Source organism: Manis javanica, chromosome 15, assembly GCF_040802235.1.
Source record: "Manis javanica isolate MJ-LG chromosome 15, MJ_LKY, whole genome shotgun sequence".
NCBI lineage: Eukaryota > Metazoa > Chordata > Mammalia > Pholidota > Manidae > Manis > Manis javanica.
The window spans coordinates 23,366,795-23,438,883 of NC_133170.1; the positions used below are offsets into that span (position 1 = coordinate 23,366,795).

Sequence of the window (72,089 nt, forward strand, 5' to 3'; positions counted from 1 at the left end):
GCCCCACCCAGAAAAAAAAATTGTGGGTTGACTCAATCATGGCCATATTGCTACCTCCATTTGGAGAAGGACTACTTAAAATTTTTTACTTTTTCAAAGTTGCATAACTCTAGTTTGGAGCTGTGTCATAAAAACAACAGTAACATTTTTACATTTAATTAAAACTTTGAAGAGAGGCTTGGGAAAATATGACACAAGGCATGGAATTATTATCCCAGGATGAAAGGGTACCAAAAAGCAATGACAGCAATCCAGGGACTGGTGACAAGAAGCAAGGTAAGGACATTTCCGATTACTCAGAATGAAGGTTACTCTTTGAAACTACAAAGCACAATGTTAAACAACAGCCTTTGAAGACATGAAATAGGTTTTGTTGGTGCTTCCATTAAGACAGAAAAATCCTGTTTTTAGTTAATATCTCCATAAATGAAAATTAGAACAAACTTCAGAAAATAAAATTATACACTCTAAATATTTGATCAAGATTTTGAACCTGTTAGTATTTATAACTGCTATCTTTTGTCCACCATGCCAGTTCATGACTAGACAAATAGAATGCAGTAGTGACATATTGAGTGGACTGATGGTGTAGAAAAGGGAGAACAAGTATTTGTTTTCTTGATACCTGATATTTGAAGAATACAATTCAGATTCAATTTATCTTGATGGATAATACAGAGGGACTCACCATAGCCTCAGCATGTTTGAGATTGAGCTTCACTTTTACTGATGATTTAATAAAATCAATGCTGGAGAAAACATTAAATTTGACTCACATATTCATTCAATGCTCGGAATGCAGACATGATATGAAAAATTTGGCCAATATATTCAATATTTTAAAAGAGTATGGGTAGTGAGTGGACTCAAGATAAACTAGATTTTAAAGGTGCTTAATAGTAGAAAGATCGTCTTCCTAGTCCATTCTTATCTCAACAGTTGCTGGTACTCTGATAACCTTGAAGATGTCTCTGGCAACCTTAAGGATAAGGAAGGAAAATGCACTAAAAAAGTTAGAAAACAGCGTGGTAGCATTGGATGTACTAAATAGCAAGTTCAGCCACTCTAACAGGAAACTCAAAGTTATTTCAGCTGCACTCTTTGTAGTCAAAATATAGTGAAGAAGGGAGGGAATGAAGCTCAAATGCAGTAAATGCAAGAATCTATGCTTTAGGAACTATGGTGAGTTTTAAACATTTGCCAGTTAATTTCATTTCAACCTACCAGTGTATGCAAATATTTATTGCCACTGTTCATATTAGAAGGCAAATATTTTTCCTCTTTTTTTGACAATTTAATAATTGTGCAAGGTTAAATTGAGGGGGTTTGGGGACAATGGGATGAAATGTGAGATGGTAACATGAAAATATCTAAACCAGAAGTTTTAAAAATGCTTTCTAGCCATTCATAAAGCCAGTGCTAATTTCTTCCTTACATATCAATCAATAGTATGAATGTCTATATTTTATGTATAAAATTATATATAATAAAACACATAAATATATCACATAAGTTACTTAATATTATTTATACATATATTACATATAGTAGATATAAATATATAATTTGAAATTATAAACACCATTGTGATAGTATTTTACTTAGTGTGTGAAACAATTCATTTTTTAATATTTTCTTGTATTCTTTCTGCTTATCAGTATTTTATGTTTTTTTTTTTCTATAGTTGTGAGCTAAGAAAAAGGATATTTTGTTGGTTTTAAATTCATTGCTCACCCTGGGTCTTTCCTCATCTCTCCTTGGAAAAAGTCAGAGTCAGAAACAGAAATTACTTAGTTGAGTCAGTGAAACTTCTTATGTAGAAAGTAATTGGAAACCTCACAGTTTAGGTTTTAACAGGGATGAATACATAACTATTTTAGTTACATTTTTAATTAAGAAGGTTTTTATTGAGCAGCCCTGGGATATTATCTGTTTTCTTGTCTTTGTTGAACACATTACATGGGGTGGGCAACTGTTTTGCAGTTCATCTTTCACTACTAAATTCATAGTGGGAGACCCACATTTTCCGTTATTTTATGTTATGGATAATTTGTGCAGTGTACAGCTATTGAGGATTGAGTAAAAGAAGAGAAAGAAGGAACATATAAAATGAAAGCTGTTTATACTGAGGGTAGAAAACTAGATTGCAGAACTTAGGAAATGGGCAGATTAAATAGAGAATGAACATGCAGCAGGTTTAAATATGTACCTGCTATTCAGAAGAAGTGCAATAAATGTCCAATTCATTAGTGCCTTAATCAAACTAAATGTCACTCTAAGTACCCATTCCATGAGCTCACAGGATATTTAATCTTTGCCATTTGATGGTACTGAGAGTGGGAGGTTTCTTCCAGGTTTATATGAAGTTTCCCAGGTTTTATGAGAAAACATCAAGGTCTTCAATCTTCACTGATCACTTGTCAGAGGATATATCTGAACATCAGTTATGTCTTTGGTTCTCATTCTGCTATTTCTGTGTCACATCGTCATTTCTCGTATCGTCAGGGGGCACGTATCCTCCTTCCTTCCTATTGGCTCAGACACATTTCCTCAAACCCTCCCTTATTCTCCAGCTCACCCTTTCATAAGCTTGAGTTTTCAAAAAAAAATGAAGAGGTCATTGATTTCAAGCAGCTTGGATTTTCTTTCAACAGTCATTCTGGGGGAAAGCATAGCAAAAGAGCCTAATTACTTAAAAGAATAAATAGGAAAGTATATTAAAAATAATGACTCTGAATGTAACAGTAAATAATCTTCACCTCCCCCCTCACACACACAATAATTAGAATATGGAAAGATGGGAGACCTATAACATAAGAAAAAATAACAGCAAAACAAAAAGCATGCATGTGCAGCTGAATATGCACATATCTACATACTATAACTTAAAAACAGTTTTATTTTTTAAATATCCTGTGATATTTAAAAGATTAAGATCCTGTGAGCTCATGGAATGGGCACTTAGAGTGACATTTAGTTTGATTAAGGACAAAGAGATAAAGACTAAAATAGGGTAAGAAAGTAAAATTATATGCTATAAATACTTGATCAAGATTTTGAGCCTGTAGCACTTCTAACAGTGTTTGTCCACAATGCCAGTTCATGGCTAGACAGACAGAATGCCATAATGACACACTGAATGGACTGATGGTGTAGAATAGGGAGAAGAAGTATTTGTTTTCTTGATATCTGATATTTGAAGAATACAAATAGGGAATTAAATAAATTAATAAGGTGATATTGGGAGGTGATTTTAAAATGTCATTGGAAATAAAGAGCCTGGATTAAGTTCTGAAGTACATACAGCACCAAAGGCTGAAAAGCCAAATGTGTGCTTTGTTTCTCCTTTTTGACCTTTGCTACATCAGAGGTCAGGTCATTTCCCTTACGTAGGAGCAATCCTCCCATTTGTACTTCAGACCGCAGCCCTTCTAGCCTATGCAAGAACTGTTCTTTTTAATCTAATCTTCCCTCCCCCTCCTGCCTATGTCAGCAATCTATCCCTTTCACATTCAATCATCACTAAGTGAATAGAAACATTTTTTGTTATATCTTAAAAAAAAAATCTTACCGGAACCATTCATCTCATTCTAAATAACTCCACTCTGTCTGCTCCTCATTCCCAAAGCAAAAGTTCCCCGAGAGCCTGTGTGTGTCCTTCACTCGCCTGCCTCCACTAGGCCGACGTCCCTCTGCATTGCTCCTTAAAGTCACTCTGCTGGGCGCACTGATCTCCTCCATGTGCTCCTTTCTTGTCTCTCCACTGCTGCTACCCTGTTTAAGAGATCACCATAATTTGACTGGCCAGAGTAATAGCTCCTAAATAATCTCCCTACCAGTAGAGAACTTTTAAAAATAAAAGTCTGGTAATGCCAAACAACCCACCTAAAATAATTCAATGGCTTCCTATTGTACTTAGAAGAAAATCAAGTTCTTTCAAAGGCTTTCAAACATCTTAGCATCATTTTGCTCCCAACTAGTCATTACTCCCCTCTGCTGTCTCTGACCAAGTCAGCTTGCTGTAATTTGCCACTTTCTTTTAAGTTCTTTCCTGGCTTAAGGCACTTCCACGTGCTGTTCTCTGCCTGAAATGCTTTCTCTATATATTCCATGTAGATGGCCACTATTCATATTTCACGTCCTGGTTTCAATGTCATTTTCACAGAGTGGCCCTTCCAACTATTCTTTTGATCAATCCACCTGCTCAGTCAGAGCACCCTGTTTATTGTCTTTCCAGCACTTGTTGCAATTTATAATTTTTTAATTAATTTTTATCAGTTTATTGTAAGTCTTTTCCACCCAATGCAAGTTCCAAGAAAGCATGGATTATGTCTTTTTGGCTTGCTGTTATATTAATGAAAACTAGCACATAATAGGTGATTAGTAAAGATTTTACTAAATAAATAACAGCAGCGCTGGTTCAAAGGTGAAGCATGGCAGATACTTTAGTTCGTGCTTATTTTGAAGCTTTGAAATTCTAGATAGTCAGAAAAAATGCACAGCTAATTACAAGACTTTTCAGAACTATAGCAGAAATATACAAATTTAGGCTTAACTCCATAAACATATTTCTCAGACAGATGAAATAACAGTTTGGTGGTGGTTCAAAACAATGCTTCCAATTTTCTTTTTGCCACTTTCCCTCTTCTTCCTTGTGATACTTTATAGAATCATTTTAAATTCTTATGGGTACCAATATGTTTATGTACTACTCATAATAGTGTAGATTAGTACCATCCTTTTGGAAGAACATTAAACCAACAAATGCCAATTTGTTTTTGAAAATTTTTCTTAAAAGGTAATTAGATATGCACATAAGACACATTTAAACTACACTTGTTCTAGTTCTGGTTTAAAAGGGGATGAACAGCCTAAATATCCATCAGAAGAGGATTAGTTGTGTTCTGTCTTTTCTAACAGTATATGTAGCCAAAGATTATTAGCAAGTCATAAAATGGTAATGTCAAATTATTCTTTTGCGTGATGTGTAAATTTAGCTGTTGCTCTAAATGAACAACTACCCCAATGTTCAGTATCTTAAAACAGTATTCATTGTATTGCTCATGGTTCTGTGGGTTAGGAATGTGGACTAGTTTCAGGGGGATGGCTCATGCCTTCTCTGTGTTATGCCGGCTGGTGCATTTGGGTAGGGATGGGGGATCCAAAATGTCATCACTCACAGACTTGAGCCTTAGTGATTGAATTCAGCTGTTCATCCTCCATATTGTCTCTCTCTCTCTGAGACTTCTTTGGATGGTGGCTGGGCTCCAGGAAATTGAAAGTAAAAATTATGAGGTCTCTTAGACCAGGGCTTCAAAGTCCCAGAGTGTCACTTCCACCACATTCTATGGTCAAAGCAATGCCCAAGGCCAGTTCATGCTCAAGCATCAGGAAACACAGTATACCTCTTGATAGGAGAAACAGCAAGATCGCATGTCAAAGTGGTGATGGACGCATGGAGGCATGATCCATTGAGGGCTGATTTTAACAGTCAACCACACATGGGAAGAGCAATTTGCTCACTGAAAACACTAGAATATAAAACAATGGATACATGAAAATTGTATTCACTTACAAATACGTGTATTTGGTAGGGAGAATATGAGTGAAAATAGGATTAGGGAGATACATGGATGGAAGGATGTAACCCCAATATATTACTGATAAACTCTAAGTGGTATAAAGTTACATGCAGTTTCAATTTCATTTCTTTCAAAAATCCACTGAGGAAAAAAGTTCTCTTAACAAAGAAATAACTAGTTCTTCACTAGTTGAAAAAGAAAGGAATCACAAGTGCTCTCAATAAGTTTAAAGTTTACCTTAAGTACTTCCATAATTTTTTTGTTTCATAAAATTTTATGAGTTTTTCATGATATATAAAATAACAATGTTTCATTTCAAAACACTTATGTACCATATTTTTTTTCCCTACATGGGCACTAAGTAAAAGAAAAATAATTCCTCACTGAAGATTTATTCTGTTCTATTGACTTTGCAGACAAAGAAATACAGGACCAGTAAAGAAAATTACTTGCCCAAGTTCCCTTCACTGGTTTGTGCAAAAATCTCAATCTCAAGTCCTTTGACTGATTCTGTGAACTTTTAAGTCTATGAACTTTCAATATGCTCTGCTTTCTATCCTCTCAAGTAAACTTTTCATCATTTAGAATGTAGATCTTCTTAGAAACATTCAAGGAATGTTTAGGATGTGCTGATATTTCACCATAAAGGATACTGAAGTCCTAGGGGTGGCTCCGGGCCTGGGGAAATTTTACCCTAAAGAGTCATACATATTTGAGTCCTTAGACCATGACAGTAAAATCCATGGAAACATTTGAATTGGCTTTAAGGATGTCCTGAGAAATTCCAATCAAAAGAAAAAAGTGATTTTTTACATATAACAGAATACGTATGTTCTGTGTTATCTCCTTGTGAAACTTCAGAATAAATTGCCTAAAGAAGTTTGTTAGGTATGGTTATGAATGCAGATTTAGTCTTTACCTATTTCTTCATCTAAATGTATTTTTTTTCAGGTGTTAAGAACAAGTGTAAGTGGTATTTAATATATCGTGCTGTTGTTGTATTACTAATTGTATCAATACCACCTACAACTATTACTTTGGGTGAGTAAATAAGATCCTTTATTTCTTCACTTAGTTTTTTTTCTTTTTTAGGGCTTTCTTTTTTATAGTCCCTCACTCATGATATTTTCTTATTATCCTCACTCCCTTCCTATTGTTCATGATGTAATTAGTGGGCATCAATGAATGAATTATTATGAATTACAGACCTACCTAAAGCATTGGGAGATGCAGAAATGATTAGGACAAAATTACTCACCCTGATCATCTCACATTCCATCCAACATTCTCATGCTAAGGGAAATAACTGTTTTGACTTGTGTCGCATAGGTTAGTTTTTCCCATTAAAAAACTTGTATGTAAATTAAATCATGCAATTCACAAGTATCCTTTGCATCTTGTTTCTTTTGTTCCACATTATGTTTGTATGATGCCTCCATGTCATGGCATGCAGCAAAAGAACATGGAAGGCAGAAAAGTTTCCATACAAGTTTTACAAACAGTAAATAACATAGACTTTGTTAGTCATATAATCTCAGTTGCAACTACCCTACCTACTCTGTATTTGCAGTGCAAAACAGCCAGCCACAGACATGTTAGGTGATACATAAACAATTGAGCATGGCTGTGTTTCCATAAAAATGAGGCTGGGAATTTGAATAGTACATAATTTTCATGTATCAAACAATGTTTTCTGTCTAATCATTTTGATTTTTTCATTATTTTTATTCTCTTGATCATTTTGAAGTGTAAACACATTTTTAGCTCTGAATTTGCCTTGGGTTGTAGTTGGCAGATCCTTGCTACAGAGCATCCATGCCATATATTAAAGAATTCATCCTACTTTTGATGGCCATTTGGATTGTGCCACATTTTGACTACTGCAAATTGTGCTGCTCTGAACATCCTTATGCTTTTAGTCTTTTGTGAATAATGGATATCATTTGGGATATACTTCTGAGAAGAATTGTTAAGCCATGGAGTGTGCATAAGTCAGCTTTAGTAAATAATACCATGGATAGTAGATAAACCAACCAAAAGTGTATGAGAATGCCAGTTGCTCATCATAGTTGTCAACACTTGGTTGTCAGTATTACCTATTCTGCCATTCTGGTGAGTGTGTTGGTCCCTTATTGTGGCTTTGGTTGACAGTTTCCTGATGAACAATAGTGTTTGGCTCCTTTTTGTTTTTAAAACAAACTGCTCATTTAGCCACAATATTTTGTAATGGTCAAGTTCAAATATTTTGCTCATATTTTTATTGTATTAGCTCTCCTATTTTGTTTGATTCATAAGAGGTCTTTAATATACTAGATAAAATATTTTCTACTCCTATTATAAATATCTTCTATGTAAATATTAAGTATAGTAAAAATCTTCCACTACAAAGCTTAAATTTATCCTCCTTATGATGTCTTTAGTGAACAGCAGTTCTTAATTTTGAGATAATTTTCGTTTTTATTTCTTTCTCTATCATTACGACGTCTTGCATCCTGTTTAGGAAGTTTACTGTATTCCAAAGGCATGAAGATATTACTCTAGAGTTTCTATTGTAAGATTTATTATGTTTTTAGATATTTATGTTTATTTCACCTTCAGATCTATAATCCTTTTGAAATTGGCTGTTACTATAAGATATAGTAATCAAGATGAAAATTTTTTTCATTAACATAGTCTTCCAATCTGGAGCAATTTATTGAAAAGTCCATAGTTTACAATTCACTCCTGGTGTTGTGCATTCTATGAGTTTGGAAAAATGTGCATGACATGTGTCCTTCATTAAGGTCTCCTACAGAGTATTTTCACCTCCTTAAAAGTCCTCTGTGCTCCACCTGTTCATCTCCCCTCCACCCTAACCACTGGGAACTGCTGATCTTTTTACTGTCTCCATAGTTTTGTTTTTTCCAGAATGTCATATACTTGGAATCACACAGTACATAACTTTTTTAGACTGGCTTCTTAAACTTAGTAATATGCATCTAAGGATCTCCTGTGTCTTTTCATGGCTTGATAATTCATTTCCTTTTTGCACTGAATAATATTCCATAGTGTATACATATCAGTTTATTTACACATTTGCTTACTGAAAGACATCTTGGTTATTCCACTTTTTGGCAGTTATGAATAAAGTTGCATTAACATCCTTGTGCATGTTTTTGTGTGTTGTAAGTCTCAACTCTGTTGGGTAAGTACCAAGGAGTGCAATTGTTGGATTGAATGGTAAGAGTATGTTTAGTTTCCTAAGAAACCACCAGACTGTGCTCCGAAATACCTACACCATTTTTGCATTCCCACTGGCAATAAATGAGAGTTCTGTTGCTCCACGAGTTTTGAGTCCTTTATATATTTCAGTAACAGGCCTTTATGAGATGTGTCTTTTGTAAATATTTTCTCCCAGTCTGTGGCTTGTCTTCTTCTCTTGACACTGTCTTTCATAGAAGTTTCTAATTTTAATAAGGTCCAATTTATGAATTATTACCTTCATGGATTGTGCCTTTAATACTGTAACTAAAAAGTCATCACCACACTCAAGGTCATCTAGGTTTCCTCCTATGTTATCTTGTAGGAGTTTTTAGTTTTGTGTTTTACATTTAGGTCGTTGATCTGTTTTGAATCAAATTTTGTGTTAGTTTTGTTAATCATAAGATTTATTTACATTCATTTCTTTGCATGTGGATGTCCAGTTGTTCCAGCACCATTTGCTAAAAAAATATTATTTTTGCCCAATTTCAGTTGATTCTATTTACGTTGATATATTTCTGGGCTCTATTCTGTTTCATTGATCTATTTGTCTGTCTTTCACCAATACACACACTCTTGATTACTGTAGCTTTATTATAAGTCTTGATGTTGGGTAGTATTATACTCTATCTTTGATTTTTCTCCTTCTATTAAAAACTACACTAACCTTTCTTTTCTGGAATAAACTTCTTTTATCCATAATGTATTATATTTTTAACATTCTTGAATTAAACTGGTTAGTATTTTCTTAAGCTATATATGTTCATGAAAGAAGTGTAATTTCCTTTTTTATAATATTATTGCCAGATATTGATATCAGAATTATGCTTGTCTCCAAAATTGAATTGGAAAGTGTTCCCTCTTATTATATTTTCTAAAAGATATGGTTATTAATGTCTTTCCCAAATAATGAGAAGTATTCACAACTGAAGCCATCAGGACTGGAAGAGTTCTTTGTGTGGAATTACTTTAATCAAAGATAAAATTTCTTTGCTAGATAGCCTATTACTCATTCTTACTACTTGTCCTTTAACAGTTAAGTTGTGTTTTTTAACAATTTCTCTTTTTTCTTATTCCCTTATTGCTCATTTGTCTACCCTTTGAATTTTTTCTTGTATCAGTCTTCCTAGTTTTCTATCCTTTTTTAGATTATTCAAAAAGCCAACTTAAGAGTTTGTGGACATTTTCTATTTCACACAAATTTTCTATTCAACTGATTTCTGGTCTTTATTTTAAATTTTGCCCTTTTTTTCCAACTTTGGTTTTAATTCACCATTCTTAATCACTTTCTGAGATAGATAACTGTCTTTTTAAAAAGTCTTTCTTCTTTTTTTAAAACATAAATTTAAGCCACCAAATTCTCCCTTTATCTTTAAGGAAATGTGGTATGTTCCACAATTTAGTTGTATCCTATAAATTTTAGTACTATATGATATATGATATATGATTGATATACATGTGAATACATATCCATATATCAGAATATATGTAACTTTTCACTCCAAAATATTTTCTACTTTCTATGATTTATGAGTTACTTAGTATTACTTTGCTTAGTTTTTATGCTAATTTTATTTTGTTATTATGTGGCTCAATTCTACTGCTGTCAGGTGATATACTGTAAACATCTTCAATCTTTTAAAATTTATTATTGCCACTTCATTGTCCTGCATTTTGATAAATATTATATGTACACTTAAATGTATGTATATTCAGGAGTTGTTGCATGTAGGTCTCTGCATATGTGAACTGGCTTAGTTTTGTTAATCATGATGTTCAGATGCCATTATCCTCATACTTTTTGCCTTTTGTTACACCAATGAGTAAGAGAAGGGTGTTAAAGGTTTTACTTACTATAGGTACTGGGCATCAAGTGACTACAGGTGATAATTTAACCATTCACTTTACCTCTATGTACCATAGATTGCGAGCATCCCATTTGCAACTGGTGATTGGATCAATGCCATTAAAATGTATCACATTGGAAAACCAGTATCATGTCTCATCTTTAAGTTTTTTCTCCCTTAGACCAACTTTTAGTACCAAAAATGGATTCAGTCTGGGTGTGTTCAGGAAAATAGACACTACCTGTGGTACAAAATAGAATTTTAATATAGGAATTAGGGATAAAATGACTCTGGGAGTTGCTGGGGAGTGATGGTCTGGGAGGCTGCATACCTAGAGGAGAAATAGTCACTAATGGTTTTCGTTTGAAGCACTAATGTGTTTGGAGAACTTGGAGATGAGAGTAAAAACTAAGAATCTAACACATGTAAATCCCAAAACTACAAAAAGGAAATTTGTGAAAAGCCCTGGAAGGTCTATGACCAAGGTCTCAAGAAAAATGGCTTCTGCTTTACTTTATCCTTCCAAATCTCATGTTGTGGGTAAAACTGCAATATTTCCAGAATCTCTCGCTGGGCCTTAGTGCATCTCCATGTCAGTAGGTATTTCCAGGGGCTGGAGAGAAGTAGTCCATCTCCATATCAGTAGGTGATTACAAGGGGAAACCAGGGCATATCTGGACCCTAGGGGTTGGGTGAGGTCCCTTTTTGCAGCTGGGTCGTGAGAGAAACTGGCGAGCAGAAGTGGATGACTGCTTGTGAGCAACATGGGCTTCTCCCACTTTATTTCTCCCTTTGACTGATTTGGTTTCAAAGGTATTTTGTCCTGGGCTGGGAAAATACTTTCTCCCCGGAGTTACACATGTGGATTCTTTTCATTGGTTAACTCAGAACCATACAGTGCTATTGGTAATTAAAAAAAACCAAGTCAACATATATCTTGTTAGTTATACATTCATTTTTAGTATTTTCATTGCTTCCTTTTAGATTAAAATATGTGTCCTTGATTCTAACAATAAAACATAAATTAGTATTTTATTACTCACAAATAATGCTAGGATTTCTTTATATTTTGTTTACCCAGAAATGGCAACAGTGAATCAACACAAGTAAACTCACACTGGTTGCTCTAGGAAACTTTGTGCACCCCTGCCTGCAGTTGGGGTTGAAGGGAATATTAATGTCCTCTCAAGTCCTGAACTTCTGTCATTTAACCTAACATGAAATTTGCTTTCTAACTTGTTATATAATAGATAGTAATTCTGGTCATGATCATAATCTTTTACATCACAAGCCTGTCTTTTCCTGAGTGATCTGAAAATATGGCCTCATATTATTTCACCTGGCCCTTAAAATATGTATTTGTCTCTTTTCCAGTTAAGCATTGCTGGTGTAGACAAGTACAGAGTATTCCAAATACAACTCAGTATTTCTGCCCAGAGGATTGGATCGGTTTCCAAAATAAATGCTATTATTTCTCTCAAGAAGAAGGGGTTTGGAATTCAAGTAGACACAACTGCTCTACTCAACTAGCTGATCTAACTGTAATTGACACTACTGGAGAAATGGTAATTTAATACACATTCTTTATTAATTATTGTGAGTTGGGGCATTAGAAATATTCAAATGCTATTATGATTTTTTAAACTTTATCCACATGCCTATGAGTATATGCAGAATACTGACGATGTTCAGACCATGCCATGTGAGATATAATTGAAAAACCTGGTGGTTTTTTTGTTTGGATAGTGTAATACTTGTGCCAAGTAGTAGATTTGATAGCTATTTTTATAGTTGGAATATCAGTAGAAGAGCTAGAATATATTCATAAACTTTTTAAAAGCCAGTGCACCACAAAAAGAGAATTGCCTCAGGAAGAGTGGAATTCTCCCCTCCACTCCCTATGAGGAACATTCTTGACTTCTCTGTCTTGCTTTGCTGCCTGTCTCTGGGGTCCCACGGCAGCCTCCACTTGAGCATTCACCCCCAGAAATACAACAGTGTGTGATTGAACATCTCCCTATTCTGGAATATCAGTTTCAAGTAAGCAGACACCGTATTTTATTTGAAATTGTCTCCTTTGCTGTAGCATAAAGGCAGGTAAATTAAAAGCTCAGTTGATCTTTGTTGAATAAATACTGTTTTACATGGCAAAAAATCCTGAGTAAAGAGAATCTCCAAGAAATTCAACAAGGGATTGCAAAACTGTACTTCTGCACTTGTGAAAGCTCCTTTCTCTGACTCATTTATGGGTTATGCATGTTTTCACTTTTGTGTAGTCTCTTTAAAAGTAAAAGGTTAATACGAGGTATATGACTTGATTTAAATTTTTTTGTGTGTGAATAATGTGCAACTAAGGAGTGTTTAAAATGTAAAGTGTCACAGACAGCAGCCAACATTGTTAATCTTACTGCTGTGGTGAGGAAAGTATATTTATACAATCTGCCTGAAGACTGGCTCAAATTTAAATGGATGTGAACCAGGCTGAGGCAAGTTATAGATCAGTGCAAGGAAACCAAACTATCTGGGAAGGAACAAAAGCTATAGAATAAAATGTGAAAACCTAGATATGTTAAGAGTTGACATAGCAAATCAAAAAGATGCAGGTTCAAGTTAACAGGAAGAATTTCGATAATCAACAGTTTCACTGCTGAATTTCAAAAGGCTTTTGAAAATGAACATTCTGAGAAATGTTTAACTTCCCCTTTACAGTTCTTCTTGAGGGGAAAAACAGGCTAAAATAATAGTAAGATAGAAAAATAAGTGCTAATAAGATTTTTGAGGGGTAAAGAGATAACATGGCAAATATTTTTTAAATCTTCACCTCCAGGAATTTTGTCAGCAAAGACTGATAAAAATAGGGAATATCATAGAACAAAAAGAAAATAAGTCATTAAACATACCAGATGAGGATGATGATACTGTTTGGATCAAGAAAGAAGACTTTGAAAATATAATGTCCTGATGTGTTTTGAAGACCATAGATGCCTATACATGCCAACCATATAATCTGGGCAAAATTTAAGTGGCAAATTGGGCTTAGTAAAGCTATCTGGGAAGGGCTGATCAAAGTAATACATAGAAAAAATTTTAAGGGGTGTTTATTTTAAATAGTTTAATTAAAATATTACATATATTTACTTAAATTACAAAATGTTTTCCTTAAGGTAACATGAAACCCATTTTATGAAATGTTTTCCATATTTATGTTCACCTATTTAAAATTATCTTGATTTTTAATGAGATGCCACAGGGATCCCCTTTATTGAGCGAATAACAGCATTTATCACAGGACAGGCTGTAGGATGCATTTCCCAGGCCCCTGTCACCAACACCACAACTACTGAACCTCACTTGATTTTCCCAGTTATCCAATAATACATATCCTGTGGGTTTCCAATAGATTCCTCCTCTTACATTCTTTCTGCCAAGCTCGTTCCTAAACCAGGACAATGAGCCGCCCTTGTCTCCTTTGCCTTCTGTGGTGGCCATGGAACCTTCTGCTCCTGCCCTCCAGACGCGCCTCTTAGAACACAGCTTTTGTGAAAATGGTCCATGAAAATTCAGGTGTTATGTCCCATAAACTAACCTCACTCTGTATTTCGTATGCTCACAATCTTCTCCTTAGCTAATAGAATATTTTCTAACTCTATGTTTACATAAATGTCCTCACTCATAAGTGAAACCTTGTGAATCCAAGGACAGTGTTTTATTAATCTTTTCCTTTATAAAACCAAGTCTGGCCCAATGACTTTCAATTTTTTTCAAATAAATTCATGAAATGCTGCGGAAGATGGTATATTAAAATGCCAAAGGTTATTATTAGTGGCACCGTATTAGGTAGGAATGGACCATAGCCTTGTGGTCTGTCATAATTCCCTTATACTTGCCATTAAACTGAAACATGGAGTGATACAATGTCAAGCTTATGGATTCCCACTTATTTAGTAGCTGAGTTGACTCAGTGATTTTCTACATATGTAATTCTATGGTAAAGGCTATAAGATAGAAAGAAATTTCAATATTGAATAAATGAATAAGGAGGAAAAAAATGAGACATATCAGGAAAAATTGTATTGTTCCCCAAATGATGTTTTTAGAAATCAAAATACTTGTCAGAAACATAAAATTTGAGAATTAGATTCTACAGGAGTCGGATATAGAAGGGGAATGTGTGTGTACATGTGTGCGTGCTTGTGTATGTGTGCATATACATGTGATAGTTTTGGGAGAGAAGTTGAAATACAATGTAATATTCAATTCAATATACTACTATTTACTGGGAAGTGAAAAAACATAATAAATATCTGATGCTTGGGAAGGCTGAGCAAGAACTCAATAAACTCTTGGCTTTCCAGGAGTTTCCAGTTAAAAAATCCTGGAGGAATAGATTGACATATTGAATACTTATCAGTTTGGAATCAAAAAATATCTTAAAGAAAATTTATCTCACATTTTTGTTTCACAAATAAGAAACTGAGGGTCAGAAGGTGAAAATACTTTGTCAAAATCCCATAGGAGTTTTTTGGTGATGGCAGGAATTGAGCACTTGTTGCCTTGTTCCTCAGAATTTGCAAAGCAAGAGAGGATTGGTAGGTTGTAGTAAAAACTGACAAGTAAAATTATGAAATTTATTTTGTCTCTAAAGGACTTTCTCAGGAGATTCAAAAGTAGTTCCAATCACTGGATTGGGCTGGAAATAACAGAAGATCAAACAGCAAAATGGATAAATGGAGCCATATTTAACAAATGGTAAGTTTCTTTCTTTCTGGGATTATTTAAATTTAGACAGTGCAAACTTCTCAAGAATTTGTGCATGTGGGGTAAACTGCAGAATTTCCAGAATCTTCTGCTTAGCCTTAGCTTATTTACATATCAATAGGTGTTCACCACTGCAGCTTCCTGCAGCCCACAGGGCAAGGGCTGGAGAGATAACTGCCATTCTCTCCTCCCCTCCATCCCTGGTACATAATTGGTCTAGAATCTGTCAGTCACCAAGGACCTACCAGTGGAGTTCCTCCCAGAAGGGGAAGGAAGGAAGTAAAGAGCTTGCCAAGGGAGCAGAGTGTGAGCATCAGCCAGAGAAGGGGGTCGGGGCTGGGCCTAGCTAGCGAATTCAAGCAAGCCGTGAGCAATAAAAATCTTTTTCCTCATATACCTCTCCCTTGACATATTTCAGTTTCACCAGTTTCACAGGGGATTGGTTGCAGGCCAGGAACACCCATCCCCGCCTGGAGCTACAGTGCATTAGCTACATTTCTCTAGAGGCCAACATTTGTGTGCATGTTGGGAAAATAGGGTGAGGAAAAATCATATAATACATTGAAATTACTTTGAAGAGTCAATCCAACTGGTTGAAAATCAAGGTATAAGAGGGAAGATCTCTTAGTTGGTTATTTTGAAAATAAAGACCTGAGGTTTATATATACAGTCTCCCACCCAGCAAAAAAGTCAACTTTTGCTGATTTTAACCTATCCTCTTCAATTCTATATCTATTGTCCAAGTTTCATACACCCTGCTTGCTGATATCTTTGACAGTTCAAGTAAAATTTGTTGTTCATTGTAACCTGATTTTAATTGCACTGGCAGTGCAATTTATCCTGGGCTTTGTATTTTCCGTTTTATGAGATAGAAAATTGGATCTAAAGATCTGAGATCACTGCACACATGACCTCAGCATGACCACTCCAAATGGTGACTACCAGCTACTTAGCCACTTAGTCTATATAGAATTTTTCAACAACATAAGTCATATTTTTGATTGAATCATTCATTGTTGCAGAGAAAGGATACTTTCTCTTGCATTGTAGAATGTTAGCAGCATGTCTGGTCTCTGTGCACAAAACAATAGCAATCCCTCTCACTTTTGTCTCCAGATATTGCTAAGGGTCCCTTTTGAGGATTGTGGGAGATAAGTGGAAGACAAAATTGCCCCAGCTTAAGAACTATTGGTTTATAAAACCTGATAGTTCTACTGACTGCATGTAACTAACTTAATGTTAGTTTGACAAATGTAAATTCTAGAAGAGAGACTCTATACCAATACGGTACTCATATCTTAACTCTAGCAAGAGAGGACTGGTCACAGCACACCTTTTTGGGACTCTGGACATATAAAATTTTTAAAAAAGTGTCACTGGGCAAGGGAGAAATCACAGGACTCCCAATACATAGTTTTAATCTCTCTATTGTAGGTTTAATATAAGAGGAAGTGAAAAATGTGCTTACCTGAATGATGATGGAGTGGCAACAGCCAGATGCTACATGGAAAGAAAATGGATTTGCAGGAAAAAATAAACTAATTATCCTACCATTTGCAACAACATGGATGGAGCTAGAGGGTATTATGCTCAGTGAAATAAGCCAGGCGGAGAAAGACAAGTACCAAATGATTTCACTCATATGTGGAGTATAAGAACAAAGAAAAACTGAAGGAACAAAACAGCAGCAGAACCACAGAACCCAAGAATGGACTAACAGTTACCAAAGGGAAAGGGACTGAGGAGGATGGGTGGGAAGGGAGGGACAAGGGTGGGGAAAAAGAAAGGTGGCATTACGATCAAGATGTATAGTGTGTGTGGGGGGGGCACAGGGTGGGCTGTGCAACACAGAAAAGACAAGTAGTGATTTTACAGCATCTTACTATGCTGATGGACAGTGACTGTGAAGGGGTATGTGGGGGGGACTTGGTGAAGGGGGGAGCCTAGTAAACATAATGTTCTTCATGTAATTGTAGAGTAATGATACCAAAATAATGAATAAATAAATAAATAAACTAATTAAGTCACTGATTATGGACTTAAACCCATGGGTAAAATGATTTTAATATCTGTAACCATTTTTTCTTTCCCACTGAATAACAACTTTCAACATTTCACTGCTTTAATTTTATAGCCTAATAACACATCTTGATAACTGATCATTTCCTTCAACTTGTTTTTCCACTTTTCAAACAGCTTGTATCTTTGTTTCACTATGTCAATTTCAAAAGAATCATATAGTTTCCAAGAATATATTGGTCAGTCTTAGGAGTGCTGTATTTATAATGATATTTTATATAATATTTTATAAATACATCACATACATGCATTATAGATAATATATGTTTATTTTATATCTATTTTTGTTATTTTATATAGCTTACAATTTTTCTAAACAGTTATTACTTATTTAATATGTGTCATTATATGTATGTAATGTTTTATTACTTCAATTATGTAATTTTACTGTATTTCAAAACAGCCATTTTTATATAGAAATGTAATTGCTTTGGATATTCTTCTGCTCAACATACATTCTGGAAATTCTCATATTTCTAATAGTTTGTGGATTCTCTTAAACACTATAAAACATAGCCTCTAGTAGTAAAAGTTTTCTTTTTTCTGTGTTGTAACTTATACTTATTCCTTGTCTAATTGATGGGTCAGACTGCTGGGAAAATGTTTATGGGAACATTCTTGAGTTGCTTCACATTTTTAAAAAAAATGCTTCTAACATTTCAGCTTTAGTAGTGCTTTATCTAGGCTTGCTTAAATACCTCTTTTAAGCCAAAGTAGCTCTTTTACTATTTGCTAAGAGAATATCTTTATAGAAAGAGCTTTTGAATTTTCTCATATACCTTTGTTTCCTTCATTTATTTCAATGCTCTTCCTTTGAATATGGTGAATGACATTTATAAGTTTTCTTAATATTAAATAATTACAATAAGTACTTTGCATTCCTAGATAAAATTCAACCTGGTCATAATATGATGTCATATTTATTTCAGATGGATTCTATGGGTAAAATTGTAGTACTTCCAAAATATCTTGCCTGGTTTTAGTACATCTGCATATCAACAGGCGTTCAGAGGTGGAAAGGAGGATGGTTTTAGTGCATTTGCATCATTCCTCAGGAGTGGAGAGAAGTTCATCTCCACATCAATGGGTAATTACCTGGGCAAGGAGGGCTTATCTGTACCTGAGAGGGGAGGAGAGGGCCAGTTTTTGTTGTTGGAGCAGAAGAGAGAGATGGGCCAGACTGCAGTTTTGTAAGCAATAAACAGGTTTTAAACTTTATTTCTCCCTTTGACTGATTTTGGTTTTTAGAGGTATTTTGCCCTGTGATTTCCTCTCCCTGGACTTACAGATTCATTCCGATATTTCTTTTTTAATATTCTTATATCTAAATTCATGAGTGTGATTTCCCTAAAATTTTTTATAGGAAGGTAGGGATTATATTTTAAGTAATTCAATAAAGACATGGTTAGAAGATGCATTGCTGTACACTTACACTACAAAATTGTGAATGGCAAATTTCATATGTCTAGAAAATTATTGTTCACATTTTCCTTCATATTTTAGGTTAGGTTTACATTTGTGATCATCCATGTTGCAGCAGCATGGGAGAGAATTCCTGGAAACCCGGAGTCACAGACAGTGCGGACATGTAACCAGCATTAACCGCCTGGTGGTACAGACCTGAAAGCTCATGAAGAACCATTTCATAATTCCGTGAATTTAATTTAATAATTTTTCTATGTATTTAACATGAAAAACTATTAATTCTATCCCACATGGTAGTAGTAATTTTTGTGACCTCTTAGTCTTATATAGATGTAATAAAACTCTTCTTCTCTGTTATGGGTTGAATTATGTTCTCAAAAAAGGTATGTTCAAGTCATAATCCCCAGTACCTCAGAATGTGACCTTATTTGGAAATAGAGTCGTGGCAAATGTAATAGTTAAAATGAGATCATTAGGATGGCCCCTAATCTCCTTATGACTAGTGTCCTTACAACAGGGGAAATTTGGATTCAGTGAGGGACCTTCACCAAGGGAAGACCATGTGAGGACACTCAGGGAACAGATGACCCTGTCGCAGGAGTGATGTAGCTGTTAGCCAAGGAATGCCAATCACCTATTCAGCTATCCCCAGAAGCAAAGTTTCTCTCCAGGAGCAGCCTAAGGGAGCATGAGCAGCCAGCACCTTGGTCTTTGACTTCCAGCCTCCAGAGCTGTGAGACAATAGATTTCTGTTTTAAACCACTCTGTTTGCACTACTTTGCTGTGGCAGCCCTACCAAGTGAATCCATTGTATTATAAAGATCGCTTTATGTTCATTTGTGTGTTCTATATTTCTCAGATTTGAGTTTGAGCTAGAATGTCCCTTTTTTGACTCAGGACCGTTCTTTAAGTTCAGGAGAATATATCCTCTCAGCCTCTCAGTCAGATCTCTTTGTAATCTATCACCCCACTTAAGCAGCTTTCACCAAATCAGCTCTGATCTGTATTGTGTGTCCTGTGGCCTTGCTTTAGTTAACATCTCACATGTCCTCTCTAGCAAGTTAACATTTCTTTTCTATTTTATCCTCTTCAAATACTGTTTTCCAAGAATTCTGTGGCACTGAATTCACTCTGACTTCTTTGCTCTCTCTGATTTCAGTCCACTCTTTAGTCACTGCCATATATGTCAGCCTTCCTCTAGTCCGAGGCCTTCTCTTCTTTCTTTGTACGCCGCCCAAGGCAATCTCCTTTACCATTTTGGGTCAACATCTACTTTAAAGCATTCCAAGTTTACATATGGAACAGTGAAACTTCCCCTGAATTCCAAATTTCCTACCTACCTGCCTACACCACTTCAACATCTCAGTTGCATCTTCATCTGAATATATCTAAAATTTAATTTAGAATCTTTCCTCCAAAATATAGCCCTCATCAGTGCACTAGATGGAGACACCATCCAATAGCTGCATAACAAGAAATCTGGCACTGTCCTTAACATTGCTTTCTTCCTCATTATCATTTTCTGTCAGTCAACAAGTCCCAGCAGAGTGGTGGTTGCCAGAGCAAAGGAGGGGGCATGGGTGAAATAAGTGAAGGAAAAATTAGTGAGAATGTTTGATATCTTGGTCTGGGCGATGGTTACATGAGAGTATACACGTCAAACTTCATCAAGCTGTACACTCAGATTTGTGCATTTTATTGTATGTACCTCAAAAAAAAAAAGTCCCAGTAATGTTTGCATTTCAATTCATTTCTCTTTATCTCCGAAGCTTTCCTTCTAGCCCGACATCTCTTGCTCAATAGTCACCTACATTTACCTTAAGAACCCACTTCCTCGTGTTCCTTTTCCCACGTGACAGCCGGGGTTATGTTTCCAAAACTCAAAGCTGACCGATTTACTCTGCTAATTAAAGCCTTTTATTGGCTTCTAATTGCTGCTGAAAAAAATAACTACAAATACATGACGCATAAGACATCTCAAAATTCTCAGATCCAGCTTTTCCTTTTTTGGCTTTCAATAACTCTAACTTTCCTTGTATATTTAAAAAGCATAACATACTCACTAAATCTGAAAGGCTTTTGCACCTATGAGTGACTTATCTGGGGCGAAGGTTTCTTCTTTTTTCTACCCAATTCTACTCACTTCAGATAATAAGTCATTTGTCACATAAAGAAGTACAAGCTAAATTCAGTGACATCAAATCCCCCTACCTTATATTCTCAAAAGTATCACACAATTTTTTTTTTGCAGCACATGTCAAATTTTATTCAATCAATATTTATTGAGCACCTATTAAGTGTCAGGCACAGCTTTAAATAAAAAAATACAACAGGGATCCAAACAGGAAAAAAACCATTGCCCACATGGAGCTTAATTCTAGATGGGGAGACAGAAAATAAAAGCTAACATTTTAAGAGATACAAAGAGAAACAACTTGTTGGACAAATAGAGTTTTGTATGTTTATTTTCATCTCGGTTAATCATTTTATTAATGCTTATGAATCAAGCTAGAATGTAAAGTCTAGTTCAAACATTAGCAAAAATGGTTACTGGCATTCTGCTGAAGTTATTACCATTTTCTAAAAAACTACAAACCAGCAAAGAATTGTGGAGATTAATGATACAGATTGTTAGGCTGCAGGCATCAGGGGAAGGGGTGAGCCTGATGGACAAGCTCAGGCCTCACCAAAGTAAGCAAAGAGACCAACAGGTTCCGGTCTGACAACATTCCAGAGCCTGATCGGATAACACTCCCAACTAGAGCCCTTCCCCCAAGCTAACGGATTAGTGGTAACTTTCCAGTACCTGGCTAAAGGCCAATGAGAGACCCCCACGTACCCTAGACGAGCCAATCCTCGCACCACTGTACACCTTTGCTCTCCCTCCCCCTGCCTTCTTTAAAAACTTGCTGCCTGCCCTGCTGGGGGTGACTTCCCTGGCCTGTGTTTCAGACCGTGGAACATCACCCGGGTGGCATTCAAATAAACTACCTGGCCCTTTGTTGCCTCTCTTCCCCTGCTTACTTCCGTCTAAATTTATTGGAATTTATCTTACACAGATGTCACCCTGAAGGTGACTCTCATAACTAGGTTGGGAAAAACTTGACCATCAGAATAGGAGACTATAACCCACTGAACAAAATGTGAAAATGGGAGTCCACAATACTGAGTTACATTGAAATTTTTTTGATGATGAATGGGATATTTACAGAATTTAAAAGTACCTGCTGTCAAAGCAAAAAATTGCAGCAGACAATGTCACACAGGAAAGGCAGAGTATTCAAGGCTCTTGCAAAGGGGAGATGCACCAGGGCTCAGTCTGAACTAAAATCGGCTGAAACAGAGGGCAGTAGGGTCCTTCAAAACTGACGAGAGGGGGACATCATACACCATCTATATTTGCTAAGTAGTTTAACCAAAGGAAAATTGAACTATTCAGATCTTTATGATAAGAGGTGGTTTTACAACTTGGAGTAAGTCCTCACTGGTCAGGCTCCTGCCCTCCCATAAAAAATGAGAAATAGAGGTGCCATTTTTTTTTGATAATTACATTTCAAAGAGATGGCTGCCAGGTCCTTGAGAAACATTATCTCTAGGCTGTAAAATATTTAAAAGGCTTTTTAACTGATTTACATCACAAAGGGGCAGAGAAAGAATTTCCTACCATAAGTTTTCTAAAGTAAATGCTCTGACAAAGGGGAGGTCAGAGATACAAGGTCAGGAAGAAAGAAGCTTGTTCAAACTGAAGGGAATATCAAGGCCGCACTCGCCTTAAGGTCCCTCCCCCCAAATTATTTATTAATTTATTAATTTTATTAATTTATTATTAATTACAAAAGAAAAAGCGTAACTTTACAGTGAAGACTGGTAGACACTACATTAATCATGTAAACAAAGTGACTATCACCAATAATGGAAGAAATAAAAGTGTGTCCCACTCTGAAAGGTTGCGGTGAGACGAACAAAGCTCTACTCCATCTTCTCTGCTGTTCCTGCTAAGGAGGCCTAACCTGAGCTAACCACGAGAAATAGATGCATTCAAACTGAAGACCATTTTACAGAATAACCATCTTGTAGTATTCAAAAGTGTCAAGGTCACAAATGTTAAGGAAGGCTAAGGAGCTCTTCCAGATGGAAGACTAGAGAGACATAGTATTAAATGCAGAAGATGGTATTTTACTCTAAAGAACTTTATTTTGAAAATGGGCAACTTTTAAGGGAGCCTGAGAATTAGATGGTAGTATTGCGTCAATGTTAATTTGTTGATTTGGATGATTGTACTGAGATTAATTAGGCAAGTGTCTTGTGTAGGAATGAGACCTGAATTTTGTAATGAAATGCATCAGTTTGGCAGCTAATTCTTAAGAGGGTCAGGAAAAAGGTTAAGTTCTTTTTTCTGTACCATACTTCTTAGAAATTTGTGATAGCTTCTAAATTTAGATAAAAGTTGTATAAAATCTAAAGCAAAGAACATATTAACACGTTTTACCCAGAATTTCCAGTTTTAAGGTTTATAGCATAGAAATGAAAGTGCTACTATTTAAGAAAATATTTAGAATATTTATTGCAAACATGGTTTATAGTAGCAAAAACCTGGAAACAAAGTTAATGCTCATCAGTAAAGGAATAAAAAACGTATATAAATCCACACTGTAGCGCAACTCAAAACTACATAAAATTTACATAGGATATTGTTAATAAAAACATGAAATACAGAAATGCAGACATTATTTGATCACACTTTCTGTAAAATTTAAAAATGAAGGAAAGTCCTGCATATAAACGTATGGGTTCACATAAAAATTGGAAGGCTGTCTTAGGCTATTAATGTGGGCTACTCAGAACTTAGGACCAATGTAGATGATGGAAGGAAAACAGAGATGAGATTTGGATGTTTAATTGCAGTTTTGAATTCTTACTCCTTAAGATTATTATTAGAAACTAGTAAACAAAAGACTTTGATCACTGATTATTTCACTACCAATTTTTTTTTAACCCTAATATTGGCAAATCCATCTGAAAACGCTGTTACAGGCTTCAGAGTAAATTTTGTTTTCCTTGGTGGAAGCACAGCTGTTTTCTTTAGCTGGTCCTTTTATGAAGAATCTGCAGAAGAAAGGAAAAATATAATAATACTCATTATTGCTGAAGACATCCATTTGTGTTTCCAGGTAACACTCTCCTCAATAAAAAGGTAATTCAAATTTCAAGGCTTTTCAAATGTGTTGATTCACTAAACATTACAATATCTCTGTGACTGGCACATGTTTCCCAGAGAGTCTGTTTGCAAATGACTGAGTAAATAGTAAGTATGTGTCCATATACCTGTTCTAGTGTCCCATGTGGTCATTAGATTAAAAAATTAGTTGATGTCACATAGAACAGTTCATTTAACCTTTCTTGGCTTCTCGTATCTAATTGTAAAAAAAATAATAATATTTACCTTATGATATTGTTATAGAGATTTTATAGATGTTTGTAAAGAACTCAGTATGCAAATTGACACTGGAAGCCTTTAATAAATTGTGCATTTATTGTATTGTTTATTCATGAGGCAAATGTTAAATGAAATAATAAAGTTAGCTATAAAATACTGCAGCATCAGTGATTTATTGGAAAAAGTTCAAGGAAGAATCATGGAAAAGATGCACATGATCATTAAAGCTTCCAAATTAATAGGGGGCAAGTAAGTACTGAATTTTTACAGAAGAAAATACACCACACCCAAGATTATATCTGAATTTTGTACTGAACATATTTTGTACAAAAATCCCTAGGCATGGTGTAGAGTTAAAATCAACACTAAAGTTAGTGTTGAGTGTATGTGGTGTAAGGAAAAAGACTGAGGTTATCATCTTCACAGTCGTCTATCAGATAATGTTCAGTGATACGACTCAACCCTCAGGACACACCCATAATTTTGTTCTCCAACCCAAATAATGTCTTTAGTTGACTCCCTTAGATTGATTAATTTAGTGCAGTGAGAAAAAAAATAAGTACTATTTATTGATGAAGTAATAGCAAAGGGAAATAACACAGTGGTATCGTTAAGTTGGTTACCATACTATATTATTTTCTTATCACTGTTATAGTGAATTAACACAAACTCAGTGGCTTCAAGCAAGACAAATTTGTTATCTTATAGTTCTTGATATTAGAAACACAAAACTGGTCTTATAGGACCAAAATCAAGTGTCTGCAGAGGTGCCTTCAGTGAGCACTAGGGAGAAGTCCAGTCATCAGTCTTCCGGCTTCAGAGGCCCCTGCATTCCCTGGGCCAGGGTCACATCACATGGACTCTGTGTTTGCCATCACACCTCCTTCTCTGACTTCCCTTACTTATTCCCTCTTATAAGGACTCTTGTAATGACTTGGCCCAGCCAGATAAGCCAGCATAGTATTTTCTATCTCAAGATTGTTAATTGAATTACACCCATGAAGTCTCTTTTGCCATGTAAGGTAACATATTCACAGGATTTGGGGAGAGGATATGGACATCTTTGGAGATCATTATGCAACTACGAACATATGGATAAGGTGAATTTACTGGTTTTACTATTTGTGTTTCTAATTAAATATTTTTAAAAATTAATATAAGCACACAAACATGTTGAGATTTTTCAAATCTCCAATAATCTCTTGCAATTGCTACGAGAATTTTGAATTATTTTGTTTTGTCTTGTACTTCTTTTTTCTTCATTAATATTATGATAATCATGCAATACAAAAAATTGTACATGGGTTTTTCTTTTTTAATCACAAAAGTGGTTTGGGTAAGCATTGAACACTTTGAAAACAGAAGGCTACGTTGGTTGAGTCCACCTTTCCATATATGGTGTGAGTAGCCTTTAAACATCAAATGCACAACCTTTATTGTTTCCAAATCCTTTTACTTTAAAAACCAAGTCAAAATATCCATCACTACCCCAGTGAACATTAATTTTCATCTTTTCAAATTTTAGTACCAAAAACTATTTCAGAATTGATTCTTATAGACTTGGAGGTGCCTTATGAAGATAAGTTCTACAAATAGGCAACAAATCAGATTGCATATTAAAAAAGACTCACATCTTTGAATCTAATGGAGAACCATCCACCCAAGTCCATGTCGTCTTCAGGGAAGTAAAGTTAAGTCCAATCCACACATAGTTTGATTGTTTTAGGTTTCTCTGAATAAAAGCCTAAAAAGTGAGTGAAAATTACATAGATGAACAGAATATTTTAATAATTCAGACGTACCAAGTAAGATTTTAGAATTTTATTGTGCAGCCAGGACTCTGAATGAAGATTCAATACTGATCAATTCATATCTTATTTACACACATTATATAATACCTCGTATATCATATACATAAACATACACATATATTACTTGCAAACTGAATACAAATTTTTAGACCAGGACCACCATACATCAAGCAAAACATTGGCTTTGAGCACAAAATTTAACAGGGTGCCAAAACCTCATAATCAAGATAAATGATATTTAATGGAGGGGTAGGAAAAAACAAGAGGAAAGTCACTTTTAACTGCAAAGAGGCTAATGCCATAACCATGATACTAAACTACTTACCATTTCAAATTGGTCCTGAAGGATTAGTAGATGAGAGTTTCTTCCCAAACAATATCCATAACTGTCACTCCAATTCTTCATCTCCTTAGAGAACCAATAACACTTTCCTTTATGTTTGATCCAATCTGATGGGCAGAACCCTATAGGTAAATGATGGAAACAAAGAATATTAAGTTACATATGTTTCTTTGAACATTGACAATGAAAATACTTATGGGTTATATGAGTAAGTGTGGAGCTATAATGAAATCACTCATAAAAAGGTGTTCAGACTCACAAGGTATCCAAAATAGAAATGCTAATTCATGGGAATTAAGAATCAATTTAGTGAGATGAAGCAAACCCTAGACATAAATTTTGTTTCATGCCAGGATCTAATATAATTACTAAAATAAGAACCAGTGAAGCTATATATTACATTAATGCTATTTGAGAGATTAAATAAAATATTATCTATGCCATTTGCTTATATATCCATATGAAATTTTAGAATCTCCTTGTTTTATGTGTCTAAATTTCTTTAATATAGTCTTTTGATATTAAATAATATTGAGATTAAGAGTATTCTTTCAGCCTCTTTATAATTGCAAGTTCATCAAGTCCTTTGACTTCTTAAATTAAAATGAAATTGAGGTCTTCTTAAACTAAAAATATCTGAGATGTCTGCCATAATAATGAGGAAAAGGGAAGTGTATGTAAAATATAAGTATAGGTCCATATAACCATTCAAACTTGTGACCATTAAAATCTCCTTTTTTTTATTGAGAGTTCTTAATATAATCTTAAGATACTAAAGACCTACTTGATACATGATTTGCAACATTTTTCTCATTGTATGTGTTGTCTTTTCTATTTTTGACACTGTCCTTTGAAGAACAAATTCCTTTCTTTTTTTTAGGGTAATTTTCCATTTATTAACGTTTTTTCTGTTCCATCCTTACAAAGTTCAGCAAACTCAAGGTCCTTTTTATTTAACATCACAATTTCTGTAACTTAGTTGGTTTAGTGTTTCTTTTAGAAAGCAGAGATTTCTACTTAGCCACTGTGAATCTCACTGCACTATCTAGTTAACTATGTTAACTTGGATTTAAATCATTTTACTTAATTTTAAAGCATTGATTCTTTTTTCTTTTTGAGAGGGCATCTCTCATATTTATTGATCAAATGGTTGTTAACAAAAATAAAATTCTGTATAGGGGACTCAATGCTCAATGTACAATCATTAATCCACCCCAAGCCTAATTCTCGTCAGTCTCCAATCTTCTGAAGCATAACGAACAAGTTCTTACATGGTGAACAAATTCTTACATAGTGAATAAGTTCTTACATGGTGAACAGTACAAGGGCAGTCATCACAGAAACTTTCAGTTTTGATCACACATTATGAGCTATAAACAATCAGGTCAAATATGAATATTTGTTTGATTTTTATACTTGATTTATATGTGAATCCCACATTTCTCCCTTATTATTATTATTACTATTATTATTATTTTTAATAAAATGCTTAAGTGGTAGGTAGATGCAAGATAAAGGTAGGAAACATAGTTTAGTGCTGTAAGAGAGCAAATTTAGATGATCAGGTGTATGCCTGTAGACTAAATGTTAATCCAAGCTAGACAAGGGCAATAAAACATCCACGGATGCAGAAGATTTCTCTCAAAACAGGGGGTGTGAGGTTCTAAGTCTCACCTCTGTTGATCCCCAATTTCTCACCTGATGGCCTCCCTGCGACTGTGCCTGTTTTAGGTTGTTCCTCCCTTGAGGAATTTTACCCATCACAAATTCCTTATTTTGAAGCTGTTCATTCTATGTTTTTTTCTTTTTCCACCTGTGCTTTTGATATAACATTTGAAATAATTGGCTAATCCAAGGTTATGAAGATCTACATCTGTTTTTCCATGTAATAATTGTATAATTGAGCTGTTACACAGGTTTTTGATTCATTTTGAATTGATCTTTTTATATCATATGAGCTACATGTCCAAATTCATTCTTTGCCTGTGAATATCCAGTTGATCCAGGCCCATTGCTGAAAAGACTGTACATTCCACATTGAATGTTTTGGCACCCTTGTCAAAAATCATTTGCCCATAGGTGTATGGGATTAATTTAGAACCTCGGTTTTATTTCATTGACGTGTCATGTCTATCTGAAAGCCAGTGCCACATGGTTTTGATTACTGGTGATTTGTAGTAAATTTTAACATTAGAAAATGTGAATCTTCCCAATTTACTCTCTTGCAAGATTGTTTTGCTATTCACGATCCCTTGCAGTTCCATAAAATTTTTAGTGTCACCTTGTCTGTTTCTGCAAAAAAGGCCATTGGGATTTTAATAGGTATTTCTTTGAATCTGTAGAACACTTTGGCTATTATTGCTATCTTAAAGAAATTGTGATATATATACATACACACACATACACATAATGGAATATATGTCCTAAAAAAAATAGACTGCTGATATATGATACAATGTGAACTTGAAAAACATATGAAGTCAAAAAAAAGAAGACAAAAAAGGTCAAATATGGTATGATCTCATTATATGGAAATACAGAATAGGCATAGATACAGAAAGCAGATGAGTGGTTGCCAAAGGCCAGAGGGAAGGAGAATAGGAAATAATTGCTTATTGGGTGTGAGATTTCTTTTTTGGGTGATGAAAATGCTTTGGAAGCAGACAGATGGTGGTTGCACATTTGAATGCCCTAACATCACTGATTAAATTTTAAATGGTTAACTTTATGTTTGTAAATATTACCTCAATTTAAAAAGAAGAAAATATATAGTAAATTAATGTCTTACAGTTTTATATACAGTATTAGTCTGACTTTAACGAATGTTCAATGGTATCTAGATGATTTCACATTTACCTATCAAAGCTTTCTTACCTCTGACAAGGTTCTATTACAATACCCAGCATAATGAGGAATTAGGTAGAATATAAACTTTTATGTAATTAAATTATAAAATTTCAGTTAGCTTGGGACTTTTACACATAGAACAGATAATCTAGCAGAAAAGAGTGTCAATAAAGTACACCAAATATATATGACATTTTTATATGTGATAAAGGGGGACAACATAAACTTGTGGATTAGAGAAAAATCTTTTGATAAACAAGTATAAAATAAATTATTCTTTACCTTCTTCATATACCATGCTTTAAAATAAATGTTGAAAGCTCAAAGAAGTTGTGTTGAAAAGTTAAACTAAAAAAAAAAGTCGAATGTACAGTTTCCCAAAATTCTGTATGTTTGGAAATTTTAAGCTTAACATCATGAATAGTTTGCTAGATAACTACTTTTATCTATTTTTCATTTCAAAAAAAGGATAAATAAGCTAGAGACAGTAAAAAATAGCTATTTACATACTGCCTTATAATCAGAATTAACTTTTAGTAGTTATATGTCTCAACTTACTTTTAAATTCATGGAGGAAAAAGCCTATTTGTTACATTCTGTCTTACAGCTCTCCTCCCACCACAAAAAAAATTTTGAATATGAATCAAGTTTTGAGTGAAAAGTAGATTTATGTCATATTGTGCTTATTAATTTATTGATTTTTCAATAGGATTTTTCAAACTTAGGAAGTCTTAAGATTTAAACTACTATAGGCCAAGACTTGAAAGATACCTGCATAATTTGTAGCTCTTGAAACACAGTGACCTGCATCCTTATCATTTATATTTCTTCTTGTGTCATTGTTCATTTTCAGATTTCCAATATCATCATGCTGGGTGATATTTGAATCATTTCCTTTTTGACATTTCAGCAACACTCCCTGAGAAACTTGAAAACAAGATTATTTTAAGATTGGGTAAATATCTTCTCTGCGCAAAGTCCCAAAGACAATTTCTCTGGAATAATTCTGATTATTATTATAAGAAATAACTGAAGAAGTAAGTAGAAAGTTTCTTTAAATTTTCCTGTTTATTTAATTAAAGATAATTTCAAATATTATACAATTAATTCATTTATAGAACACATATTTGTTGAGGGTCCATTTCGTGCCAGCTATTGTCCTGAGAACTGGTGATATAAAGAAAGTAAAGCAAAGTTCCCAATTTTGGGAATTTGTAATAATATTTGGGGTATAATAGCAATCAATATTTGATAGATAAAACAAAAATAAACTAAATGCATTCTTAGATAAAATATATCAACATTTTTAAGGAAAATAACATAATTCTACCTATTCACAATTATCTAAGAAATCTGAATATATGGTTTCCAAATACACCATACCACACACACACACACACACTCAACTTTCCCTCCTATGAGACCATATGCCACTTGAAGAGAAAACACTTATCTAATTTGACTAGCTGTTAAATACATTACTATGGAGTATAATATACTACTGCTTTATACATAATAACTCCTTATTAAATTTTTGTTAATATAATAATAAAGAATGAATGAATATGAAGAGTCATGAGAAAAAGAGAAAACATCTTTTCATATTCTTATTTAAGATCTTTTAACTTACCCAACAAAGTCAGAGAGATCAAAGTCAGAACCAGAATAGCATTTACTGTTCCAGATATTCCCAGCAAGATTTTATACCAGTGCAACATCACAGAACAGTCTGAGAGATTAATCACATGAATTAGCTTAGAAAAGTATATTTTCAAAAAGTGACAGCAATTGTAATGATAGGATTGTATATAATATTGGCTTCAAATTTCAAAGGATATTAGGCAATCAAAAGTATAAACCTTAAATAAATAGAAAAGTACCTATTTATTTTATTTAATAATGATAATATTCTGGGTGGTCAGAAGCTATGATATATAGTACATTGAATCTTAAGAAATTGCTAACACTTGACATAACTGACCAATAGAAAAAAAAATTTTTTATCTATACACCTAATAATTCCCTAAGCATACACACATATATTGTGTACTATACATATGTATTCAAAAAAAATTTATAATTAATCTTATGCTTTAACATAATATTCACAAGTCATTTGACTTATTTCATTTACTGAAGATGTAATATAAATCCAAACTAAATATAACTTCTGGTACTTGCTATTTTAATCTTTAAAAAATCCTAAAATCCTTTCCAACCCAAGGAATAATGATGCTTCAGCTTCTTATTAGATGGTAAACTACTTAAGAGTGGCAGTTTTAATTTTCATATACTTGTGCTGCTAGGTTCAAGATAATAGTGCACCCTCCCTGATGGTTACTAATCAATAAACTGATATCATTTGACAGAAAATAAATAGTCTAAAGCATTACCTCAAGTATATATGTTGTTATTTTTCTCTATCTCATTGAAGAGGACTTAGATTTATAGAATTATATAAGTAGTTTATACTGAATAAATGACATCTATATTTTGCATAATAGATTGTGTCCTTATCAAAGATAATTTTTGCAAATGAATCGTAGTTATTGATGAGAAATCACTCTCATAACTGTGATCATTTTATTGTTCAGTCAATAAATTGAACTTTTAATACTGAAATTCATATTCCAAATACCCTTGAAACCTGTGAGAATAGAGAAATGACATTTAAAGTTGTCAAACCCAGGCAAAAAGAAGCATAATAAACCATACACAGCAGTATTTCAGAGAACTGATACAGCTTTTCTCTTATAATATTGACAAAAATAGTAGAATAAGATTTATCAGAATTTCATTAATGAATACCCTGCATTTCCCAGATTATTTTTGAATATTTTTAATTATTAGCAGTAATAACTAGTAAACTCCAAGAATTCAATAATAACATGTAACAAAATGCCATTTATTTATTTATTTTTAAATCAAGCAAATAGTTATCAGAAAACATTAGGAGAAAGCATGTGGAAGCCTATTCATATTCATCTCAGGCTCAATTATTTCTCTCAAGCAACATGGGCGACCTTCACAGTATGAATTTGAGGCATATTAAGGTTCAGAATTAAGAAGAAAATAGCATTTTCATTATACTGTATTCTCTCTTGTACAAATGAGGTATAATTTAATTTATAAGGTTAAAACATAAGCCTTTACCATAAAAAAATAGTTTTTAAAAAACTGAAAACAATCACTCTTATGACTATCCATACAAAAATCCTCATTATACTGTTAGTAACCAGTACATACTATGAAGAACTTTCCAAATGAAAATGGGTTCAGTATTCCAATGGCATAAAGTGGCTATATGGATTAAAGAAAAACAAAACCCAGCTACGTGCTGCCTACAAGAAACTCACTTCAACTTTAAGAACTCACACAGGCTCAAAGAGAAGGAATGGAAAAAAATATTTGATGCAAATGGAAACTAAAGGAAAGCAGAGGTAGCTGCAGTCATATCAGATGAAAGTATAAATCTTTAAGTCAGACTTTAAGTCAAACTGTAGCAAGTGACAGAAAAGGTCATCGTATAATGCTAGAGGGGTTAATTTATCATGAACATATAACAATCATAAATATAGTACCCAGCATTGAAACACCTAAATACCTTAAGCAAATATTAAAAGATCTGAAGGGAGACGTAGACAACCAATGCCATAATAGCAGGGGGCTTCCGTACCCCACATTCAACAATGGATACATCATCCAAACAGAAAATCAATAGGAAAACTTTGGACTTGAACTATACTAGACTGAACGGACCTAACAAGCATACACAGCATCCCATCCAACCTCAGCAAAATACACATTCTTCCCCAATGCACATGGAACGTTCTCCAGGATACATGTTAGGACATAGAACTACTCTCAGTAAATTTAAGAAGATTGAAATCATACCAAGTATTTTCCCAGCAACAATAGTAAGAAACCTGAAATCAAGACAGTGGGAAAAGCAGAAAATTCACAAATATGTCAAATTAAACCACATATTCCTGAACAGCTGATGGATCAAAGAAGAAATCAAAGGGTAATTTTTTTTTTTAAATCTTAAACAAACATGGAAACACAGCATACCTAAACTTATGGGATGCAGGAAATTCCCTTATAGGAAGGAAGTTTATAGTCATGATTACCTACATTAATATAAGAAGGAAGATCTCAGATAAACAACCTAACTTTACATGTCAAGGGACTAGAAAAAGAAAATCAAACTAAGTCCAGAGTTGGCAGAAGCAAAGAGATAATAAAAATCACAGCAAAAATATAGGATGGGAGCTGGATTTATGGGATGTGGAGGTCTCTGGAAGTACCTTGCTGTATAGGTTTGACTTTAAAAAATTGTAAAATAACTATAATTATATTGTATAAGATGTATAATATATAATTGCATAATATGTATGCTTACACATATGAAAAAGATAAGTTAAGCCAAGATGGAAAAAAGGTATCTCTAAAAATAACAAGGAAAAATTAAAGGTCCCTAACTGGGCATTAGCTAATGGCATAACCACAGAGAGAGGAATTATTTCAAGTAATTTTACAACAATTTGTGCAAGGCCAATGGGATATATACAACACATATTATTAGTAATACTATTTCTATAATGATTCTGAAACTTAGTATATATGGCAAAAATGTAATTTCTTATTATCATGAGCACCAAAATAGGAGAACAAGGATACAAATATTTCATCACAAAGTTAAGTAAAACCCTGTATATAATGACAAGGCTTAAATTGTCAATTAGATTAAAATATAACATACATTTCTCACCCCTAGCTTTATCACATATTAGCGAAGGATCCATTAGTAAAAGATAACTATTGACATATGCCACCTAAATTACTAGGAGTTTAATTTTGCTATTTACTTAAACTTGCTATTTGTGGCTTCCTGAACATCTTCTCTGCACCAAACACATTTTGGTTTCCAAGTCACATCTGCCAACTGAGTGTGAAAAAATGTTCACACAGAGTAACTGGTGCGTTTTGTGGTCTTTCAAGTTATTATCTCTCTTTTCTAAACAAATTTTTTCACCTAGTGAGAAACATATTTTAAAGTTTTTAACCAGGGGAATTAAAAGTTGGCATTTAAAAATGCTGTATTTTATGAATAATATGGAGGTGGATGACTGGCACAAAATATTCATTTTTTAAATTACTACTTTTAATAGAATGCATGTATTTCCTGAGAGTACCTTTGAAGAATTATATGAGACCAAATATTATTTTAAAAGAAATAACTGTTAGTCCCACTTTGATAAATGCGAGACAGAGACAGATACAGAGAGGCTAGAGAGAGACAGAGAGGGAAGCACAAAAGAAATAAAACTATCCAAGAACAGAAAAGAGCAGAACATGGGAAGCTACTATCCACATTATTATCCATATTAATATTAGCGCATATTAAATCCATACCCAGATTAGCCCATACCAATTGGATTAATTGGGTAAAAAACTAAATTCCATACCTTTTAATTTAAGTTGGGTTGTTTGGATGGAAATCTTTTTCCTCAACTCTACATTCAATGTCATATATCTTTCTTCATCTTGCATCTTCAGTGTGAGTGAATGTGTGTTTATATATGTATATATTTTATTTTTAAAGTATAATATATAATAAGAAAAGAATAATAAAACTGTTGATAAGATTGTCCCCAGATTGTCTGCTCAGGGACACAAGGGTTCACGGTTTCATCTATTGGTGAAAACCTCACAGGAAACATTTTTTATTTTTAAATTCATTTCCCATGACCTCGATAACACCTAATTTATCAAATGTCCACCACATATTGAATTTAGTATCATATTTGGTTCTCTTAAAGCTTTTTCTTGATAAGTTTTTAAAAGTCAGGGGAGTGAACTATTGTATTCCTCTAATAGAACTGAGCTCAATGATATACAGTTTAGCATAAATACATGACCTTTCAATTACACACCCTAATATATTGATATTTGATTTTATATACTAGCTTGCCGTTACCTAAGAATTAAATTATTTCCTGATCCTAAAACAACTATATTGATTCCAAAATATGCTAATAATTTAGTAATATCATTTGAAGAAAAAAATACTGGCAATTTTGAGCATTCTAAAGACATCCTAAAAAAAAAAAAAAACATTCCAGGACTAATTTAAGAACGATATCATTCATGATGCTGAGAAAATAGTTGAGATTTTTTTTTCTCTTAGCTTTAGTGAAAGCTAATTTACATACCATGAAATTCACCTAGTAGGTGATTGAATTTAGCATATATGTAGAGAGGTGTGCAACCATCTTTAAAATTCAATTTGGGAACTTCCCTATCATTCTCAAAAGTTCCACTGAACCCACACTAAGAAGAGTAATACAATTCTGGATATGTTAATATCATAAATTGAGATGAAGTGGTTCAAAAAGTTGGCAAATAAATTCCAAATCTCTGGCATCTTAGCAAATGTAGAATGGAAACTCAAAGCCTTCAGCCATGAGACTTCCCGAGTGAAGCAGAAGACGGAGGATAGACTGCAGAACAGAGCAGGCGCCCCTGAAGGAAGCACAGCCGATCCTGGCCTCCCAGGAAGGGGCCCAGGACCATTGGCCCTGACTCCTAGCTCATCCCTCTGTGTTCCTGCTGAGCACCAGCTGGCCAAGGGCAAGTGGAGGCCACTGGGCAAAACTGTCATCACAGTCTCCCAGGGCAAAAAGTGAGATGAAGGTGGGCATCAAAGCTGGAGGGGCAAACTAAGGCTATCTTGTATAGTCATCCTCTTATATTTGGTAGTGACTTTGTGCTTGTATTTGATATTATCATAGTTACAGTAGCATTATTTGGGTTACTGCTTCCTGTACATTTTTCCCACCACGAGTCTTCAACTTTCTGGTGCGTTTATCAATAGCTGGATGGAAAAACTGGTCTAACCTGTGGATGTCAGTCAGCCTCTTTCCCAAGCTGTTCTGGAACTTATTAAATGGGCACCTATAAAATTGCCCAAGACAAGAAGGATGGAAGCTGTGTAGATGCTCCATAGGGTCCTCCCTCATCAAGGCAGATTTTGCAAAACCTCTGCTGAATGCCTAACCAGCAGAGACCAAAACAGCACAGTTTCTGAGGGAAACCAGCCACCCACCTACAAGAAGATCTATTACTTAATCCCCTTCCATTATGGATAGGATAGTGCTTCATCTGCATAGGAATAATCTTATTTTAGGAACAAATTTGACTTCTCCACCTGCTTCTACTAGCATCACCATTCACAGAGTTACAGAATATTTTATCTGTTGTCATGGTTTCTCACACAACCCTGTATTTGACATTTTACAGAGAAGAAAGTTTGGCAATCAGCTCATACCTATAGAATTGACTTTACTTATTGTGGGTAAAATTGCAATATTTCCAAAATCTCTCACTGGGCCTTAGTGCATCTCCATATCAATAGGTGTTTCCAAGGGGTGGAGAGAAGTAGTCCACTCCATATCAATAGGTGATTACAAGGGGGATGAGGACATATCTGGACTGGAGAGGTTGGGTGGAGTCCCGTTTTGCAGCTGGGTCATGAGAGACATGGGTGAGCAAAAGTAGATGACTGCTTATAGGTGATAAACAGGTTTCCCTCACTTTATTTCTCCCTTTGACAGATTTAAGCTCCAAAGGTTTATTTGCCCCAGGCTGGGAAAATATTTTCCCCCAGGAGTTACATCTGGCAGTAGTTGGCAGGACCACTGAACCTGAAATCTGTTTTCATGGGTGCAACCCTTGGGTGTGCCACCCATAGAGATGGGAGGGAGATACCCAGAAAACCCCCTCTGGATGGTGGGGAGGACCCGGTGGCTACAGCAGTGGAGGGTGTGGCTTCACCCAGGAGCTCCCTATCCATGAGACTTCCAAATGGGGAGCCCCTAGTGGGGAACTGGTCTAGGGTAAAACACCTCCTAGAGGGGTGGGGCCTTCCCCAGAATTGGGGAAGAGTGGAGACACCAGAAGCTGTGGAATTAGCCCTCCATCAGATAGAATACTTCTTAGAGGCCCTTAGTGGCTGTGTAGCAGCCAGGATTACGGGATGTTTGTTTCTCAAGATAGTGGAAGGGGTTATGGAGCCCAGAAAGAGACTTCAGCTGCAGAGAGACACACTTCAGCATCGCTTGGAGGGGCTGGGCAATGACCTATGGGATGCCCTTAAGAAAGAGAGACAGTTATTGAGAAGACAGGCCGTGCTTCTGGAAGATACATGAGCAGCAGCAAGGGAGGGGGCAGCAGGAGAATCCAGGTTACAGTAGGCCATGGGATCAGGGGAGGAAAAAGCAGTGCCTTTAGCCCCAGAGATGGTAGAAGAGATGTCAGGGGAGGATGAGGGGGTGGGACACAGGGCCAAATTGATGCTGAGGCCACCACCCAAGGCATCAGCCTTTCCAGCATTAAAGGCCAGCCTGGTTGTAATTAAGAAAATAAAAACGCAACAACCATGGGCTGCTCAAGGGAAGGAGCAGAACCCTCCCAGGGTTGTGGAGCACTCCATGCTCCGCCCCTATACCCAGGATGAGCTGGTGGACAAGAGCATCTGGTTTTGGCAGAAGCCATTGGAACCTCTGCCTATATGACTTTTGCATCTTTGGGATATGGGGTCGGAAAACATTGTTATGTCAGGTTCTGAAATGGGTAGAATGGCCACCCTGATGACTTACCCTTCTCTCTGGTAGTGGTTGCAAAGTGCCCATCACACCTCAGGGAATCGGGTGCTTCTGGATTGACTGACAGCCCCCATCAGGGCAGTTTGGCCTAATCAGGGTGATTTACCAGATTTACTCCACTAGCTGGAAAAACATATGCAGAACTCCTGCAGGTGTTATGGAAATTGGGCATGAAAAATATCATTAATAATATGGACTCCCAGGACCATGATGAGGAGTTGTTCACAATGGGAATGAGAAATCTGGTGCTCCATACAGTTCCCCATCTCTCTTTGGGTCCCTAGCGACTATTCTTGCTCCCCACATAGGGCGACCCATAAGTGAGGCTACTCATACTTTAGCAGATCTGGGGGAGGTTGAAACAATAAGAGCCTGGAAGGAAATATGGGCTATGACTGAAGAGACGTGCAAAGGGTCCCATGAAGGTGTTGAGAACTCAGATGTGGGTTGACTTGATAAAGGCCAGGGCAGTGAAAGAAAAACTTGATGGGCAGCCCAGTAGGGTCCTGTTAGAACTGTGGCCCCAATTACAGCCAGAGCAGCACTTCCAGCCGCTGAGGTCCAGACCACAGAGGCCGGAGGCAGAGCCCCATGTCTGGCTTGTGTCCCTGCAAGACCTCCTAGGGGGCAGTACTCCAGATCTGCCTGGGCCCTCACCCCAACAGAAGGACAACTGGGCATCCCAGTTTGACTGAGGGGTGGGTCAAGGCCCCCACCCTGGGGAACGTGGTGGGGGCTGGAGGCCACATGTAGAATTAGCAATTCATTGATCCCCTATGAATGTACAGTGTGTCCTGGTGCTGGTGACAGGAGTTGAATGTTCTCTGATTTATGGCAACCTTGAGCATATTCCCGGGACCCCTGCTGTGACAGATGGCTGTGGGGTAAGGCAGTTTGAGTGAAGAAAGCCCAAATCCCATTGGGAAGAGGGCATTTACCCCCAATGGAGCATATTGTGTACATTTCTCTCATCCTTGAATATATTTTGCGGGTAGATATCCTGCAGGGCCTGTGGTTACAGACCACGGCAGGTGAGTTTAGACTGAGAGTACGTGTGGTAAAGGCAGTTCTGAGGGGACATGCTAAGCACCCACCTGTAGCTTTGCCTGTATCTTGGTTGGTGACAAACACTAAACAATACAAATTGCCTGGGTGGGGGCACAAGGAAATTGGAGAAAATCTACAGGAGTTGGAGAAGGTGGACATCATAAAGCCCACTCATAGTCTTTTTAATTCCCCAGTATGGCAGGTGAAAAAGTCAGACGGCTCCTGCCATATGACTGCAGGCTACAGGGAATTGAATAAAGTCCCATCCCCTTTGCATGCTACTTTCCTCTCTATAGCAGCCCTTATGGACACCCTCAGACATGAACTAGGGATAGTTCATTATTTTGTGGACCTTACTAATGCTCTCTTCTCTATTGACATAGCACAGGAAAGTCAAGAACAGTTTGCCTTCATGTGGGAAGGCCAGCAGTGGACATTCACTGTCCTTCCACAGGGACACCTCCACAAAATTCAACATCCAGTTGTGCTAAAAACTCTCAGGAAACTAGAAATTGAAGGGAACTTCCTCAACCTGATATAGGACATCTGCTAAAAAAAAATACTGTATCATAAAATTTATCATACCTGTTTGAAGAATTTCTCCCTAAGATTGGGAACAAGGCAAGGATGAGCCACTCTCCCCATATCTATTTAACATTGAATTGAAGGTCCCTAGCATTCCAATAAGGCAATTTAAAAAAATAAGAGGCATAAAGACCATAAAGAAATAAAATTACTTGGCGATAGCATGATTGTATACATAGAAAATCCTAAGGAATCTGAACAAAAACTACTCTAAAGTGAAGATCACAATAAGATCACAGGATATAAGGTTAATATACAAAAATCAATTGTGCTTTTTGTATATTAGGAGTGAAAAAATAGAAAATTTAAAGTTAAAATAAATTAAGTCACTTAAGAAAATTAAGTACAATAATGTCAAAAAACCCAAAACACTAAGGAATAAATTCCACAAAACATGCAAGACCTCTACACTAAGTACCCTGGAACATTGCTAAGAGAAATTAAAGAAGACCTGAATAAATAGAGAGATACCATTTGGGGATGGGAATCCTTACTGTTGTAGAAATGTCAATTTTATAGATTGAACACAATTCCAATCATAATCCTAGGAATGCTTTTTTTTTTTTGGTAAAAATTAAGCCAATTCTAAAACTTATATGGAAAAGCAGTGACTTGCATGTCTAAAACAGTCTTGAAAAAGGAACAGATTATAGGATTTAGATTATATGACTTAAGGATACTTCAAGATTTATTATAAAACTACAATAAACAAGACATTGTGGCATTGGATAAGGATCACGGACTTGTAGCCCAGGACTGGGCCACAAGAAAGAAAGTGCAAATGGTGTGGCTATATCACTACATTGATGACATTATGCTCACTTCTGATTCTTTTTCAGATTTAAAAGAGGCAGTTCCTAGACTGCTGCAACATCTACAGGAGAAAGGATGGGCTGTGAACAGCACCAAGGTTCAGGGACCTGGGTTATCAGTAATATTGTTGGGGGTTGTCTCATCAGGGAAAACTGGTTATCCCAAAAGCAGTAACAGACAAGGTCCAAGCTTTCCCCACCCCTACTACTGTGGCAGTATTACAAGAGGTTTTGGTCTTTTGGGCTACTGGAGAGTGTATATCCTGAACTTGGCACAAATTCTGAAGCCCTTATACTGGCTGATAGGAAAGAGCATCAGGTGGAACTGGGATGAAACATGTGCAGCTGCTTTTTCTGCTGCTAAGGAAGCAGTCAAGGCAGACAGGCCTTGAGGGTAATGGGCTCATCAAGGCCCTGTGAGCTAGATGTTTGTGTAACTGAAGATGGTTATTGGCAGCGACTTGGCAGCGACTTGAATGGACACGCCAACCTATTGGATTCTGGTCACAACTATGGAAAGGAGCAGAGGTCCAGTACACCTTGATAGAGAAGCAACTGGCTGCTGTGTGCTATCCCTTGCTGGCTATGGAGTCCATCAGCGGAACAGCTCTGACCAAGATAATAACCACCTAACCGATCGTGGGGTGGGTGTGAGACTGGACCCAGAGGCCATGGAATAGTGTGACACAGATGCCTACACTGGCCAAATGGGGTGCATATTTATAGCAGTGTAGCACCCTCACTACTAGCCCCTTAGGTGAAGAACTCCATGCTTATTGGGGTCAGTGACCTATACTAGTGGAAAGCAGGAAGAACTTGTTTTTCAGCCTGTGGTAGCAGAGAGACCTTATCAGGAGGGAAAAACCCCTATACCAGAGGATGCTTAGTACACAGATGGCTCTAGTCGTGGGCAGCCCCCGAAGTGGAGGGCTGTGGCTTTCCATCCTAAGACTGAGACAATATGGATGGAGGATGGAGAGGGGAAGAGCAGCCAGTGGGCTGAGTTGCAGGCAGCATGGCTCGTGATCACCCAGGAGCCCCCCCTCTCTAGTTGTCTGTACTGACATCGGGGCTTGACCCTGTGGCTACCAACATGGCACCATACCAACTAGATGGTTGGTCTCTAGCCCCTTTGGGGGCAGGAATTGAGGCAAGACCTATGGGCCTCTGGTCAGACTAAGACAGTTACCATATATTATGTGACTGGCCATTTGCCTTTGGCATCCCCAGGGAATGATGAAGCAGACACATTGGCCCAGGTGTGCTGCTACAAGGAAAGCCTGCCTCTGATGTGGCCCGAATGGTTACATCAGAATTTGTTGCACATGGGGCAAAAGACAATGTGAGCTGTCAGTTGGGCTTGCTGCTGACCTTTAAAGAAGTCAGCAGAGCCCGGAGGGAATGCCTTGTGTCTTCTATGAGGGACTTAGAAGTCCGTCTTACACCGAGTCCTGCAGCAACATGGGGCAATGATAGAGGGACCGATACCCCTTGTCAGGCGGCAGATAGACTATATTGGGCCTCTGCCCTTATTGGAAGGATATCAGTATACCATGACTTGGGTGGACACAGCTATTGGCCTGTTGGTTGCTTTTCTTGCACATCGTGCAGATCAGCAAATGACCAAAAGGGGCTAGAGCGTCTCTTTGCAGCCTATGGTTGGCCAGCTGCAGGTGATTGAGAGCAATCAAGGCACCCACTTTACTGGGCATGCAATACAAGAATGGGTGCAGCAATTAGGAATGAAATGGCATTTTCATGTACCATATAACCCTACTGGGGCAGGCATGATAGAGAGGTACAATGGTTTGTTGAAATCTGGCTTGAAGTCGGACATCAGTAGTCTACAGAGCTGGTCAGTTCGCTTATGGACAGTCCTACAGCGTTTGAATGAGAAGCCCTGAAAAGGAACCTTGAGCCCTGTGGATATGCTAACACTTTGCTGCCTCTCCTATACAAATGTATGTGCAAACCAATGAAGATTTATTGAAGCAAGAATATGTCCATCAGAGCAACATCCTGCTGCCAGCCCCAACTGTGTTAAGGAGTCTCCAGGCCCTGGACATTTTGACACATGGACCAGTAATGGCTGGCCCTTCTGGAGCCTTGGGGAAAAGGTCTGGAAGCTGGCCTCCTGTGTGTTCCTGGAGTAACAGTAGAGTGGCTCCCAAAGATCACAGGAGTGTAGCCAAAATATCCTGGAGGTAAGAGCATTTTATGGGGAAGTTTTGTTTTATCTTTATGTCCAGTGCATATGCCTCCCATAGCTCTATATATTGACCCATCTGTAATTCCCACAGGGACGGGGGTGAAAGTCTGGTGTACTAGACCAGGATGAGATCCGATTCCTGTACTGTCCTATCACAGGACCACTCTCTTGCATGCATTCTGCCTGATGGACAAGATTTGCATATGCTGATGTCATTAAAACATGTATCTTATCACCCTTAAGGTTATTTTCTTCTATAGTCCTTGTGGCCCTGGGTGCAGCTGCCACATGATTGCTCTGAACTCCCTGCCAGTTCAGCTACTCACTACCTGTGGAATAGGTGCACTAAGGACTTAATCTGCATAGGCCTTTGAATTTAGCTGAATCCTCTGGCTTAAGGATTATCATGATTTTATTGCTGTTGTTATTACAGTTATTAGTCTTGTTACAGTGCTCCAGTTTTCTCACACAGGGGTCATTGCAGAAGATTGAGAGCAGGTAGATTGTGAGGCAAGATTTCTAGAGTGGTTTGCTGTGGGTAAAATTGCAATATTTCCTGAATCTCTTGCCAGCCTTAATTCATCTCCATATCAGTAGGTGTTTCCAAGGGGTGGAGAGAAGTAGGCCATCTCATATCTATAGGTGATTACATGCAGGAGCAAGGGCATATCTGGACTGGAGAGGTTGGGTGGGGTCCCTTTTTGCAGCAAGGTCATGATAGACACAGGCGAACAGAGGTGGACAACTGCTTGTAAGCAATAAATTGGTTTCCCCCACTTTATCTTCACTTTGACTGATTTCGGTTTCAAAGGTAATTTGCCCTGGGATGGGAAAATATTTCACCCCTGGAGTTACACTTATCCATAGGTAACTTGCAGGATATGATGTTGAAATGACTTTCTGAATGCATGTTAGTAACACCAGCTAGTGCCATTCACAGAATGTGCAATCTGTGACTCAAAGCATGGAGTTAGAATTCTAATTCAAAGTGGCCACCATGATTATACCTAATAATCCACTTGAAGAAAATTGTTTCTTTCCTCAAGATCTTGTTTTTGTTGGATTTAGAATTTCCAATACAAAGAGAAGACTGTTCTAATAAGTAACGATCAAGATCACAATGAATTGGAAGCTGAGACTTCCTCTTTGCATTTTTATCTCCTCAACTGTTGAAATAGCAAGCAGAAAATAGAAGCACTGTATAGATTGCAGCTGATTGGGAGAACTATGTCTTAAACCCAGGCAAAAGGAGATTCACAGAAACAGCTCTTAGTACCATTTTCTCATAGTCCTGGTAAATACAGTACTATTCCAGTCCAATAAAAACAGCACCAAGAACTCAGATCCTTCATCTTGCAGACCAGAATAATTTATGAAACACAGGAAATAGCAAAGAGTCTGGAATTTGAGTTTTGTATTTCCAACATCCATCGGTCACTGGACTATTAGTTTGTGTTTCATAAGTGTTTGGCTGATGGCTGGATGGGAAGGTGGGATTTGGTGAAGGTACCGAGTTGCGGGAAGGGAGATGTCTGCAGAGAGCTGCAGAAGGGCTCTGCACTTCATTGTCCACGTAAATGTGTCTGTCTCACCATTGCCTGCCGCAGGCCCATTAAGGCCTCACCCAGCCACTAGAGGGCACGATTCACAAGCAGAACTCAAGGTGACCAATGAGATTACTTGTTTATCCTTGTTGGGAAGGCTGAAGGGCAGCATTATGTCAGAAATCAGCCTGCTCATTCCTGCAAATTACTCTTAGGCAGTAATTTGGAACACAGAGTTGTCATGCTTTAACTCACTGGACTCCATGGTGTCTATTAATCTAATTATGTTCTTGAGGCTTATGTTTGTTCAATATTTAATCATCTGGACTGATCTGGACACTGTACTCAGTACTGCTCCATTACCTACAAATACCTGCCTTTGTGCTCCAAGTTTTCTGTGCAGAGATAATGAATCCATTCTTTTAAAATTTAGTTTTCAGGATTACTTTCCCCGTCAAAAGATTAAAATTACTAAAATAAAATGAAGTAGAGTAATCCAGATTTAAAATTTTTGTTGTACACTACCTAAAATAACTGAAAATGTGTTTCCAGTTTATGGCTGAAAATAATAAATATCTATTCATTTGTAATTCCAGTGTACTAAAGTCAATTCCCTTGAAACCAGTAAAGAAATGAGTTTCTTCTTTTCAGTTTTATTATATGAAAAATGCATGTCACAAATAAACAAATTTTATTGCTTTTTAAACATATTTCCTTCTAAAAATGCTACGTAAAAATAACTTATGAAAGTTTGAATTGAAACACTCTCAGTGCCAATCTGTTTTGGAGACCCTATGTCAAATACCCTTCAAAGATCTGAAGTTTTTAACATTACTGTAAAATTAATTTATTTTCTCTTTTTTTTAAGAAGTAAAAAATGGAATTAATAAATGTGTTAGGTATTGTGTCAAAGTAAGTCACACTAAGATCTGTTTAACCTTTGTTAAAAAGTCGCATTTTTAAAATTGCAGTAAATAAAAACATGACCTATTTTTTTCAGAAGACATTGCCCTAAATGATGCTAACTTCCTGTTTCATATTCTACTAAGAAAACAAATGGAGTGTGCATTTTTAACACAGTGCAAGTTAAATAATGGAGTTAACATTAGATCTTATCTCATTACAGCCACTTATCTTGCTCATGATAAAATGATCAAAACCTTAATTATCTGTCGGGACCACTATCCATCACCTTTTGAAACAGTTGCCCAAGTGTAAACCAAAGCATTTAGATCCACTAACCCAAAAAGCGTAGTGGGAAAACTTACGAAGGAAAAAAGAAAGAAAATGTATTAGCGCAAGTCTGAAACCAGCCAGCCCAGATAATAACTGAATGTTTTCTATTGTTTTGAACTGAGATCAAAGGAACAGTGAAAAAAGAAAACAAATCCATGCCTAGCTCTAATTAATTCTGGAATTTACCAAAGAAATCACATCAGGAAGTATGAAACGTCAACGCAGGCTCATGAGAATAGCTTTCATTCTACATTAATCCTCTACTGTTAAATCAGATCACACAGGAAGCGACATATGATGGTTACACATATGACTGATTTAAAAGAAAACACCCAAGAAAGTTAACGTAAGACAAAGCGCAACCTTTATGCATACTTCACATGAGAAAATAGACAGCAGTGTAGTCAGTGGACGTACTATAAGCAATAAAGATGCTGGTTTTGATACTGGTGGTGTCACTCATACTACTTGTCTAGCAGCCAAAGGAAGACAGTTTAGAGAGGAAAGGGAAAAATCAATAGTGTCAAACTCTTTTGAAAAGTCCATTAAGAAGAAAATTGTGTATTAAATACAGAATATAGCAATAGGTCAATAAGGATCTTAACAATATGGGAAACATTATTTTTAAGATTTATCCAGAAGAATACAACAGGGAGCCAAGATTTCTTTCCCCCTAAAGAATATTACAATGTTTTCAATAAGCAGAATTAAATAATAAAAATAATAACAAGTGCAGCAATAATAATATTAAAGTCTTCCCAAACTAAAAGACAACCACATCTAGGCTCCAGCTCAATTTTTAATTTTTGAATAGTCAGACTGGATGTGAAGACTGACATCATCAATCACATGGATCTGCCTAAAACCCAGGTAAACGCCAATGTGTTCATCTTCATAGTATCTCAGTGGTCTACATACGACTGCTCCTTAAATTTCCATCATTCTCCTATGGAGAAGATGTGGAAAGTCTTGAGATGCAACTTAGATCATGATAAATATTCAGCGGTTAACTGACACAAGAAAAGGAATCCATACAATAAAAACTGTATGAAAATTGATTGCTCAGACTAGATTCCTCGCCAAGATACCACCAATATCATCTACCTAGAAAAAAGAGCAGGAGATTTTTCAGCAAGCTCAAACTGGGCCATATAATGGACCACTGGAAATGTTTTTTGTGATACAGAGTCAAGGTATCTTTCAAAGCAGGGTAGAACTGAAAGGGTGCATGCTACTCCAAATATATAAGGGTTCTGTGCCTTCTTTCTTGGAGTTGGTATCTGCACCTCACTTCTGCAGTGTCTGATTCTTCCTTGGGCATGATTATAGCTAAAAATATGACGTCCAGAAGAAATCTCCTGAATTATTCAGAGAAGTCTTCTCTGAACAACTGTTCTAATATGACCACCTTCAATCTATTTGGTTTGTTGCTCACTGTCGTATGCACACATTGATTTATTCATTAGTTCAGCAAATAATTATTGAACATCAATTATCTGCCTGGCAATGTCCTAGGTACTGGAGCACTGAATACAACAAAAATGATGCTCTCATGCTGCTTAAATTTAAATGGAGGGAGATTAGCAATAAGCAAACTAACAGCTGTTTAACAATTCAGGTAGTGGGTAAGTGATGTGAAGAAAACTAAAGCATGATCCAAGCATAAAAATGGGGCGTAAGTGCTTTGCAAGTTCTGCAAGGGCAGGAACAGAAAGATCATAATCAAAACCTATTACAATGGCAGATAAGAGCTAGTGTTAATAGAAATGCAATGGTAGCAGTGGAAATGGTGATCTGTATGTATGAAGGAAGAACCTGAAACTCACAGATGTGTTAGCTGTTGTGTTTTAGAAAAAGCGAAGAGATAGAGAACGCTCAGGACTCTTTTAGTCTGAATTACTGGGATGAAAGTACTGTTAACTAAGATATGAAAAACTGGAGCATAACCTGGCGTGAAAAGCAAAACTGAAAGATTAGTTGAACATTTTAAGTTTGAGATGCCAATTTGATTTTGAAGTAGAGGGTGAGTAAGCAGTTGACAGAGAAATGTAGAATGTAGGGAAAAGTCATGGTTAGAAAATATAGGTTATAAAAATATGGATAGCATTAATTTCATGGGGCTGTATGGGATCACCTAAAAAGCTGATGTAGATAGAGTAGGAGATAAGAACAAAAGAGCATAGAAAGGATTCTGCAGAGGATAAAGGAGTGTCCAGTGACTTAGGAGAGCTTCATGCAAACCAACCTGTGAGGAAGAGACAGAGAGGTAAGAGGGAGGGAAAGAATAAGGACAGAGGGAGAGAAATTGGAATATAAAGGGTCATGAACTCCTGATGGGTTAGGGTAGACGGAAACAGAGAATCAATCGTTGGTTTTACAAAATGAAAGTCATTGGTGATCTTGGCAGAAACAGTTTAAAGTGAAATACTAACTATAGAAACTTATTTAGAGTTGTATGTATTTTATAATGAGACATCTCAACATGATTTTGTGTTATTCCTCAGCTAGACAGATCTATCCAGGTGCTCTTTGGGTATAGTATAGGCAGATAGTGGACTTAATTGCCTAAGTTGAATTAGTAGCCAAATTTTATTAGTCAAATCACATAGTTGTGACAAGAGACACCAGTTTCACTACCACCATGATGCAAAGGCGATTCTGTTGTTACTCTAAGAATTTTACAATCCCAGTCCACTTGGTGCTTATATGGACACGAACATTTTAAAGAAAAATAATTTGTTGCTTCACTGAATTTTAAGGTCCATTGGGTTGTATAGTTTTAAATTAATTCTTATTAATATTTCTACATTAATATTCTCATTTTATCTTTTTTAAAGTTAGTTGTTATTTTAAGTCTTGAATGAAATGATGAACTTCCAGTACCTCTAAAAATAACCTTAAAATTTATAACTTCATTTCTAAGAAAAGAAGTTAGATTAACTTCCTATAAATTACGTAGCTTTTGTGGTGAAATCAAGAGAAACGTGTAAAGGAAACAGATGTGAACAAGTCACATCCTTATTTGGTTGCAAATGAATTCTGAAACTTTAATGAAAAGTGAAAGGTGAGTTTCCCTATAACCTGGCCACATGAAGCAAGATTGTTAAGCATATTGTCCACAACTGGTTTATCATACAGCCCCTGAGCAAGGCCCATTATTAAAGTTCTCCCTTTTTCCATCTTGTGTAATTATATCATTTTACAATTACATGTTTGTCGGTAAAACAACTTACTTATGAATCTAAAATCAGAGTGTAGACATCTAGGGCAGAAATCATAGCATTCATCTCTTCACCTCTTATGGTTCTTAACTTTTCTGATATTTACTGAAAAGCATGGGGTACCAGTGCTTTGCAGTTGATAATCTGGATAAATAAAAGTGTTTCCTATTTTTTTCATCTTATTAATTTTGGACGTGCTCTGTTACTTCTGGATGCTAGGTGCTCATTGGTTTCACCATTCAGTCACAGTCACTTCAATCCTACCATTCAAACCAATCAGTCATTTGGTTAATGGAAAAAACCACATTTATATGGATATATACCCTCAGCTATGATAGTCATAATTATAAATTTTTGTCTTCCCATCATCCTCCTTCCTATTTCTCTAAAAAATCATCTGCTCACATTATATGGTTGTGGAGGTTCCTCACTTTTGAGATTGTCAGGTCATTCCCTGGTGACGTGATTCGTTTAAAAATGGGCAGATGAAGCTGCTGATGAGATAAAATATGGATCTCCATACTTTGACCTCAGTAAATGGAGCCATGTTTGCTTTTCTTTCGTATGAGACATTTTCATGGTTTCTACAACTGTGATACGTATCATGCAAAATACTCATATGCATATGTTTACTGAAGAGTCAAAATATTTGTTCTAATCATCTCCCAAAAATTTCACATGCAAGAAGGCTGGAAAAGCAACTATTGCCAAGACATATTACTCTGCAGAGAAATTCTAATTGGTTCATTCTTTTGTAGTCCTACCCCTAAGGAGTAAAAATTACATGTATCATTCAAAAAAATTAATAGATTAAGGATGAAACTTCACTTTTTTGTCAGGGCGTGTCTGAAGTACTTCTTCAGACTGTGTCGTAGGCCAGGTTCTTTTGGAAACAGATTTTCAGGTAGAATTTTACATAGAGGATATTATTTAGGGAAGTATCTCAAAATCAAAATCTGAGGAGGAGCTCATTCTGGTTGGACAAAGGGACACTTTAAACTGTGATTCAGTCCCAGCTAAAGAGTTAGCTGACACCATAGGAAGTTTGAAGCTGAGCAGTCCTTTAAATTTGCCCTGATATAAGACAAGAGGTCCAGGCTTCTATAATCTCACATAAACCAGTCATTTGATGCAGCTGGTCCTGAGAGTGTGACTTTGAGAAGGAGGTACTCTTTGACTGAAAGCCATACTGTAGAGATTCAGCTCAAAGCCTGCAGATGCCAGCTACTAGCAGGTGAAGGAATGAGTGCTTCAGGACAGAGTAAAGATACACCGCGGCACCTACTGTAGGTGGAAAGTCACTTTCTAAATCAAAAGATTGAGAAGACAAGCATAGATAGATATAGCTAGCTAGCTAGATAAATAATATATATGAAGTTTTCTAGATCAGACACTCCACTTAGGCCTAGGACCATATGTCCAAGTATCTTTAAAAAATACCCAGTTGAAGCCCCAGAGGCTCCAAAATCTGAACTCATCATTTTGGTTCTCTCCTAAATCCAATCTTTATTCTCTGTCTTATTTAAGGAATACTATGCACAGTTGTCTGAATCAAAATATGAGGACAACCCTGACTCTTTCTCTTTGTATCTCCTTTCTTTGAATTCCCTCATCCAATCAATCACAGGCTGTATTTACTGATCATGTCTTTAATTCAACAGCAACATGCCATCACACTAGTCTTGCATACAATCATCTCTCTATGGCAGCAGTTCACACCAGTCCATGCAGTATTACCCAGCCTGAGTGACTCTTCAAAAAGTGAATATTTAATCCCAGTTATTTCCCAAGTTTTAACACTGTAGAGACTTCCCACTTTACTTATAATCATTCTAAATCATTCAACAGCACCTTGCTGGTCCTTTGTGATCTGGCCCTGTTTCATGCTGTACTCTCCGGTCTGGCTTCATCCCAGCTTACTGAATTCCTTTCAGTTCTTTTGAACCGTCCTTCCTCTCTTGTCTGAGACTTGTAATCTTTGCCTCTATGTGAAAACCTCTTGTCTTGCATTATTCACATCTCACTCATTTTTCACTTCAGATATTAAAAGTTACTTTTTATATAGACTACCCTGTCACTAGAGTTAATTCCCCAACATATGTCTCTATAGCACCCTTTATGTTTCCTATCAAAACTCTAAGCATATTTCATCACAATCCCATGTTTAATTGTCTGGCCAGACATCAGCAGGAATGATGGAGAAAAGACCTCCAAAACCTATCCTTTCTTTATCATCAGGAACAGTAACAAAAATAGTTAAAATCAACCTTGTCAAAATGCTGGAAATTAACCAAAGAGTTGCAAAAATACACAAGAATCTACTCAAGAAAACAGCTGAATCTCATTGTGAACAGTGATATCTGTGGAGTTTTTATTTGTTCTTTTCCGATCCCCTTCTTCTCAGCTTCACAGTAGCCTTGAAAACCAACAGTCTTACAACTACAATAGCTGTGAAAAACAGCAGCTTGACAGGAACTGAAGGGGGCAGAAAGAATTTAGAGGTCCTCAAAAGAAAAGTATCAGAGTAGTCATTATTTAAAGTATGTGGCATTTCCCTGGAAATTCCCACCTGTAGGGCATGTCTTTATTTGACATGAAATAGTCAAACAGAGCTTGCTCAGTGCAAAGTGTTTTCCTCAGAGGTATTTGTCAAAAACCATCAACACCAATTTCTGCTTATTGTTGCTGCCTGAGGGGCAAAGGAAAGGTGGGCCAAAAAAATTTAAGAGGGAAATTTGAGGGTTAAGGTATTCAAGGGGGAGGGGAGGGCATTGAAAAGAACTAACATACTGTTAGAAATATAGACTGATAAGTGCACAGGTAGGGTTGTGCACATGCCCAAGAAAGACCAGAGAAGGCCCTAAATTCTTCCTTTTGGCTAACCTTAAGTCTCTGAAAAAGCAGAGACTAAGGCAAGGATTTAAGATGAATCATTTTAAATATTTTCAAAGGACTAAAGCAATCACGTTCAAAGAGGTAAAGAAAGTACATGGTGAGAATGATGTATCACCCAACAGAAAATGTTAATAAAAACATAGAAATCATAAAGAACGAGATAGACACTCTGAAGTTGAAAATTGCAAAAAGTGAAATAAAAATTCACTGCAAGGGGTCAATAATAAATTTGAGTAGGCTGAAGAACAAATCAGTGAACCTGAAGATGAAATGTCATATAAACCTGTGCCTAATGGGAGTCACAGAAGACAACAGGGGGCATGGGTAAAAAGAATATTGAAAAAGTAATGATCAAAAAATTCCCAAATTTGATGAAAAATGTTATATATCCAACAAGCTCAATGAACTTCAAGTAGGATAAATTCAGAGACCTGCTAGTAGACACATTATAATCAAACTATCAAAAGCAATGACAAAGACAGAATCTTGAATACAGCAAAAGGGAAGTGACTTTAACATGCAGTTGATTCTTGAGATTAATGGCCGATTTCTCATTAGAAAGTATGTAGCCCAGAAAGCAGTGGAATGACATTTTCAAAAGCCAAAGTGCTGAAAGGACTGTCAACCAAGAATTCTATATCCACAAAAAGTATCTTTCAAAAATAAAGGAACATTCCCAGATAAATAAAAATGAAGATAATTACATGCTATGAGATCCAACCTATAAGAATGCTAAAGAGAGTCCTTCAGGCTGAAAGGAAAGGACACCGTACAGTAACTTGAATTCACATGAAAAAATTAAGACCACTGGTAAAGGTAATGGAATGGGCAAATACAGAACACTTAACCACAGAAGAATTTTCAAATGGACATGGAACATTCTTCAAATTAACCATGTTAGGTCAAAACAAGTTAAACAAGTCAATCAATTTAAACAAGTCTAGAATCGCATAAGGTATGTTCTCTGATTACAATGGGATAAAATTAGAAGTTCATAACAGGAAGAAATTTTGGAAATTCATAAATATGTAAAAAATAAATAACACTCCTAAATAACAATGGGTCAAAGAAGAAATCACACGAGAAATAAGAAAATACTTTGAGATGCATGAAAATAAATACACAACATAGCAAAACAAAAACTTATGGGTTGCAGTGAAAACAGCGCTTAGAGGAAAATGTATTGCCATAAACACCTATATTAAAAAAAGAGACAGATCAAAACCAATAACCAGCCTTCCACACAAACAAACTAGATAGAACATCAAACTAAAACAAGAAGACTGAAGGAAATAGTAAATTTTGAGAGAAAATAGGGAATAGAAAAACACTATAGAAAATCAGTGATTCCAGAAGGATTTTGTTAATCAGCAAAATTTTAAAACCTTAGGTAGAGTGACCAAGAGAAGACAGAAGACTAAATTATTAATTGTCCTGCTTGCTAGACTTCATACTCCTTAAAAACAAGGATATCGCAGTTGTTTTGTAAAGTTCCCGATTTCCTGTAACCACTCTTTGGCACAGAGTAAGTAACCATTAAATATTTATTAAGTGACTGAATGAAAAAATGAATGAGTGCAACCCAATTAAATATCAATAATTTCCCTAAGTTCATTCATTGGTAGCAGTATTCCAGTTGCATCAATTTATGATTTCCAACCCATGACTCTACCACTAACATCACAAGATGTCAAGTCTCTCCATTTCAAGCTTTTACTACTGAAGTGAACTAGCTGTATTTTGTTTACTTTTTATCTGATCTTACTACTCCCCAAACTTCTCTACATACTATATCATAGAAAACCTGTATGGTGTTGGATAACAGTGCTTTAAATTTTTTTTCAAGTTACCTGATATAGCTCCAGGAGTAAGGGGGTTCCTTGCCTGGGGCAAGTTCACTGTGAATGCTGTGAAACTGAAGGACAAAGGAAAGAGCAGGTTGGGTTAAAGGGTTTTATTGATCAAAGCTCGGTCTCTCACTCAGATTCCCTTGGTGCATTCCCAAGTCCTTCCCCTCTGGTCTCCACTAGCAAACCAGCTCTGTCCCCTACAGCCATGGAGAGCGCTCTCTGCCCCGGCCGGCCCCTTCCAGAAGGAACTTCTTGTGTGTCCCTGGTGACTTGTGGGCAACAGACCGATTAGATACCAGCAACACAGAGGAGGATAGAAAGACAGTTTTCTCTTCACCCTTTACCCCAGATCAAACAGAGGCTCTGCCACAGAAAACAGTCATTGTATGTAAATAGACTAAGGCCAGGAGGAAATTCTGGGTGAAAACTTCCATTTACCTCACACCTGATGTGGTTTTAAGTTTCCTGTTAGGCGAATGAGATAAACGTGAATTAGGCACATGAAGTTGCAGAGCTAGAACTGAAGGTCATAACAGAGATTTCTTTTTGACAAATCTGTTTCAATAATTGTTGCAGTTTGTTACAATTTCCTATCCAGTAGGCAATTACTCCCTTCATCTTTCCTAATAGGAATTAGAGTCTATTCAAGCATTCACTCTCTTCTACATGGCTGGGTGTTTTAGAGGATTCGTAGATGCAATCCTTGAACTCAAAAGTGAATCCTAATTGGTCCTGATAATTATAGTAATATCAATTCTTTGTCAGAATCTGGGTTATAAAACACCAGGGAAATATAAAAGCTAACATTTGTTGAGTACCAACTTTCAACCATGTTTTACATATATTAACTAACTGAACTTTTGCAACTACTTAATATAAGTACATTTCCATTTTAAGGTTAATAAAAATGAAAGACAACTCAAATAACTTGAATTATTTTACACTTGACAATCCCTGATAAAGAGGAACTAGATAGATTATTTAGAATAGACTTTCTCAGAGATGTGTTACACCTGAGCTAGAACACTGAAATTACTAAAGGCTGTGGTCCATGTGTGAAAAATCTAAAAGGTTAAACTTTAATAATTAAAATATGAGCTAGCTCCTGGCAGGAAAAAAAGAGTAGAAAACAGTAAGACTAAGAAAAGAATTTTTTCAAAGATATGGCAATAATAATGACCTGAATGATATAGCTTATTTCTGCCCTCAATTTCTACCCATTCCTTCTACTCCTCTGAGAAATGTCTCCTACTATTGTAGCCAGAAATGATTTATTTCCAACCAATAGGAGTTTTTTTAAAGAAACATTCATTTAGCAAATGATCAAGTGTGAAATTATGCCATAGTTCTATCATCGTGCTACGGATTATTTCAATCTTTATTGTATTTAAACTGTATGAGTTTAATTCTCCTGCCTCAGTTGTCAAGTCTTAGAAGACCATAACTAGATTACAAATTGCTCTGGAACCTCTACAGTACATCCACTATAAATGAAAGGTATTTGTTCAATAGAATAATTTTTTAAATTAATGTCATATTAGTGTATAAGATAAATAAAGCACTGTTCTCTATAGATAAGGGATAATTCAATATAGTTCTACTTCTCATAATAAATATTCTACTGCTATGGGTTTGTAAAGACAAGAAAAATAACTATAAATCCCAATTTTTTAGATTGCTGGTGCTTCTGCTTTATTTTTTCTAATAAATTTGGACAATTATTTTACCTACAAAAGCTAATGTGCCTTTTTCTTAAGTTTTCCAACATCCTACCTCCTTGTCATAGTTTTTTGTTACAGAAGAGCTTTAATCTTGAAAATGTAGTCCATGAAATAGAGATTTCAATTGCACTAATATTTCAATTGCAGTAATCACATTTGCTTTGCCCCTTATTTAAGAGTTTCTTGGATTTATCCTAATATAATAGTAGAATTTAGCAGTTTTTAGTTAATCTGATTAAAATTTCCTTGTAAGCAGAGTTCATGCTTATTCTGACTAGTCCATTGTCTTTATGATAAATCTTTTGACAGTTATTCATATGTCATAGATTGTCAACTTAAAACAGAATTCTACAAGTAATTTTTTATCTTTAAAAAATGCTTGATTTTACCAGACAAAGACACCACAAAAAAAGAAAATTACAGACCAATATCCCTGATGAACATAGATGCAAAAATACTCAACAAAATATAAGCAAACCAATTTCAAAAATACATCAAAAAGATCATCCATCATAATCAAGTAGGATTCATCCCAGGGATGCAAGGGTGGTACAACATTCGATAATCCATCAACATCATCCACCACATCAACAAAAAGAAGGACAAAAACCACATGATCATCTCCATAGATGCTGAAAAAACATTTGACAAAATTCAACATCCATTCATGATAAAAAGCTCTCAACAAAATGGTTATAGAGGGCAAGTACCTCAACATAATAAAGGCCATATATGACAAATCCACAGCCAACATTATACTTAACAGGGAGAAGCTGAAAGCTTTTCCTTTAAGATGGGGAACAAGACAAGGATGTCCACTCTCCCCACTTCTATTCAACATAGTACTGGAGGTCCTAGCTGTGGCAATCAGACAACACAAAGAAATAAAAGGCATCCAGATTGGCAAGGAAGAAGTTAAACTGTCCCTGTTTGCAGATGACATGATATTGTACATAAAATACCCTAAAGAATCCACTCCAAAACTACTGGATCTAATTCTGAATTCAGCAAAGTTGCAGGATACAAAATTAATATGCAGAAATCTGTGGCATTCCTGTACACTAACAATGAACTAGTAGAGAGAGAAATCAGGAAAACAATTCCATTCACAGTTGCATCGAAAAGAATAAAATACCTAGGAATAAACCTAACCAAGGAAGTGAAAGACCTATACTCTGAAAACTATAAGACACTCATGAGAGAAATTAAAGAAGATACCAACAAATGGAAACTCATCCCATGCTCATGGATAGGAAGAATTAATATTGTCAAAATGGCCATCCTGCCTACAGTAATCTACAGATTCAATGCAATGCCTATCAAAATACCAACAGCATTCTTCAATGAACTAAAGAAAATCGTTCTAAAATTCATATGGAACCACAAAGACCCCGAATAGCCAAAGCAATCCTGAGAAGGAAGAATAAAGCTGGGGGGATTCTGCTCCCCAACTTCAAGCTCTACTACAAAGCCACAGTAATCAAGACAATTTGGTACTGGCACAAGAACAGACCCATGGACCAAAGGAACAGAACAGAGAGCCCTGATATAAACCCAACCATATATGGTTAATTAATATATGATAAAGGAGCTATGGACATACAATGGGGAAATTACAGCCTCTTCAACAACTTGTGTTGGCAAAACTGGAAAGCTTCATGCAAAAGAATGAAACTGAATCATTGTCTAACCCCATACACAAAAGTAAACTCTAAATGGACCAAAGACCTGAATGTAAGGTCATGAAACCAAAAACTCGTAGAAGACAACATAGGCAAAACTCTCTTGAATATAAACATGAGCAACTTCTTCCTGAATGCATCTCCTTGAGCAAGGAAAACAAAAGCAAAAATGAACTCATGGAACTACATCAAACTAAAAAGTTTCTATACAACAAAGGACACCATCAACAGAACAAAAAGGCATCCTACAGAATGGGAGAATATATTTGTAAATCACATATCTGACAAGGGGTTAACATCCAAAATAGATAAAGAACTTACATGCCTCAATGCCCAAAAAGCAAATAACCCAATTAAAAAATGGGCAGAGGATATGAAGAGAAAGTTCTCCAAAGAAGAAATTCAGATGGCCAACAGACATAAAAAGATACTCCACATCACTAATCATCAGGGAAATGCCAATTAAAACCACAATGAGATATAACCTCACACCAGTAAGGAAGGCCAGCACTGAAAAGACTAAGAACAACAAATGCTGGCAAGGATGCAGAGAAAGGGGAACCCTCCTACACTGCTGGTGGGAATGTAAATTAGTTCAACCATTGTGGAAAGCAAAGTGGAGGTTCCTCAAAAAACTAAAAATAGAGATACCATTTGACCCGGGTATCCCACTCCTTGGAATTTACCCAAAGAATACAACTTCTCAGATTCAAAAAGACATATGCATCCCTATGTTTATTACAGCACTTTTAACAATAGCCAAGATATGGAAGCAGCCTAAGTGTCCATCAGTAGATGAATGGATAAAGAAGATGTGGTACATATATACAATGGAATACTATTCAGTCATAAGAATGAAACAAATCCTACCATTTGCAACAACATGGATGGAGCTGGAGGACATTATGCTCAGTGAAATAAGCCAGGTGGAGAAAGACAAGTGCCAAATGATTTCCCTCATTTGTGGAGTATAACAATGAAGCAAAACTGAAGGAACAAAATAGCAGCAGACTCAGAGACTCAAGGAGGAACTAGTGGTTACCAGAGGGGAGGGGTGTGGTAGGGCAGGTGGGGAGGGAGGTAGAAGGGGATTGAGGGGTATTATGTTTAGTACACATGGTGTGGGTGGTCACAGGGAAAACAGTGTAGCACAGAGAAGGCAAATAGTGAATTTGTGGCATCTTACTACACTGATGGACAGTGCCTGCAATGGGGTGGGAGGGGGGACTTGATAATATGAGTAAATGTAGTAACCACATTGTTTATCATGTGAATCCTTCATAAGTGTGTGTATCAATAATACCTTAATAAAAATTTTTAAAAATATGCTTAGTTTTAAAATCTAGTATAAAGTTTGTATTCATGGTCCTTAAACAATTTGATTGTATAATAAATTTCTAGTTTATTTTATTTCACTGGTTTGAGGGAAGAAATCTTGTATAGAACTGTGGCATCAGTGACAAGCAGTATGTAAAGCAACCATTAAAAATATGGGTTCAACTGTCATATTGTTTAATGGTAAAATGTACTTCTAATAAGCAAATGATTTATTTATTTGAGGGAAAAGCCTGTTGTGTTTGCTTCTGAAATATTTTCAATATTAATAGAGCTGGCTGAATGAATTAATTTCTACATATTGAGTTAAATGTGATTAATGAAAAGTAGCTTTTGTTTTTTTAATATTCCTGTCTCCCTCTCACTCATTTTTGTCCCCTTACAATTACTTCTATTTCATAAGAACTGTTCTTAGTCATAGATTTATGTCATGTAACTGAACTATTGCTCTAGAAACAGATATCTAACACATTTGAAAGGAAAGATGTTATGTAAAAGAATTAGGAAGATAAGCATTCATAGGAATGAGAAATGTTATATGTAATGTAGAACAATACGAAAAAAGTGAAGTGAAAAAGCAGGTAAAATTATTAGTTAAGTAGAGGCTTCATGAGACAAGAAACAAAAATTATGGACTTAACAATAAAGGAAAATTGGTTTTAAAGTGCTTTTAAAAAGCAGTCAAATAAAGTTCAAGTTAAATATAGTGAGCAATCCTATATCCATGAGCCATAGTTGCCAGATGTGTTCACTTTCTAAATGATTTCATATGTGTGTAATTGTGTGCTTTTGTAGAAAAAAATATGGTAGGAGAAAGTGGAGAGGTTGATTACTCCCACAGCAAGAAACTTTTAATTTATGTTTCTGCAACTAAATCATATGAAACTATCACATACTTCTTTTTTCATAAATATAAAGTTAGGATAATATTGTATAAATATTACATATACAATAATATTAGATAAATACTGAATAAATAACACGGAATAAATATTACAATAATACTAAATCTTTATCAGTTTCCTTCACAGATGTAGGTCTACAGTCCACTAAGAATTTATTTGTGTATGATGTCACAGGGGTCAAGGAATTTTTTTCTTTCCTCAAATGGACATCCACTGTCTCAGCACACTTACTGAAAATAGCATCAGCTTGTCATACTATGCTGTATTATTTGTGTTATAAAATCATATTCACATATGAGTTGGTATGTCTCTGGTCTCTCTATTCTGTTAATTAACTGAATTGTCTATGTGTGGTATGACATTGCACTCTCTAAATTACCATAGGCTTTTAAGCACTGATGACTGATAGAGCGAGTCTTCTAACTTTGTTTTTTGTTAAGAATTTCTGGATCATTTCCAGACTTTCAAAAAATTATGTCAATTTAGTATCAACCTGTCAACTTTCATTAAAAAATTAATCTCTTAAGACTTGTGAGTGAAATTGCAATGAACTTAAAAGTCAGTTTGGAAGAACTGGCAAACCTGTACTATTTATTTATCTAATCCTTAAACATGATGTATGTTTATTTGTAATAATATTTCATAGTTTTGTTACATGTCTTTTGTTAGGTTTATTCCTTAAACTGTATTTTTGATAGAGTTGAAGTTGTTTCTTTGGTTTTCTTTTTTAAATTTTTATTCAATTTATTTAAACTGAAAAAAACATAAAAACAGTCCATCCATTTCTCCACCCCTTGCACTGTGCCTCTTGCAACCACTGATCTGTTCTCTATAAGTGAGATCATGTGGTATTTACCTTATTTGTCCTTCTCTGTCTGACTTATTGTTCATTCAGCATAATGCCCTTGAGGTCCATCCGTGTTGTCTCAAATGGCAAGATTTGGATAATATTCCATTTATACATACACACACACACATACATATACATATGTAGATAGATAGAAAAATATAGATTAAATCACTTTCTTTATCCATTCATATCCATTGATGGATACAGGTTTCCTTATATCAGTGTTGGCAGCTGCGCTCAGAAAATAGTGCCCAATGCAGGGCAGCCGGAAGGCCCCGAACTTCCTAATGACAAATCATCCCACACCACTAAACTACATGCTAATTGCGCCTTGGCATAAGGACCAATGAGACCCACCAAATGGTTATGCTAATAAGGCATATGGAGCTGCACCAACCAGGTCAGAGCATGAGAACTATATAAGCAAGCCTCTCCTTCCCCTCTGGGTCCTGCCCAACTCATTTGTTTCACAAAGAGCTGAAGAATAAAGCTTTCTGCAGAAGAATCCTGCTGTTGTTGCATGCTGTTCTTGCCGGCGAGGACAGGGCACGCGACAAGTGGTGCCGAAACCCGGGAACCAGAACATCACCGGCACAGGGAGGACCCTTCAGACATCTGGAGAGGATTCAGAACTGCAGGTCAGAAGAAAGCCCGGAGGGGTAAGTTCCGAGAGGCCCCTGCTTTTTAGGATGATGGTTGATGGTTCTCTGTAAATAAGGAGGCACCATGGGGAATGCACCGTCATTAGTCACGGCGCTGCAGACAGCTCTCAAAGAGCGAAACTTGAAGGTCTCCAGCAAAGTCTTAGGATCTTTTGTGAAGGAGATAGACCGTGTGGCCCCCTGGTTCATTTGTTCAGGGTCCCTCTCAATCCCGAGTTGGGACAAACTGGGGAAAGATCTTGATAGAGAGGAGGAGGAGGGTAGCCTGAGGGGAGGCACCAGGCCCCTCTGGAAACTGATTAGAGCTTGTCTGCAAGATGAGAGATGTGAAAAGGTAATAAAAGAAGGTCAGAGAGCATTGACAGATATCCAAGAGAGCATGTCAGAAACGGAACGGGAAACAGAGAGCGCGCGCGGCCGAAAAAAGGCCACAAAAACGAAGGTAAAGAAACCTCAGAGTGAGGGAGAAAGCCCGCCTAGGGCAAAAGCGAAAGAGCCCCGAGAAGCGAGTGACGATCGCCTCGGAGAAAATAGTAAATACCCCTGGAAAGAGTTGAGGGACCTCCAACTCTCCAATAGGGAATCTGGGGAGGAATTAACGTCCGCAGAGGAAGGGGAAGAGAATAAAACCGCAGAGTGCAGAAGTAAGGGAACCAGCAAAGTTGAAAAGTGGACCAAGGAAAAAATGAAAGCAGGGTGTCCCCCGACGCCCGTTGCCCCGCCACCTTACGTGAGTGGCGCACTCTCCTTTTGCCACCCAGATACTCTTCAGGCAATTAGACAAATGTTTCCTGTATTTGAGGATAATGGCGTACGCTCTCACCAGCCCCTGAGCCATAAACAAGTTAAGGAGTTAGCAGAATCCGTTCGGGCTTATGGAGTCAGTGCTAACTATACCATAGCACAAGTTGAGAGATTAACAGAGACAGCCATGACACCCGCAGACTGGCAATATGTAACTAAGGCATGCCTTTCTAGTATGGGGCAATACATAGAATGGAAGGCATTGTGGCATGATATCAGTATGACCCAGGCACGCGCAAACGCGGCCGAAGGACAGCCTGCGTGGTCATATGATATGCTGACGGGCCAAGGACAGTGGGTAGCCAACCAGACCGCCTTCCCCTTACAGGTGTACGCACAAATAAACACGTGCACCGCCAAGGCATGGAAAGCCCTCACCAACAAAGGAGAAGTGTCAGGCAATTTAACAAAAATTATTCAAGGGCCGAGCGAGCCATTTTCTGACTTTGTCGCTCGTATGATGGAGGCCGCAGGCAGAATATTTGGAGATCAGGAACAAGCAATGCCCCTAGTGGAGCAATTAGTATTTGAACAATGTACCAAGGAATGCAGACAGGCGATAACACCCTGGAAACAGAAAGGGATACACGCTTGGTTGAAAGCCTGTAGAGAAATAGGAGGGCCACTCACCAACGCAGGCCTAGCCGCAGCCATATTACAGAGCCACAAACAAGCCAGGATCACTAACAGAAGTATTAAATGCTTTCACTAATCTGTCACGAGGCCTGTCCCAGTATCTTTCAGGAAACTGGTCCCAGGACTTTGATGGAGCACTAGAAGAACTGCGGCGAGAAATAATCCACATCAACTCCACCCGTCTAGATATCTCCGTAGCGGAAGGACTCTCTTCCTGGTTCCTCAGAGCTCTCTCCCACATCAAGGAGTGGGCGGGCATGGCTGGGATGGGCGTGTTCCTGCTTGGAGGTCTCATGCTCTTACTCTGGTTGTTATGCAGACTCCGCAACCAACATAAGCAGGACAAGGTGATCCTTGCTCAAGCCCTAATGGCGATAGACGTTGGTGCCTCTCCCCAAGTGTGGCTCAATATGCTTAAGAAGGAAGCTCAGCTTTAGCTTGAGGTAGCTCTTGCACCCTGAGCCCATGTGGCACTGCACCAGGCCCGAGTACCTCAATGCTTAATCACAGCTTTCTTTAAGAAGCTCATGGTGCAAGAGGGTTGAGAAAAAGGGTCCAAACCCTTTGTACCAAGCGGTCCCAACGCCAGCCAGAGGATGCGAGGCAAAGCACTGCAAGAGGTCTTGGACCCCTCTGAGAGGCATGCCTGACTGCATAGGGGTAGATGCCCAGAACCCCTCTCCAAAAAGGGGGCATCAGGAAGTACGATGGAGGTCAGGCCTCTGTCTCCGCCTCTGCTGGCAAGTTCCGCCTTGAGCTTCTGTTAGACAAAAAAGGGGGAGATGTTGGCAGCCGCGCTCAGAAAATAGTGCCCAATGCAGGGCAGCCGGAAGGCCCCGAACTTCCTAATGACAAATCATCCCACACCACTAAACTACATGCTAATTGCGCCTTGGCATAAGGACCAATGAGACCCACCAAATGGTTATGCTAATAAGGCATATGGAGCTGCACCAACCAGGTCAGAGCATGAGAACTATATAAGCAAGCCTCTCCTTCCCCTCTGGGTCCTGCCCAACTCATTTGTTTCACAAAGAGCTGAAGAATAAAGCTTTCTGCAGAAGAATCCTGCTGTTGTTGCATGCTGTTCTTGCCGGCGAGGACAGGGCACGCGACATATCAGCTATTTTAAAAATTGCTGCAATGAACATGGGTGTATATATCTTTTTGAATTAGTGCTTTCATTTTTTGCATATCAATGCCCAGAAGTAGAATTGATGGATCATATATAGTTCTATTTTTAATTTTTTGAGGTTCCTCCATACTGTTCTCCAGTGTCTGCACCAATACCTGCCCACCAACAGTGCACGAGGGTTCTCTTTTCTCCACATCCCTGGCAACATTTGTTATTTCTTTGCTTTATGAAATAGCCATTCTAACAGATAGGTGGTGATATCTCATTACAGTTTTGATTTGTATGTCTTGATGTTTAATGATGTTAAGCATCTTGTCATGTACCTATTGGCCATCTGTATGTCTTCTTTAGAAAAATGTCTATTCAGATCTTCTGCCCATTTTTAAAAATTGGATTGCTTGTATTTTTTGCAATTGAGTTGTATGAGTTCTTTGCATATTTTGGATATTAGCCCTAATCAGATTTTTGATTTGCAATTACTATCTCCCATTCAGTAGGTTGCCTTTTCATTTGTTGATGGTTTCCTTTGCTGTGCTTTTTAGTTTGATATAGTCCTGCTTGTTTATTTTTGCTTTTGTTGCTTTTGCTTTTGATGTCAGATTCTAAAAATCATCACCAACACTTATGCCAAGGTTTCTTCTAGGAGTTTTATGGTTTCAGGACTAACATTCAAGTCTTCAATCCATTTTGAGTTAATTTTTGTGTATGGTGTAAGATAGTGGTCCAGTTTCATTCTTTTGCACTTGGCTGTCCAATTTTCCCAGCACCATTTACTGAACAGACCATCCCTTCCCCATTGTATATTCTTGGCTTCTTTGTCATAAATTCACCATATATTTATGGGTTTATTTCTAAGCTCTCTATTTTTCTCCATTGGTCCATGTATAGATTTTTTTGCCAAAAGTTTAGGACAACTACCATAGAAATACTCTAAGAAGTGATTATGGACACCTAATGAATAAATAGAATATCTCATTTATCAATGAATAAATAGAATGTCTCAGCAAATAAGTATAACTTATAAAGAAGAACCAAATAGAAATTTTAGAACTGAATATTATAATAACCAGGAAAAATATTAAATAAATACATAGGCTCAACAGCAGAATGGCTCAAGGGACAGAGGTATAAATCAGTGAACTCAATAATAGAAAAATAGAAATTAATCAAACTGAACAACAGAGAGTAAATATATTAGAAAAAAATGAACAAAGACTCAGAGATATATGGAGCTGTAACAAAAGATCCAACATCCATACCATTGGAGTTCCAGAGGAGAGAACAAAGGGTGGAGCTGAAAAAATATTCTAAGATTCAAGGTTGAAATTTTCTCAAATTCAGCAAAAGACATACATTTTCATATTCAATAATCTAAATCCTTAAAAAGGAAAATATGAAAAAATACATGGCAAGACACATCGTAGTCAGTTTTCTGAAAACTAAAGACCAACCCAATTTTGAAAACAATGAGATAGAAACAAAACATTACCTACAGGATGAAAACAAATTAAATTGTAGGATTTCTCATGAGAAACCATGGACAGAAGTGGAAGTGCCATTACATTTTTCTTTATTTTTAATTGAAGTATATAGTTGATATACAATCTTATGTTAGTTTTAAGTGTGCAATACCTTGGTTCAGCAGTTACCCATATTATTAAATCCTCCCCCAATTAATACAGCTAATAACTGTCAACATAGGAAGATGTTACTGAATCACTGACTATATTCTCCATGCTTTACTACTATTCTTGCAACCAATGTATATTATGATTGACACTTTTTGTGCCCCTTTATCCTCTTCAATCTCCTCCCCCACCCACCCCAACTCCTCACCCATGGTAACCACCAGTCACTTCTCAGGGTCTATAAATCTATTGCTGTTTGGATCACTATGTTTTGCTTTGTATTTTTATTCCACAACTAAGTGAAATTGTATGGTATTTGTCTTTCTCCACCTGGTTTATTTCACTGAGCATAATCTCTCTAGATCCACCCATGTTGTTGCAGATGGTAGGATTTCTTTTCTTTTTATGACTGAATAATATTCCATTGTGTATATGTACCACTTCTTCTTTATCCATTCATCTTTTTATGGATGCTTAGATTATTTCTACATCTTGGCTATGGTAAATAATGCAGCAATGAGCATAGGGGTGCATATATCCTTTTGAATCAGGGATTTTGTTTTCTTCAGGTAAATTCCTAAGAAGTGGAACTACTGGATGGAATGGTATTTGTATTTTTAGTTTTTTTAGGAACCTCCATGTGCTTCCCACAGTGGCTGCACCAGTTGACATTCCCACCAACAGTGTAGGAGGGTTCCCATTTCTCTGCATCCTTGCCAGCATTTGTTATTTCTTGTCTTTTGGGTAGTGGCCATCCTAACTGGTGTGAGGTGACATCTCATTGTGGTTTTGATTGCCATTTCCCTGATGAATATCAATATGGAGCATCTTTTCAGGTGCCCTTTGGCCATTTGTATTTCTTCTTTGGAGAAATGTCTGTTCATGTCTTCAACCCATTTTTTAATTGGGTTACTTGTTTTTTTGGTGTTGAGGTGTATGAGCTGTTTATACATTTTGGAATTAAATCCCTTATCTGATAAATCACTTACAAATATATTCTCCCATACTGTAGGTTACCTTTTTGTTCTGCTGATGGTGTCCTTTGCTGTACCGAAGCTTTTCAGTTTGATGTAGTCCCACTTGTTCATCTTTTATTTTGTTTTCCTTGCCCAAAGAGATGTGTTTAGTAAAAAATTGCTCATGCTTATGTTCAAGAGATTTTTGTCTATGTTTTCTTCTAAGAGTTTTATGTTTGATCCATTTCAAGTTTACTTTTGTGTATGGAGTTAGGAATAATCCAGTTTCATTTTTTTGCATGTACCTGTCCAGTTTTCCCAGCACCAATTTTGGAGGAGGCTGTCTTTTCCCCATTGTATATTCATGGCTCCTTTATTGTATATTAATTAACCGTGTATGTGTGGGTTTATATCTGAGCTCTCTATTAGTTCCATTAATCTATGGGTTTACTCTTGTGCCAGTACCATATTGTTTTAATTTCTGCAGCTTTGTAAGTACAGCTTGAAGAGAAGGAGTATAATCCCCTCAGCTTGTTTTTCTTTCTCAGGATTGCTTTGGCTATTCAGGGCATTTGTACTTCCATATGAAATTTACAACTATTTGTTCTAATTCATTGAAAAATGCTTTTGGTATTTTGATAGGGATCGCATTGAATCTAGAAATTGCTTTGGGCTGGATGGCCATTTTGACAATATTAATTCTCCCTATCCATGAGCATGGGATAGATTTCCACTTATTTGTTTCTTCTTTAACTTCTCTCTTCAGGGTCTTATAGTTTTCAGAGTATAGGTCTTCCACTTCCTCGATTAGATTTATTCTTATGGTTTTCATTCTTTTAAATGCAATTGTAAATGGAATTGCTTTTTGATTTTTCTTTCTGCTAGTTCACTGTTAGTATATTGGGATGCAACAGATTTCTATGTACTAATTTTGTATCCTGCAACTTTGCTGAATCCAGTTAATAGTTCAAATAGTCTTTTGGTGGAGTTATTAGGGTTTTCTATGTATAATGTCATGTCATCTGCAAATAGAGACAGTTTAATTTCTTCCTTACCAACTTGGATTCTTTTTATCTCTTTGTTGTCTGATTGCCATGGCTACGACCTCCAGTACTATGTTGATAAAAGTGGTGAGAGTGGACATCCTTGTCTTGTTCCTGATCTTAGAGGAAAATGTTTCAGCTTTTCTCAATTAAGTATTGATTTTGCCTGTGGGTTTGTCATATGTGGCCTTTATTATGTTGAAGTATTTACCTTCTATGCACATTTTGTTGGGAGTTTTTACCATGAATGGATGTTGAATTTTGCTAAATGCTTTTTCAGCATCTATTGAGATGATCATGTGGTTTTTATCCTTCTTTTTGTTAGTGTGGTGTATGATGTTGATTGATTCATGAATGTTATACCATCCTTGCATCCCTGGAATAAATCCCACTTGGTTATGATAGAGGATTGTTTTGATATATTTTCTAATTTTATTTGCTTATATTTCATTGAGGATTTTTGTAGCTACGTTTATCAGGGATATTGGTCTATAAATTTCTTTTTTTGTGTTGTCTTTGCCTGGTTTTGGTATTAGAGTGATGCTGGCCTTATAGAATGAGTTTCGAAGTATTCCCTGTTATTTTACGTTTTAAAATGGTTAAAGAAGGATGGGTATTAACTCTTTTTTGAATGTTTGATAAAATACAGCTGTGAAGCCATCTGGTTCTGACTATATTTTTATTTGATGGCGGTGTTTTGATTATCAACTCAATTTCATTTCTAGTGATTACTCTGTTCGGATTTTCTGTTTCTTACTGGGGCATTTTGGAAGTTTTTATTTTTCTAGGAATTTTCCATTTCTCCTAAGTTTTCCAGTTGATTAGTGCAATATTTCATAGTGTTCTCTAATAATTCTTTGTGTTTCCGTGGTATCTGTTGTGACAATTCTTTCTTGATTTCTGTATTTGTTTATTTGTGTACTCTCTTTCTTCTTGATAAGTCTCACTATGGGTTTATTTATTTTATTTTTCTTAAAGAACCAGCTCTTAGTTTCATTAATTTCTTTTGTTTTGTTCTTGTCTATTTTATTTATTTTTGCCTGATCCTAATTATGTCCCTCCTTCTACTAACTTTGAGATTAATTTGTTCTCCTTTTTCTAATTTCTTTAATTATGAGTTTAGACTGTTTGCTTAGGATTTTTATTGTTTCTTGGGGTAGGCTTGTATTGTTATGTATTTCCCTCTTAGAACGGCTTTTGTGGCATATCACAAATATTGGACTGTTGTATTTTTGTTTTCATTTGTTTCCATGTATTGCTTGATTTCTCTTTTATTTTGTTTATTGATCCATTGATTATTGAAAAGCATGTTGTTTAGCCTCCACGTATTTGTAGGGTTTTTTGTTTTCTTTGTGCAATTCATTTTGAGTCTTATACCGTTGTGATCTGAGAAGATGCTTGATACAATTTTTAATATTTTTTAATTTACTGAGGCTCTCTTTTTGGCCTAATATGTGATCTATTCTGGAGAAAGTTCCATGTACACTTGAGAACAGTATGTATCCTGCTACTTTTGAGTGGAGTGTTCTGTAGATGTCTGTTAAGTCCATCTGATCTAATGTATTGTTCAGTGCCTCTGTTTCCTTATATATTTTCTGTCTGGTTGACCTGTCTATTGATGTGAATGGTGTGTTAAAGTCTCCTACAATGAATGTGTTGCAATCTATTTTCCCTTTTAATTCTGTTAGTATTTGTTTTACATATTTAGGTGCTGTGTTGGGTGCATAGATTTTTATAATTGTTATATCCTCTTGTTAGACTGACCCCTTTATTATTATGTAATGTCCTTCTTTGTCTGTTGTTATTTTCTTTGTTTTGAAATTTGTTTTGTCTGATAAAAGTACTTCTACTCCTGCTTTTTTCTCATTTTTTTTTTTGCATGAAATATCTTTCATCCCTTCACTTTTAGTCTGTGTATGTCTTTGGGTCTGAAATGAGTCTCCTGTAGACAACATATAGATGGGTATTGTTTCTTTATCCATTATGTGACTCTTTGTCTTTTGATTGGTGCATTCAGTCCACTTACATTTAAGGTAATTATCAAATCGTATGTGTTTATTGCCATTTTATTAATTGTTTTCTGGCTGTTTTTATAGCTCCCCTCTGTCTTCCCCTCTTATACTTTCTCTTGTTGTTTGACAGTTTTCCTTAGTGTTGTGACTGGATTCTTCTTTTTTAATTTTTTGTGTATCTATTATACGCTTTAGGTTTGTGGTTACCAAAAGTTCAAGGATAGCTTCCTGACTATATAACAATTTATATTAAGTTGATGGTTGTTCTATTTCAAATGTGATCTAAAAGTACTTTTTTCTTCCTCTTCCACACTTTTTGTATTAGATCTGTATTAGATCTAGAAATGTCATAATCTGCATTTTTTTCTGTATTCCTTGGTTGATTTTATATATAGTTGTTTTTGCTACTTCTATTTTGATTTCATACTTGCTTGGTAATTAATTGGTTTACTACCTTTACTGTGGGTTTATTTTCACTGGTAAAACTATTTAGCCTTAGGAACATTTTCATCTACAGCAGTCTCTTTAAGAGACCTCCCATTGCTGGCAAGTCTTCCAAACTGCCACCTCTTCTTTGGGTCTTATTGCAACCAGCAAACATGCCTGTCCTCCACAAGCAGCAGGAGTCTCAGCCTCCCAAAGTGTTCCAACTGTCCTGGTGTTCTGACCTGCTACTCACCGGAAACCAGTGCAATATGTTCTTGTGCTCCAAGGAGCAGCTCTCCAGGGCCAGGTGTGCAGAGTTCCTGAGTGCCTATCCCCTCCCCACTCTGTTCCTCTTCCTCCCACCTGTGGGCTGGTATGGGGGAAGGGCTTGGGTCCTACTTGATCACAGGTCTGCCACTTTACCTTTGTCTGTGTGAGCTTCTTTTCTTCCCCAGGTGTCGGTGGTCTGCTCTGAGTCTTCAGGTCATTTTCAGGTTTAGGTGTATTTGCTATAGTTGCTTTCTTGGTTTGTGGAAGGTTTCCACCTTGCCTTCCTACTGTGTCATCTTTTTTTAGGTCTTCATTTTTCAACTTGAAATAAAAGCTTCAGGTTCAGAATCCTATACCTTGTGAAATTATCCCTCAGGAATGAAAAAGAAATCTAGACATCCTGCATTGAAAGTAAACTAAGAGAATTTTCACCAACAAACTGACCCTAAAAGAATACTTAAAGGAAGTTCTCTAAATAAAAAGGGAACACGTTCATAAGGAATATTTGAAGACTATTTGAAGAAAGAACAGAGCAAGAACAAAAATATGGGTAAATGCAATATACTTGACTTCTCTTCAGTTTCCCAGATCACTTGATGGTTGGTGTAGTATACTAAATGAATATAGAGGAAATATTTGAGGGGCTCATATGTATATAAGGGAGGACAAAGAGATATAAAGAGATGTAAGAGATGTAAGATTTCTATACTTCACTCCACTCAAACTGGTAAAATGTCAACACCAGTAAATTATAAGTTATGTATATATAATGTAGTACCTAGAGTAATCACAGAAACGTCATACAAAGATATAGTTCAAAAACATTATAGAGAAATCAAGAGGCAGTTCTAAAAAAATGCTCAAGTAGCCCCAAGAAAAACAGGAAAAAGAAAGTGGGGAAACAGAGAACAAGAAATATCAAAAAATAAAATGACAAAGTTAAGCCCTAACATATCAATAATTACACTGATTGTAAATGGTCCACATACAGCATTTAAAAAGCAGAGACTGACAGGGTGGATTAAATAACATGACCCAAATATACTGTAAAAAAGAAATACATTTTCATTATGTTATACATGGGTTGAAAGTAAAAGTGTATATATTATGAAAATCTTAATAAAAGGAGAGCAGGGTGGCTATGTTAATAACAGATAAATTAGACTTATAAGTAAAACAAAAATTACCAGAGACAGAAAGGGAAGTTATGTAATGATAAAAAGTTCATTCACCAAGAAGACATAATGATCTTAAATAGAAATGCAACAAAAATAGAGCTGGTGAAACATGTGAAGGAAAAACTTATAGAAATGAAAGGAGATAAAAGCATATCCACAGTTACAGTAGAAGATGTTAGTACTCTCTCAACAACTGGTAGAACAACCAGACATAAACAATTATATAGAAAAACACAACACCACCATCAACCAACAAGATTTAATAGACACTTGGGTAATACTCCACAATAATAGAATACATTCTTTTCAAGAGCCTCATAAACATATTTCAAGGCTGACCATATCCTAGACAATAAAACAAACTTCAGTAAGTTGAGAAATATGGAAAGAATACAGAGATTTTTTTCTGACCTCAGTGAAATCAAACTAGAAATTGATAATTAAAAGGTAATAAGAAAATCTCTAAATACTTATAAACAACATATTTCTAAATCATCCATGGATTAAGTAGACAGTCTCAAGAAAAATTTAAAAGGATATTGAAGTGAATGAAAATATAGCATGTTAATATCTGTGGGACACAGCTAAGGTAGTGGTGAGAGGGAAATGCTTTTATTATAAAAGAGGGAAAGTCTAAAATCAATGATCTAAGTTTCCACCTTGAGAAATTGAAAAAGAAGAAAATAAATCTGTAGAATGCAAAAAGGAAAGACATAATAAAGAGTTGAGCAGAAATAGGTGAAAATGAAAACAAAAAAACAATAGATATTCAATAAAAAGAGTAGTTGAAAAATTTCACTCTGTACGTAAAAGACTGTAAAGAGTATGGAAGGGCAAGCTGCAGAGTGGAAGTAACTTTTGTGAATGTATTAAACAAACAATTCAGTAAGGTTTGGACAAAAGGCACAGACATTTCATTGCAGAGCACAGACAATTAAGCACATGAAAAGATGTTCAATATCATTAGCCATTAGGGAGATACAAATTAAAACTACAATGAGATGTCACTGTAGACCTATCAATATAGTAACACCACACTAGTAAGGATGTGGTGAAACTGTATCACTTACTTACACAGTGCTAATAGAAATGTAAAATGTTACTGTAAAAGAGTTGTGTGATTTCTTAATAAACCAAATATGCAACTACCAAATAACCCATTTATGCATCCCTATTCCAGAAAAATAAAAACTTATTTTTATATAAGGATGTATACACATATGTTCATAGTATCCAATTTTATGCATAACAGCCTCAAACTGAAAACAATCCAAATGTCTTTCAAAGGGTGGATGGTTAAACACCAATCCATATTATTCTGGGTAAAGAAGAGCCAATCCCCAAAGGTTACATACTGTATGATTCCATTTATATACCACTCTTGAAATGACAAAATCATGGAAACAAACAGG

At 36.3% G+C, this 72,089-nt stretch overlaps 2 protein-coding genes across 2 annotated transcripts; one reads left to right on the forward strand and one right to left on the reverse strand.

Moving 5' to 3' along the window:
- Positions 1-200: 200 nt before the first annotated feature.
- Positions 201-17,034, forward strand: LOC118972831 (C-type lectin domain family 2 member B-like). Its single transcript, XM_073222389.1, has 4 exons — positions 201-276; positions 12,044-12,234; positions 15,315-15,418; positions 16,862-17,034. The coding sequence occupies exons 1-4, from the start codon at positions 201-203 to the stop codon at positions 16,962-16,964; spliced, it is 474 nt and encodes a 157-aa protein (XP_073078490.1). The 3' UTR covers positions 16,965-17,034.
- Positions 17,035-23,470: 6,436 nt separating this feature from the next.
- On the reverse strand, positions 23,471-35,019 carry LOC140846493 (killer cell lectin-like receptor subfamily F member 1). The gene is made up of 6 exons (XM_073222962.1): positions 34,838-35,019; positions 31,000-31,098; positions 30,141-30,296; positions 26,505-26,644; positions 26,000-26,112; positions 23,471-24,037 (listed from the first exon to the last, which is right to left on the reverse strand). Exons 1-6 carry the CDS (start codon positions 34,920-34,922, stop codon positions 23,929-23,931), a joined length of 702 nt encoding a protein of 233 aa, XP_073079063.1. The 5' UTR covers positions 34,923-35,019; the 3' UTR covers positions 23,471-23,928.
- Between the last annotated feature and the right edge of the window lie 37,070 nt (positions 35,020-72,089).

Excerpts from the sequence above, each read along its gene's own strand:
- LOC118972831 (XM_073222389.1), top strand. The coding sequence starts at position 201 with ATGGAATTATTATCCCAGGATGAAAGGGTACCAAAAAGCAATGACAGC. Across the intron at positions 277-12,043 it reads GACTGGTGACAAGAAGCAAG|TTAAGCATTGCTGGTGTAGA; the intron begins GTAAGGACATTT and ends TCTCTTTTCCAG. Across the intron at positions 12,235-15,314 it reads TTGACACTACTGGAGAAATG|GACTTTCTCAGGAGATTCAA; the intron begins GTAATTTAATAC and ends TTGTCTCTAAAG.
- LOC140846493 (XM_073222962.1), bottom strand. The coding sequence starts at position 34,922 with ATGCAAGATGAAGAAAGATATATGACATTGAATGTAGAGTTGAGGAAA. Across the intron at positions 26,645-30,140 it reads AAGAGCTACAAATTATGCAG|GGTTCTGCCCATCAGATTGG; the intron begins GTATCTTTCAAG and ends ATTTACCTATAG. Across the intron at positions 24,038-25,999 it reads TCTCCATTAGATTCAAAGAT|ATTCTTCATAAAAGGACCAG; the intron begins GTGAGTCTTTTT and ends TTTCTTCTGCAG.